Source organism: Lithobates pipiens, unplaced genomic scaffold (assembly GCF_037356315.1).
Source record: "Lithobates pipiens isolate NorthernLeopardFrog02 unplaced genomic scaffold, aLitPip1_a1.2 Scaffold_23, whole genome shotgun sequence".
NCBI lineage: Eukaryota > Metazoa > Chordata > Amphibia > Anura > Ranidae > Lithobates > Lithobates pipiens.
Window position 1 is genome coordinate 268,966,587 of NW_027507785.1, and position 72,089 is coordinate 269,038,675.

The following is a 72,089-nucleotide window of genomic DNA, read 5'->3' on the forward strand; positions in this document are numbered from 1 at the left end:
TTCGTTTGGATGAGGTTTACTCTATCCTGAACGGCTGGGACCGTAGATTCAGGAATGGTATTGGGTAAGAACGAAGGGTGGAACCCGTAGTTTGCCCAAAAGGGTGATTGGTTGGTCGAGGCATGCACTGAATTGTTGTACGCGAATTCCGCGCAAGGGAGCAGGGAGGCCCAATCATCCTGGGAAAAAGAACAAAAGCATCGCAGATATTGTTCGAGCGTCTGGTTGGTTCTCTCTGTTTGTCCATTACTCTGTGGGTGGTAGGCTGAGGATAGACATATTCTAATCGATAACAACTTACAGAGCTCTTTCCAGAACCTGGAGGTAAATTGCACCCCTCTATCTGATACGATGCTGTCGGGTACACCATGTAGGCGGACAATTTCCTTAATGAAGATTTTTGCGGTATCCAAGGCGGAGGGGGTCCCCTTCATAGGCAGAAAGTGCGCCATCTTAGATAGGCGATCCACCACTACCAAGATGGTAGTGTGCTCTTCAGAAGGGGGCAACTCCACAATGAAGTCCAAAGAGATTTCCTTCCACGGTTTTTCTGGGACTGGTAGCGGCCTTAACAGGCCCCAGGGTCTAGCGTTAGACCCCTTGTTTCGTTGGCAGGTTGTACAGGAATCAACGTACTCTTTACAGTCGGATCTTAAGGTAGGCCACCATAAGGACCGCTGCACAAGATCAATCGTCTTCCGCACCCCAAAATGGCCGGCCAGTGGGTGGTCGTGGAAGGTCCTTAGTACGAGTAACCTGGCCTGCTGAGGCACAAAAATTTTGTTCTGGTGCCATAGAAGCCCGTCTTGACTTCTCAAGGAAGAAGCTTCTATGTCAGTACATTGGTTAGAGGCCTGTGCTATCGAAGCCCTTAGGTCCGGTTGCATTAGTAGGAAATTCTGGGGAGACAGAATTGTACTAGGTGTAATCTTCTCTGAGGAGTCTGGGAACATCCGGGACAAGGCATCTGCCTTGCCATTTTTTGATCCTGGACGGTAGGTCACATGAAAATTAAACCTTGAGAAGAATAAAGCCCAGCGGGCTTGTCGGGGTCTCAGACGTTTAGCTGTGCGAAGATATTCTAAATTTTTATGGTCGGTGAAGACCAGGATGGGGTGAGCGGCACCTTCCAAGAGATACCTCCACTCTTCAAGGGCGGTCTTGATTGCCAAAAGCTCCCGGTCACCTACATCGTAGTTCCTCTCTGGGGGGCTCATCTTCCGTGAAAAGAAGGCTACAGGGTGCAATAATGCCTTGGGACCTTGTCGCTGGGATAGAATTGCTCCTGTGGCCACCTCTGAGGCATCGACCTCCAGAACGTAGGGTAAGGCGGGATCTGGATGCTGCAGGATAGGTGCGGTAGTGAAGAGGGTTTTGAGTTGGTCAAAGGCAGATTGTGCTGCTGGAGTCCAGAGAAACTTGATATGTTGACGAGTGGTCTGCGTGATGGGTGCTACTATGGTGGAGAAGCTCCTTATGAACCTCCGGTAGAAATTAGCAAACCCAATGAACCTTTGAACAGCCTTCTTGTCAGAAGGAGCGGGCCAGTCTAGGATGGATTTCACTTTCTGGGGGTCCATGGCGATTCCACCTGGGGAAATGATGAGTCCCAGGAACTGAATAGATTCTTTTTCGAAGTCGCATTTCTCGGCCTTAACGAATAGTCCGTGGGTCCTGAGAATACCTAACACTTTTTTAACATGTATTCTATGGAGTTCTAGAGTGGTCGAGAAGATCAGAATGTCGTCCAAGTAGGCGACGACAAAGTGGTCCAAGTACTCCCGGAGGATGTCATTAATAAAGTGCTGGAAAGTTGCTGGGGCATTGCACAATCCGAAGGGCATGACCAAGTATTCGAAATGCCCAAATCTTGTTCTGAATGCCGTCTTCCACTCGTCCCCCTTCCGGATACGGACGAGGTTGTAGGCTCCACGTAGGTCAAGCTTAGTAAAAATGCGGGAAGTGTGGAACCTTTGGAAAAGTTCTGGGATGAGCGGAAGTGGGTAGCGGTTCTTGAGGGTGATGTTATTTAGTTCCCTGTAGTCCACGCACGGTCTCAGAGTCTTGTCCTTTTTTTCTACGAAAAAGATGCCCGCACCAGCAGGGGATGAGGAAGGACGGATGAACCCCTTTGCCAGATTCTCATCTATATATTGTCTTAAGGCCTCAAGTTCAGTCTCGGAGAGAGGGAAAATCCGGCCGAAGGGAATGGGAGCTCCCGGCAATAATTCGATGGGGCAGTCATAGGGACGGTGCGGAGGTAAGATATCCGCCTTTCTCTTGTCGAATACGTCCCTGAACTCTTGGTACGCTGCTGGTATGTTAGGAGCGGGACTGAGTACGGGTTGGACGGCCAAACAGCTGGGCAAGTTTCTAGATTCGGGGTCCAGACAGTGTTGTTGGCAGTAAGCTGAAGTGAAGGCTATTTCTTTCTTGGACCAATCAATCCGAGGATTGTGTGCCTGAAGCCACGGGATTCCTAGGATGACAGGGAACATGGGAGAACACAGGACGTCGAACTTGATAAACTCCCGATGACCAGAATCTGTGGTCGTTAGGATGGGTCTTGTTTCCCTGGTGACATGGCCAGAGCTAGGTAGGGAGCCGTCGGCCAGACGGACAGTCAGCTTTTGTTTCTTCAAGAGAAGCGGGAGAGCAAGATTTTTAGCCAGGGTTGAGTCCAGAAAGCAGCTGCAGGCCCCAGAGTCCAGTATTGCCTGTAAGTGGATCTCCTGACCTGACATCGTCAATGTGACAGGAAGGGCGATGTGGGTTGAAGCGGGTTTCGTTACCTGGAGATGACATGGAGTGCAGAGGGTGGATTTACTTGGCCTGGTGGGACAGTGGTCAATACGATGTCCTGATTCCCCACAATAGAAGCAGAGATGTGCCTGACGGCGGCGAAGCCTCTCTTCAGTGGTCAAGGGAGAGCGGAACGGGCCATTCAGAACAGAGGATGCCGCTGGGCAGGCCGGAGGTGGAGCCTGGGTAGAGTTAAAGGTCCAAGTGGTTTCAGACCGGCGTTCACGTAGGCGCCTATCAAGCTGTGTGGTAAGTTGGATGAGTTCCTCAAGTGTTGGGGGAACCTCCAATCTGGCTAGCTCGTCCTTGAGGACCTCGGACAACCCCATCCGGTACTGATATTTTAAAGCTGCCTCATTCCAGCCGACATCTGCAGACCAAGTACGGAACTCTACTGTATAATCTTCTGCAGGCCGCTCGCCCTGGCGGAGGGAGTACAAGGTTGCTTCGGCTGTAGTTGTCCGAAAGGGATCATCGTATAGGCGGGCCATAGCTTGAAAAAACTGATCCAAGGTACTAATGGAAGAGCTGCGTTGCTCTAGTAAGCCGTGAGCCCAGGTCTGGGGATCGTCCCTTAGTAGTGAGATGGTAAAGCCCACTTTGGTCATTTCAGAAGTAAATGTCTGAGGCTGCAGAGAGAAGTACAGGTAGCATGAGTTCCTGAAGGTTCTAAATTTTCTTCGGTCCCCATGAAAATATTCTGGTGCAGGGACTCGTGGCTCGGGAGAGGTTGAGACTATAGCGCTAGGATCTTGGCCAGAGAGGACAGATGGCTCAGGAGGGTGCTGCAGACGTTCCTCCAATCGAAGGTATTTCTCTTGGAGACCCTTAATCGCTGGGGTCAGGGCCATGACTTCCCGTAAGATGGCCTCTATCGGGGAGTTGCCTCTGTCGGCCTCTGACATTTGGCTGGTTTATACTGTCACTACCGAGGTAAGGAGGCCGAGATGCTGAGAGGGCTCCCCTTGCGGCCGAGTGCAGTGCAACCCTGGAGATGGCACAGGGATGCAGTGCCCACAGTAGCACAGGTTGCCGGGTAGCAGCAGTAGATGGAAATGCTGAGCAGACCAGTCTCTGGAGGCAACTGTGCAAGAAGTCCAAGGCGGGGTCAGGGTCAAGCCGAAGGTCAAACACGGGAGGTCAATCCGGAGGTAAGAAGGATGGATACTGAACTGGAGACCAGGAACGGAGGTCAAGCCAAGCCGAGGTCGGGTGCCGGGAGCAGACAAGGAGTATCAGGGACAAGCCAGAAGTCGGAGCCAGGAGAGTAATCGGAAGCAGGTCAAACAAGCCGGGTCGGTAACAGGAGATCAGGTAGCAGAGATAACAGGCACGGGTACTCAGGAAGAGCTGACGATAAACCAGCAATGTGATGCTGTCAGGTGAACGTTTAAATAGGCACGGCGCTTGGATTACGTCGTGAGCGCGCCACCGCGTTCGTACGCCTACGACGTGTAACGTAATGCGTTCGTACTACCCGGCGCACGCGTACTCGATCGGAGGCTCCATCAGGCGTTCGTCTGGGAATCATATTGCGTCTTCGTGGGCGCTGACGCGCGTTAACACGATCGCGTCCCACAAGGTAACTCCTATTTCCCTGACAGACACCTTCTCCACTGCTCCTTCTGTGACTGACCAAAGCCTCAGCAACACATTGTTCAGGGCCAGGAATTTGTAACCTCCCAGGCTCTGGAAACACATTGCACAAACCTTTCTGCAAGGCCTCCTGAAAATGTTTCATCCTCTGCTCCCTCTGTGATGGCTGGATGTGTTCCGCAACCTAACCCTTGTAACGTGGATCAAGGAAGATTGCCAGCCAGTACTGATCCCTCTCCTTGATACCACGAATCCGAGGGTCCTTTTGCAGGCTTTGCAGGATCAGGGAAGCCATGCAGCGTAGGTTACCTGAGGCATTCGATCCGGAGTCCTCTGGGTCACTAAGGATGACCTTATCCGCAGCCACATCCTCCCAGCCACATACAAGTCAATGGGTTTCTGGGGACTGTAAGCGATACCTTGAAGATTGCTGCTGATGCTGAGTGCTAGGCTCCCTGTCCATGCTGACACAATCCTCCTCTTCCTGTGTGATCGGCAGGCCCACAGGAACACTGTGTGGATAAAGGGGACCTTGAGAGGTAAGGAATTCCTCCTCTTCCTCCCTCCCTGGCTGTTCTGCCTCAAGTGCCCTGTCCATTATTCCATGCAGCGTGTGCTCCAATGGGTAGACAAGAGGGACAATATCACTGATGCATGTACTGTCACTGCTCACCATCCTCATGGCCTCCTCAAATGGTAACAGAACAGTGCATGCATCCTTGATCATGAGCCACTGGCGTGGCGAAAAAAAGCCAAGCTCCTCTGACCCTGTCCTGGTGCCATAGTCACACAGGTACTCATTGATGGCCCTCTGCTGCATGTGCAGCTGCTGCAGCATGGCCAACATTGAGTTCCATCTGGTAGGCATGTCACAGATTAGGAGGTTCTTAGGAAGGTTGCATTCCTTTTGGAGGTCTGACAGCCGAGCACTGGCATTATATGACCGGCGCACACAGACTTTCCTGGCCTGCCTCTGGAGATCCTGTAAGCCCGGGTACAAGAACTGCTGCACCACCAAATGAAGGATGTAAGCCAAACAGAGAACATGAGTTAAGTGTCCCTGTCGGAGGGCGGAGAGGAGGTTGGTGCCATCGTCGCAAACCACCATTCCTGCCTGAAGCTGGTATGGTGGGCAACCACCTCTTAGCCTGCCCCTTTAGAGCTGGCAGAATCTCTGCCCCAGTGTGGCTCCTGTCCCCTAAGCATACCAGCTCAAGCACCGCATGGCATCTTTTTGCATGAGTGCTTGCGTAGCCCCTTGAATGCCTACGGAGCACTGCTGGTTCCAAGGATAAATCTATAGAGGAAGAGGCCATGGAGGAACCAGAAGAGGAGAGGGTGGAGGAGAGAGGTGTGTCAGAATCACTACTAGTAGCATTTTGTAGGCGTGGTGATGGAACAAGCTCCAACAATACTGCACCCTGTCCTGCATCCTTCCCAGCTGCCAGCAGGGTCACCCACTGCGCTGTGAAAGATAGGTAATGTTCCTGTCCATGCCTGCCGGACCATGATTTAGCGGTAATATGCACCTTACCACTGACCGCCCTGTTCAGCGAGGCCAAGACATTGCTTTCTACATGCCGGTAGAGAGCCGGAATCGCTTCCATGAAAAAAAGTGCCATTTGGGAACTTGCCACTGAGGTACCGCACATTCCACAAATTCATGAAAGGGCACAGAGTCTACCAGCTGAAACGGCAGCAGTTGGAATGCAAGTAATTTAGCCAAGACATTCAGCCTCTGGGCGTGTGGATAGCTGGGACTGAATTTCTTTTGCCGGCTTAGCAACTGGGGTAGGGAAATTAGCCTGCTACAATCTGACGTACAGTAGATGTAGCAATAGCAGATTGCCCGCCAGTACTTGGCACACCTAATTCTACACCTTCATTCCTCTCAGTGCAGGTTTCTGAGAGAACTGAAGGTATAGTGGGGTTGGAGATCCCAGCTGATTAGGAGTAAGGAGAGTCCTCTTTGTTCCTTGGTGTGGGTCTTTTAAGTACGCTTGTCACAGACCGCATGGGAGTTCGAAATATGTCTGGTCAAGCATGTGGTGCCCAAGCGGCAGCTGTTTTGGCCACGCTTGATATGCTTCAGACATATGTTGCAAACAGCAATGGTGATATCTGCTGCACACGTCTCAAAAAAGGCCCATACCAAAGAACTTTTGGAAAAACGTGCGGAGTCAGCAGTACCCTGCACATGCAGAGCTTTGTGGTGTGATGCTGTTGGTTGGCTGCCCTTAAGCTGGCCCCTGGAGGACATCCTGCCTCATTGGAGATGTACCTCCTCCTCCTCATCCTCCCCCTCCTCTCTCCTATCAGGCACCCACGTAGAGTCAGTGTCCTCATCATCCCCTCCCTCCACGTAACTGGAGCAAACCTGGTAGTATGCTGCAGCTGGGGGAACATGACTGCCAGTTTGTTGTCCTTCTTGGGCACCCCCTCTCTCTGGGCTCACGTTACTGCCTTCCTCAATCTGGGTACCATCATCGGAGCCTTCAAAATGCTGTGCATCCTACTGCAGCATGTACCCAACACTGTGGTCGAACAGTTCGGGGGACTCCTCAGGGCATGATGGTGGGGCTAGGGAAGGAGTGACTGGTGACATTGAGCCAATGGAATAGGCTGCTTTGGCAGCTGCATTGGCAGCCAAAGTACTCTGAGCCTGATTGACAGAGGATGAGGAGGATGAGGACGGCTTGGTCATCCACTTTTCTGCATGTTGTGGCTCAACACGGCCAGCTGCCGAAAAAAAGGACAAGCGTGCCCCACGGCCCCATGCTGAGGATGCACCGTGTCCATGACCAGCAATGTTAGCTGTAGACATAGAGCCTGCTTGCCCTCTTTTAGTGGCCTGTGAGTGTCTGCCTTTCTTTGTTGGCCTTCCAGACATACTGTATTTGATTTATTTGTAATGTATTTGAATAGGTACAGCAGGAATGCCCTGCCGTAAGATGTAGCTGCACAAAGCTGGGATGTATATATATATATATATACTGATTCTGAATATACTGCAGCTAACTGAATCAACTGCATGCCTGTAGTATATTAGGAAGAGAACAGGAATGGTCTGCTGTGAGATCTAACTGCACAGGATACAGTACTGAATATACTGCAGCTAACTGAATGAACTGCCTGCCTGTAGAATATTAGGAACAGAAGAACAGGAATGGTCTGTAACAAGATCTAGCTAAACTGGATACAGTATACTGAATATACTGCAAAAACAGGGGTGAACAGCGGCGCTAGATATGGTGATAACATAAAATTATATAGCAACTGGAATATAGGTATACATAAAATGTGTGTAAATAAGCACACATAATATTAAAACATTTGTTTAAAACATAATGTCCATAAATGATCCGAGATCTTGTATGATTAGCACCTGGAGGCAGCTCCCTTAGAGTGAAGCGATGAGCTCTGTGTAGAAATGGGAACAGAGGGGCGCCAGACTGAGTGCAGTATAAATCATATATTTAATAAAAACAAGTAGTACAACAGGATCAACATGGGGACAAAGTGCTTTGGGGGGACACCAAAGCACCCCCCCATGTTGAGTACATGTGCCCTGGTATGTTTCAGGAGGGGGGGCACTTACTAATTCCCCCTCCCTATGATGACCTTCAGCTGCATGCTCGAATAAGGGTCTGGTATGGATTTTGGGGGGTCCCCACGCCAATTTAAAAAAAAAAATTGGCGTGGAGTTTCCTTTAAAATCCATACCAGAACCAAATGTCATTATTTCTACGCCATTTTCTAGACATCTCACAGATTTGCCACTTTACAGGCAGACTAAGGGGTCCCCTATGCATAATATTTAATTGAATATTTCATTTTTATTATTTCACTTTAAGTATCATTAAAATCACTGCTCCTGAAAACAATTATAATTTTTTTTTTTTTGCATTGATACATGTCCCCATATACTTTTTATGGCAATAACTTGCATATGAAACTTTATAATGAGCACTTTTGATTTTACATGTTTGTGTACCGAAGGCTCTAATAGGGTTCGCATGTTCGCTAGAACAGTTTGCCTGTAGCGGTGTTCTGGTGCAAACCGAACCAGCGGGTGTTCGACCCACCCATAGTATTTGGTAAGCAGATACTCTTACTGCTTACAGGGTGATGGTGAATGGTGGTGATACCTTTGGATTGGAATTCAATGAGGAACACTTTATCACAAATTAGCTGGATTTAAAATTTTATCACAATTTAGCTGGACTTAATGGACTGTAATTTATTTCACTTATTATTAATTTATAAGTGCACTATGTGATTTATCTATTTATCACTTTATACTTATATACACATATTGTATATATTTATTTTTTATTGTTTCTTTGGTGCAGCACTTTATTTGTTTTAATTTATTCACTGAGAAGGATACCTTCTTTAAAGCGGGAGTTCCACCGTTTTTTCTTTTTAAAAGTCAGCAGCTACAAATACTGCAGCTGCTGACTTTTAAACTAAGGACACTTACCCGCCCAGCGCTCCCGTGATGTAGGCACCCGAAGCCGATCTCTCGATCGGCTCTCGGGTGCTGCCGCCGCCATCTTGGGTATGGGAATCAGGAAGTGGAGCATTGGGGCTTCACTTCCCGGTTCCCTACTGTGCATGCGCAAGTCGCGCTGCGCAATAAGGATGGTCCCCGCTGTCTCTGGGATTCGTGTGTTTCCCAGCAGACAACGGGGGACCCGCAGGAAGTTGCATAAATATCCGCAGATTCTGCGGATATCTATGCCGGAAGTGGGTGCAAATACCTGTACTATATAGGTATCTGCACCCCCCTCCCCCCTGAAAGGTGCCAATTGTGGCGCCGGAGGGGGGGAGGGTTCCAATGAGCGGAAGTTCCACTTTAGGGTGGAGCTCCGCTTTAAGTGTTTGTAGCTTTTAGATGAACTTTTTTTGGTATATTGTGTGATGCACAAGTGCACAGTTTTTCCTTTATTATTTACTCCTTAAAAAATAACATCTACCTTTCCATAGTAACTTTGGTCTGGATAGTATGTCCAGTGTAGATATAAATGACGGGACATTGTCCTGGCATGCTAAAACTGAAAAAGCGTCTTGGATAAGCTATGAACTGTCTTAAACTTTACAGAACAAGTCCAGTTGAATGTGACTACTACTAATTCATGTCATGCCCTGGATAAATGACAATCTTCACAGACACATGACTGTATACTTCAAACATTGTTCTTTGCCTTATTAAATAAGCCCATAAAACCAGGTTTTACTTATTTGAAAGCCTGAAAATAAAGAATTACTAACGTTGCCCAGTGCAAGCCAGTAAACATAGGTCCCTCTGATACCGCCAGGTCCAAGCGTATCGGTCCTTGAGGGCTGAAGGTAAATACCTCCATGATAATAAAATGCTGTACTAGTATAAAGAACAACAGCCGCATACACCATAGGAGAAACATACTTTCATAGTCGTTCTTTTCTCTTTGGCATCTGTCAAAACTAATGTTTGACTTAGTCATACTCTTGACACAGCTAGACAACGCTAACGCCTCGCAATGATTTGCCTGTCAAGCGCTTGAATGAATACTCTATGATTTATAGGCAAGCTTCTAAAAGAAGTGATATATGAATATATTACCCATATTTTATTTATTTTGATTAAATCACAGAAACACCTTCTTTAAGTCACGGAGACCATAATTTATTTTTTCTTAAAATATAATCACCCGCCAATGTGGCATTGTGGCAAGATTACATTCGATGATACAGTCAGTCTCCTTGTGTCCTTGAAGTGACATTTTCTATTATTCACATTGTAGAAATGACACACTGACTGTCTGCTTTATAATTATGTGTTTATATATATATATATATATATATATATATATATATATATATATATATATACCGTATGTAACAACATTAAAAGGAAAAGCAAGCGTCCCTTTCACCGCACCTCTCCTCCTTTAGAGTAAACAAGCGGAGGATAAGGTCACTTGCTCAGCACTGTCTGACCACACAGGCAAGCTAGGCAATGCTTTGAACAATATCTGTATCTATATTTCATGTTCTAGAACAGTGGTCTAATTAGGAAACTTTGTTTTAAAATGATGAGCTGTTGATGATATCGCTAAGTATAACTAATTATATAATAGCAGTATAATTAACTAGCTCTTTTTTTTTTTAAGTGCAGCTAAAATTCGCTTACTGTACATCCTTGCAAATATGTGTCTGCATCAGATAACCTCCAATATAGCATGCTGAAAGACATCACAACTTAGCCAAGATCAGACTATGAAAATATACAGGCTCTCTGGTTCAGATCTCATCAGCTACGGCACATAGAGAAGAAATATAATGCCCTGTACACACGACCGGTTTTCCCATTGGAATAAACTCTGAAGGTTTTTCCGACGGAAAAATATAGAACATGTTCTCTATCTAAGTCAGTCTGAATTTTCAATGGAAAAAGTCCGATGGGGCATACACATGATCGGAATATATACGATGAAAAGCTCCCATCTGACTTTTTCTGTTGGAAATTCCAACTGTGTGTATGCGGCATTAGATTCAAATATGTACTTGGCTGAGCGATCGACAGACCAAAACCAATGAGTATTTGGAAACAAATTACAAAATGTATAACCATCTAAAATAAAAATATTGGTTTGTAAGATGTAAGTCCAGTTGATGTCAAAAAAGTATATACGCAGTCTGACATTGTACTGATAACCTCCGTCTTCATAGTCTTTTCTCCACTCTATTTCTACAGCAACTGTACAATGTGTCTAAATAAGAAACAGAGACCTAGTACACTCAATAATCAGCACTAAATAACATAACGGGTTTGACATGTAGTTCAAGTCTGTGTTAGGACACTTGTGATTAGGTGTGGCTTTTACTCATCTCTGCTATGACAGAGCACTGGAGTGGGAGGGCAGGAAGCAGCATTCTGGCTTAGAGGATATTTTTAAAGCATTTGCAAGCAAATATTGGGTACAAATCATGGAAATAAGTGAAAGTAAAGGAGTGCACCGTATCCAGTAAGTGCAGGTATTAACCACTTAAGGACTGATCCTCTTTTTGAGATGTGTTGTTTACAAGTTAAAAACTGTTTTTTTTTGCTCGAGAATTACTTAGAACCCCTATACATTATACATTTTTTTTATAACACCCTAGAGAATAAAATAGTGGTCGTTGCAATACTTTCTGTCACATACCATATTTGCGCAGCAGTCTTATGCCGCGTACACGCGACCATACTTTTTGATGGACTAGGTCCGACCGACTGAATCCATCGGATATCATGATCGTGCATGGGCTCCAGCGGACTTTTTTTCCCCAAAGGTCCAACGGACCTAGAAATAAACCATGTTTGAAATCTTTCCGATGGACTCGGGTCCGGTCGAAAAATCCGTTAGTATGCTAGTCCGACGGATGAAAATCGACACTAGGGCAGCTATTGGCTACTGGCTAGGAACTTCCTTATTCTAGTCCAGTTGTACGTCATCACGTTCGAATCCGTCAGACTTTGGTGTGATAGTGTGTGGCCAAGTCCGTTTATTCGCAAAGTCCATTGAAACTCTGCCGAAAGTTCGTTGGGAAGACCGTCGGACCTAGTCCATCGAAAAGTCCGGTCGTGTGTACGCGACATTACAAGCGCACTTTTTTTGGAAAAAATACACTTTTTTTAATTAAAAAATAAGACAACAGTAAAGTTAGCCCAATTTTTTTTTGTGAAAGATAATGTTACACAGAGTAAAGTGATATCTAACATGTCACGCTTCAAAATTGCGCCCGCTCGTGGAATGGCGACAAACTTTTACCCTAAAAAATCTCCACAGGTGACATTGAAAAAATTCTACAGGTTGCATGTTTTACAGAGGAGGTCTAGGGCTAGAATTATTTCTCTTGCTCTACCGATCGCTGCGTTACCTCACATGTGTGGTGTGATCAGCGTTTTCATATGCGTGCGCTACTCACGTATGAGTCTGCTTTTATGTGCGAGCTCGGCGGGACGGGGCTCATTTAAAAAAGAATTTTTCTTATTTATTTTACCTTTTATTTTTGCACTGTTTTAAAAAAAAGTATCACTTTTATTCCTATTACAAGGAATGTAAACATCCCTTTCAATCCCTTGTAATAGAAAAAAAAGCATGTCAGGACCTCTTAAATATGAGATCTGGGGTCAAAAAGACCTCAGATTTCATATTTACACCTAAATGCAATAAAAAAAAAAAATTGTCATTTAAAAAAATAATGTAAAAAAATAGCCCTTTAAGGCTGCATTCACACCTGAGCGTAGCATTTTCAAGCGTTTTTTGTGGCGTTTTTTACCGCGATTTGCGGCATTTTTTTGCGGCGTTTTTTACCGCGATTTGCGGCATTTTTGCAGGGCAAAAGGTCACCAATGTTAAAAGAAGAAAAACGCCCAAATCTGCTCAATTCAAGTGACAAAAAAGGGTCCGGAACTTGTTTCAGCTTCAGGCGTTTGGCTTCAGGCAACATGTAGTGGAGATGTGAACCATCTCCATTGAGAATAATATAATTTTTCCCCTCTAGCGTTTTGTAGCTTCAGGCTTCAAGCTACAAAACGCTTAGGTGTGAATGAGGTCTAAGCCCTTGTACACACGGTCGAACATTCTGACGGAAAATGTCCGATCGGGCCGTGTTGTCGGATAATCCGACTGTGTGTGGGCTCCATCGGACTGTTTCCTTCGGAATATCCGACTGACAAAGTTTTAGAGCTGGGCTATAAAACTTTCCGACAACATGATCCGATCGGACTTTGTCCGATTGTGTGTAGAGAATTCCGATCAGACAAAGGGCCACACATGCTCAGATCAAATTCCTAGACCAAAGCTATTGGCTACTAGCCTGAACGTAGTCCCGTTGTAACGAAATAACGTCATCACGTTACGTACGATCGGATTTTCCGTCAACTTTGTCCAACCGTGTGTATGCAACACAAGATCCGGACAAAATCTTTTTGTCGTCAGAATGTCCGACCGTGTGTACGAGGGCTTAGAGTTGTGGGCGGAAGTGACATTTTGGGGAGGCCCACTCCTGCTGCCAAATCTGCCACAGAGATCACTTTTATCTGAAATGGACTGCCGGCCAAACACGAGGCTACCAGGGATGACAGCTATCTGCTGCCATAACAACGATATCCCCAATCAAACGTAGGACATATATCGGCGTGCGGTTATCCGGAAATGGTTAAAGATGTTGTATTTGAAGTTACAGCACTAAATGAGGCAAATGTGTTTTGGGGGTCTAAGGACTCCCCTTTCATCAGGGTTAGTAATAAAAGTTGTGAAAAAATGGTCCCGTTGGGATGTGCCTTCGGCACATAGATAGGACCGATGTCCAAACGCTGACTATATTTTCAGAGGCAGCATATGTCAGCATTTGGACATCTACTGGTCCGATCTATGTGTCAAAGGCACCTCCCAACAGGACCATTTTTTAACAACTTTTATTAGCAGCCCTGATAAAGGGGGAGTCCTTAGTCCCCCAAAATGCATTGACCTCATTTAATTACTGTAACTTCAAATAAAATATCTTTAGTACCTGCATTTACTGGATACCAGGGGCTCCTTTACTTTCACTTCTTTCCAAGCAGACACGGAGTCGACCACAAGGCCGTACCCTGAGGTAGCAGCCCAGGCCCTAATAGGGTTTACTACCACCTTTTCCTTCAACTGGGCATGAACCTCTGGAAACCAACTCTTTCCATCTGCTCATACCCTACATAACCTACAGCAGTGACTGACTGAGTCAGTCCAGCGTAATCTACACCTCCTCTCCTAGGATACAAATCAGGATATGCAGGGGTTGAGACTATAGAAAGTTAAACAGTTATTAACTTAATTTTGGCTTTTATATGGTTGTAATCCCTTACATACACTCAGTGAAATGAACAGCCTCAGGTGATACAGAGAGATGAAACAAATTCCCAGACATAAGATATACATGTGTATCTGCAGTCTTTTCATATTCAAAGCTGTTTAAAGTGTATAGTTTACAGGGCATTTCTCATTGTCAGAAGGCAGAGGTGGAGATCTGACGTCACACACAGCACAGCTCAGAGAGGAGAGCTAAATATAATTTGAGATCTGAATGGAGGGAAGGGACACACCCCGCTTTATGTAATCTTATAGGGAAACATGTACTGCTGAGGCTGTTAATCACAGGATGTGCGCTGAAGCTCCTCTCCCCTATCCCCCTTGATCCCTTGGAGTTGTCACAGCCTGTAAGAAGTGACTCATGTATATAGCAGAGGAACCAGACTGCAGACAGAAATCAGATGCAGTTCTTTGGATTGAGGCAAGTACGCACTATAGAAGGTGTGATTTATTTTCATTTTTCATGTTATGGGTTTACATGTCATGTCAACCACTATAACTTTAAAGAGGAAGTAAACCCTGATGGGTTTACTTCCTCTTTTTTTCCCTGCAAAGGTAAAGCATAATGGACTACTATGCATCGCATAGTAGCTCATTATGTGTCACTTACCTGACACAGGAGCCAGCGAAGTCGCCGCTGATCCCTGTAGTCCGCCGCGTCCATCTTGCTGGTGGCGTCTCGCAGCTCCGACCAATGACAGCGGCGAAGCCGCGATGACGTCACTCCCGCGCATGCGCACGGGAGTCGCGCCTCGCAGCTCCGCCGCTGTCATACGGCGAGGCCGCGATGACGTCACTCCCGCGCATGCGCACGGGAGTCGACAAATTTGGCAAATCCATTCTTGGTTTTGCCGCATTTAGTGCGCATGCGCGCCGCTGTCTACGGCGCATGCGCCGTAGACAGCGGTGCCCATTTTCGGGCAAATATCTCGTAAACCATATAGGTTTAGGAGATATTGCTTGGACCTACAGGTAAGCCTTAATCTAGGCTTACCTATAGGTCCAAGTTGTTTGGAAGGGTTTACTTCCTCTTTAAGTAATCAAATACTGCCTCATTCACTGAAGAAGATGGCACATTAAAGCAGTATTAAACCCAAAAGCAAACATTTATTATATTGCAGCTTACCATTACCAATAATGTATTCGTTTCAGATTTGTGATTGCTGTAATAGTTTCCTTTTTTAGGCTTTCTTTCTCTTATTTTCACCTGGTGATCTAGCCAGCAAATCTCTTGTTTTTCAGAAGCACAAACTCACAATTTTTTCAGCTTACATGAATGAGACAAACCACTGAATACTGGCACGCTGGCATGATGTTTTGATGCTGGTAAGCTGTGCCCTTTTTGCATCATACATAGTGCTGAGTATTCTTCCTGAACAATTCAACTTTTTATGATCATTTCACAAAATATTTTCCTAGAAGCCTCGCAGTTTGCCAAGGTATTTTTTTTAAACTTGGGCAACTCTTTGGAGAGTGAAAGGAATTCTGGTTCTGGATGACCATCCTTGGTTAATTTCAGCAAGCCCACGTGACCCCCGGTACTGTGAGAGACCCCAAGAAACACGTGAAACAAGATGTGAATTCAAAGGGTATCTGTATATATATATATATATATATATATATATATATATATATATACAGTGCCTTGCGAAAGTATTCGGCCCCCTTGAACTTTTCAACCCTTTGCCACATTTCAGGCTTCAAACATAAAGATATAAAATTTAAATTTTTTGTGAAGAATCACCAACAAGTGGGACACAATTGTGAAGTGGAACGAAATCTATTGGATATTTTAAACTTTTTTAGCAAATAAAAAAACTGTAAAGTGGTGTGTGCAAAATTATTCGGCCCCTTTACTTTCAGTGCAGCAAACTCACTCCAGAAGTTCAGAGAGGATCTCTGAATGATCCAATGTTGTCCTAAATGACTGATGGTGATAAATAGAATCCACCTGTGTGTAATCAAGTCTCTGTATAAATGCACCTGCTCTGTGATAGTCTCAGGGTCCTGTTGGAAGCGCAGAGAGCATCATGAAGACCAAGGAACACACCAGGCAGGTCCGTAATACTGTTGTGGAGAAGTTTAAAGCTGGATTTGGATACAAAAAGATTTCCCAAGCTTTAAACATCCCAAGGAGCACTGTGCAAGCGATCATTTTGAAATGGAAGGAGTATCAGACCACCGCAAATCTACCAAGACCTGGCCGTCCCTCTAAACTTTTAGCTCAGACAAGGAGAAGACTGATCAGAGATGCAGCCAAGAGGCCCATGATCACTCTGGATGAACTGCAGAGAACTACAGCTGAGGTGGGAGAGTCTGTCCATAGGAAAACAATCAGTCGTACACTGCACAAATCTGGCCTTTATGGAAGAGTGGCAAGAAGAAAGCCATTTCTCAAAGACATCCATAAAAAGTCTTGTCTAAAGTTTGCCACAAGCCACCTGGGAGACACACCAAACATGTGGAAGAAGGTGCTCTGGTCAGATGAAACCAAAATCAAACTTTTTGCCCACAATGCAAAACGATATGTTTGGCGTAAAAACACAGCTCATCACCCTCAATACACCATCCCCACTGTCAAACATGGTGGTGGAAGCATCATGGTTTGGGCCTGCTTTTCTTCAGCAGGGACAGGGAAGATGGTTAAAATTGAGGGGAAGATGGATGCAGCCAAATACAGGACCATTCTGGATGAAAACCTGTTGGAGTCTTCAAAAGACCTGAAACTGGGACGGAGATGTATCTTCCAACAAGACAATGATCCCAAACATACGGGCAAAATCTACAAAGGAATGGTTCACAAATAAACGTATCCAGGTGTTAGAATGGCCAAGTCAAAGTCCGGACCTGAATGCAATCGAGAATCTGTGGAAAGAGCTGAAAACTGCTGTTCACAAACGCTCTCCATCCAACCTCACTGAGCTCGAGCTGTTTTGCAAGGAAGAATGGGCAAGAATTTCAGTCACTCGATGTGCAAAACTGATAGAGACATACCCCAAGCGACTTGCAGCTGTAATCGCAGCAAAAGGTGGCTCTACAAAGTATTAACGCAAGGGGGCCCAATAATTTTGCATGCCCCACTTTTCATTTTTTTATTAGTTAAAAAAGTTTCAAAAATCCAATAGATTTCGTTCCACTTCACAATTGTGTCCCACTTGTTGGTGATTCTTCACAAAAAATAAAAAAGTTATATCTTTATGTTTGAAGCCTGAAATGTGGCAAAAGGTTGAAAAGTTCAAGGGGGCCGAATACTTTCGTACACACACTCACTATATTACCAAAAGTATCGGGACGCTGCCTTTGCACACACACACACACTTTAATGGCATCTCAGTCTTAGTCTGTAGGGTTCAATATTGAGTTGGCCCACCCTTTGCAGCTATGACAGTTTCAACTCTTCTGGGAAGGCTGTCCACAAGGTTTAGGAGTGTGTCTATGGAAATGTATGACCATTCTTCCAGAAAAGCATTAGTGAGGTTAGGCATTGATGTGGATGAGAAGACCTGGCTCGCAGTCTCTGCTCTAATTCATCCCAAAAAGTGTTCTATTGGGTTGAGGTCAGGACGCTGTGCAGGCCAGTCAAGTTCCTCCTTCCCAAACTCGCTCATTCATGTCCTTATGGACCTTGCTTTGTGCACTGGTCCAAATGATTTGGTGGAGGGGGGATTATGGTGTGGGGTTGTTTTTCAGTGGTTGGGCTTGGCCCCCTAGTTCCAGTGAAGGGAACTCTTAAGGCATCAGCATACCAAGACATTTTGGACAATTTCATGTTTCCAACTTTCTGGGAACAGTTTGAGGATGGCCCCTTCCTGTCCCAACAGAGCTGCGCAGCAGTGCACAAAGCTGGGTCTTGGTTTTGCTTTCACCACCCTGGCATTTTGGGTACTCACTTTCATTTTATGTTGTTTATAACACCTGTGATTCCCATAGACACACTCCTAAACCTTGTGGACAGCCTTCCTAAAAGAGTTGAAGCTGTTATAGCTGCAAAGGGTGGGCCAACTCAATATTAAACCCTAAGACCCCTTTCACACCACACCGCCCATAGCGTCAGCAGTAAAACGCCGCTATTTTTAGTGGCGTTTTACCGCCGGATTTGCGGCGCATTTTGGCTACTAGCGAGGTGCTTTTACCCCCGCTAGCAGCTGAGAAAGGGTTAAAACCACCAGCAATACGCCACAATAGCGGCGTTTTGCCGGCGGTATTACAGCGCTGCCCCATTGATTTCAATGGGGAGCAGCGGTGGAAGAGCGGTAAACACACCGTTCCTTCACCGCTCCAAAGAAGCTGCTAGCAGGACTTTTCCCTGACGTCCTGCCAGTGCAACGCTGTAGTGTGAAAGCCCTCAGGCTTTCACACTAGAGACAATGGTGCAGCTTTTTTCGGGCTTATTGCAGGCGCTATTTCTAACACTATAGCGCCTGCAAAACGCCCTGGTGTGAAAGGGGTCTAAGAACTAAGGCTGCGATACAACTAAAGTTCTTGTGCATGTAAAGGCAGGCGTCCCAATACTTAGTAATATAGTGTGTGTGTATGTGTGTGTATGTGTGTATATATATATATATATATATATATATATATATATATATATATATATACACATATACATATATAAAAGAAGGCCAGTATGGTGGCCTGAATTTATGGGAGGGGCCCAGGGGGTATTTAACCAGCCCGTTCGCCTGTGGTCTTTGTCGGTTTCCTGTGCGCGATATCTGTTACGTCAGAGATCTAGGACCAACTATTCGAGACTAAGCGTTTGTGAGTGCCTGTGTTCGAGAGTTCCTGTATTCATTAGTCCCGTCTTCGTGAGTTTATGTTTCGAGTTCTGTGGTCGTAAGTTCCGTGTCCGTAGTTTCCACGTTCGCGAGTTGTCGTCTATTAATTCGTAGCACTCGTTACTGAGTCACAGTTTTTGTACAACGTATTTGCTTCAGCTGTCACAGGTAGGGCTTCGGCTCCCATTTTTTAATTTCATGCACTGTAATTGCCATGTCACTAATCTGTGACATCCAAAACTCACGAATTACTCACAAACTTTTCGTAATCGTAACGTGTACTTCTGGTGTGCCCCAGTGGATCTCGGCCTCATTTCAGTACATGCTCCAGAGACGGATTCATTTGTCACTCATGCATTCGGTCATTGATTCTTGTCTTTGTCATGGCATATCATTTCTTGTTACTTATTATGCTCAAATACGAATCTAGTCGCATGTAAAGATGCACCGATTCGCTCTGGCATGCCCAGATGTTTTCGGCCTTATTTCAGTACATGCTCCAGAGACGGATTCACTTGTCAGTTGTGGGTTCGGTTACTGATTCTTGTCTCTGTCATGGCATATCATTTCTTGTCATGTATCACACTCCGATATGAATCTAGTCGCATCTAAGATGCACCAATTCGCTCCGGTGCGCCCAGTTGTTCTCGGCCTCATTTCAGTACATGCTCCAGAGACGGATTCACTTGTCAGTTGTTGGTTCGGTCATTGATTCTTGTCTCTGTCATGGCATATCATTTCTTTGTCACGTATCACGCTCTGACATGAATCTAGTCGCATCTACGCACGAATTCATCTCGGTGTCCGCTTCGTTGTCAGTCACAGTTCGTGGCTCATCGATTTGTGCCTCTGTCATGGCGACCATTTCATTTATCTCATCATTTCACTAATTTTACTGTCTTGTACCGTGTCCCTATTCAAATCCAGTAGCATCCGTGATTGGCCTCATTTCGTTCTGTGCTCCACAGTCTAACTCATCGTTAGTCGCAGCATACTAATTCTTGCCTATATCACGGCAAAACATTTCATTTCACACACTCATCGCTCTATCGAGTCTAATCCACTCAAACCAGCAACGCGTTGATCCGCACCCATCATTTCAGCCTTACGGGTATAATTCAACCAATTCATATCGGATTAATTTCATACACTCTACGATCGCTTCGTATCAGATTTATCTAATACAACCAATTCACAGGATTCATTGCATACTTACGTCCGATTCATATCGGATTCATTTCAGACACATCCAAGTACAACTTCTTGCAATTGTTACAAGCACGCATCCAATCACAAACGTCTTGCAATTGCTGCAAGCACGCACCTAAGCATAACTCCCTGCAATCATGGCAAACTCACATCAAGCATAACTTTATGCAACCGTTGCTAGCACACATCCAAGCATAGACTTCTTGCAATGGTTGCAAGCACACATCCAAGCATAAGCTTTGCAATTGTCACAAGCAAGCCCCAGGCACAAACTTATTGCAATCATTGCTGACATGCAGTTCTGGCTAGCTCAGTGCATTGCTCTGGGTAAGGCGTGGATACTTTCCTTATGTACGTAATATAACGGGGTACTAATATTATAGGTAGGTTGATCCAGGGAGAGATCTGATTGCCTCTTGGGGGATCAGGAAGGAATTTTTTCCCCTGCTGTAGCAAATTGGAGCATGCTCTGCTGTTTTTTTTTTGCCTTCCTCTGGATCAGCTGTGGGTGTAGTAATGGGTGTGTTGGATTGTGCAATATTTTGTTTGTTTAATTGTTGATTTATTGTGGCGGGATTGGGTGGACTTTTGTCTTTTTCAACCTAGCTAACTATGCATCCTAGCATAGCTTCTTGCGATCGTTGCAAGCACGCATCCTGGAATAACTTCTTCAGTCTTCGCAAGCACATGCAGTCATGCTTCTCACAGTCACTATGAACACATCTCCAGTGGCATTAACTCCCTTGCAATCGTTGCAAGCACACATTTAAGCACAACACTTGCTGTCGTGGCAAGGCACGCAACTTAGCATAGCTTGTAATCGTTGCAAGCACATTCTCGGTGGCACTCATACAGCCACACATCATTTTCAGCAGTACTCAATTGGCCACTTGTCCCCAGTGGCATTTTCATATGAGCCACTCGCCGTTCCTGTCTGTCATTTCTCCCTTAGGACAGTCGAGTTCAGCTTCCGTTCTACACCAGATATCGAGTTCCCACACACAGCTGGCTTCTTCTCGTAACACTATCAGGCTATATCTAGCCAGCGTCCAGCATTTCTATCCTTACAGGACCCTGGTGAGCCGTCTCTGTTTACGGCCCATACAGTAAGATCCCCTCTACCTGGCATCCAGAAGCGTCAGCCCGTAGCTGACGGCAAACGCTTGCCCATCACAACTGCCATCTTTAGGGACATGTAAAATATCCTCGCACGTTCCCCTGTCTAGCCATCCAAGAAACCGTCTGCCTGGCCCTTTACGGTTTTCTACGGCCTAGCAAATTCATCTTTAATGATACTGGCAACCATGTACTATACAGACACCACCTGACTCGTTTATATAAAAAAAATAATAATATACGTCCTTCAGCTTACGGTTTCCAAAACTCAACAATCCGGGCCCGAGCTCTACATTAACCTCTTTTGTTTTAACAACTCCATGCAGGCCAGCCTCCCCCTTGACAAGCTGACCCTATCAGATCAGTTTTGCAACACTTCACCCATACACAGGGTTTTGAGAATGCTCAATTCTGCAATACGGGTCATTCCCCAGGGTTGATCCTTATGTCACGCTTCCTGGTATTCCCTTCCCTAGACACAGGACCCCTGTCAGATCCTTAATCTTGACGTTGCAGACCTATCAATGTCGGAGGTTCCATACTACGTAGATCGGTATATCAATGTTCAAATTTGATAAATACTGTTGCACACAACCTTCGCCAGATGAATCTGATCTTAATTTTAGAAAGCTGATCACATATAAGTGTTCTCTGCACTCAAGAATATAGATATAAGGGGTGTTTTATGTGGCACTACCTAAATAAGTGAATCCTAATAAATGTGAATTCTCAGTGAAGTATATAAATTATCATAAATAAATCTAATCCATATATAAAACCTCATATAAAACCTCATATAGTGCATTAATTTTCAAAAAGATATAAAATGCAAAGGGAATGTTACCAATATCACAAACATAAAAATGAATTGTATAAATAAATCAATACGTGCAAATGTGCAATGGTGTAGATCGCAAAGCACACAATCAAGCAAAAAAAAAAAAATTTAAAATAGTGTTGCTCCCAATAAAAACTATATTAACAGTATCACAAACGTAAAAATTAATTTGTATAAATAAATTAATAAGGGCAAATGTGCAAAAGTGCAAATCTTAAGGCACACAATCAAACCAAAGATATAAAGTAAAAAATCGTGTTGCTCCAAACAAGCTATAAAGTGCAAAGTGCATATGAATCAGTCCACTCAAATATGTCCAAATTGTGCAATCAGTCCAATGGATGATGATAACCATGCAAAGTGAATAAGGGTGCAGATTACACCGTTCCTCCACACTTCAGTGCTTATGGTGCACCCCTTGTTTCCCCCAGCCTCTCACCTCAAATCAAGGTCACTAAGGACCGGATCAAACTTCAGGGATAATGGGCTGGCAATCTTCCACCTCCTCTTAAATATAACCTCCAGGACACCAATTTATAATCTCCACAATTCCCAATCCGGGTTATATATTAATGGGGAAAGAGAATAAAGGGGCCTCCAATGTGTAGTATAATTAAAAACCGTTCATTCATAAAAATATCCACACTTACATATGAATCTAGTACTTCGCGAATGTAAACAATGTTTTTGGCTTGATTGTGTGCTTTGCAATCTACACCATTGCACAGTTGCACGTATTGATTTATTTATACAATTAATTTTTACGTTTGTGATATTGGTAACATTCCCTTTGCATTTTATATCTTTTTGAAAATTAATGCACTATATGAGGTTTTATATATGGATTAGATTTATTTATGATAATTTATATACTTCACTGAGAATTCACATTTATTAGAATTCACTTATTTAGGTATATCAATGTTCATACCGTCTTTCTCACCCCTATCACCCCAGGTAGTGACAGATGTAGTGGCCACCACAGGCTTCGCTGCAATTTTTGGCCACCATTGGTTTACAGGACCATGGCCTCCAGAGATACACCTAAACCCTGGGTTAACCCAGATTTCCTCCCTCTTTTAGCTAAACCCCGTCATGGCAGCTCTATCCCATAGGGTCATTGCTGGATAGGGCAAACTATGGCCTTCACCACCAACAACCAGGCCACAGCAGAGATTATTGTAAAGGCAGGTCTAAATCCCTTGCAGTCATGTCCTTCCTGCATAGGCTGGTACAGCTGTCATTACAAGTTCAGTTCAAAGTTGACTATACATTTGTTCCTGGACAAGCACAATCTCGCAGCAGATGCGCTGTCGCGTTTAACTATACCTCCTTTGAACAGGTGCCTGGAGTCGATCCAGTAGCAGCCACTGTCCTTGCTCAGTTTCAGCTAACCCTTGATTAGCACAACATCTGCAAACAGCAACCAAGCTCATCAACATCTCACTCTTTTGCAACACTCTCAAAGCCTACCAGATGCCCTGGAGGGCCTTCAACAAATTCCTGACACACCACTCCTAGGAAACTTCAAACATCAAGCAGATACTGGCCTTTATCTCATACTGTCATACCCAGCTGGCCCTATTCCACAACACTATTCGGCTATACCTAGCTGGCATCCAACATTTCTTGTCCTTGCGGGACCCTGCAAACCTTCCTTATTCACGTCCCACATTATTTGAGCCATGCTACGTGACGTCCAGAAACTCCAACCGGTGGTCAGTGCCACACGCTTAGCCAAACGGGTGACATCCTTAGGGGTATGCCGACCATCCTGACTACCTCTCCGTTTGGTCTCCCCCCTAGCATGGTCCTACAAGCAGCCAGGTGTTTGGCCTACGGGTCCCTGCAACCTGGAAAGTTCACCTGCAGCTATCCAGCAGGCCAAGAGCTACGTAGACACCACTTAGTCCGCTAAAAAGATCACTTCGTACTTCACCTAGTGGTTTCTAAAAAACAGCAAGTAGGCTCCGGGATAGAAATCCACCTTTACAGAACCGATAATAGCGGGTGTCCAGTTGCCACACTCAACCAACTGTCGACACTACTCCCCGAACAGTCGGACTCCAGTCCCCTTCTTCCTTTCACGTCAAGCCCTTGAGTACCGGTCAGTTCACGAAATACATGAGGGTACTTTTCCACAACTTTCACCTAAACCCTAGCCAGTACTCCTGTCACTCCTTCCGCATTGGGGCAGTCTCAGCAGCATCCCAGCATGGGGTCCCAGACCATGTCATTAAAAGGCTAGGCAGGTGGGAGTCTGCCTGCCTCGCCTGGTACATCCCCAATCCGCAAGGGGAAATGGCTCAGGCATTTATTAAACTCACTCAATGATCAAAACTCAATTAATAAAGAACTATCCCCTACCGGAATGTTTTTGCCCCCTTATTTTGGTATACCGTACATTAGACCAAGGCACACTTTCAGGTCCATTTCATGTGGTAAGTTTTATGTTAACTCTGAATGTTATCCATATACGTATAGGCCATAGGGCTTCAAACCATAATTAAGAAGACCAGTATGGTGGCCTGAATTTATGGGAGGAGCCCGGGGGGTATTTAACCAGCCCATTTGCCTGTGGTCTTTGTCGGTTTCCTGTGCGCGATACCCACCCTCCCATCTCCTTTTTAGGGTATTTCTCAAGGTATTCATACTCCTCACAAGAGTACTCATTTCATCTCATTTCATATTCATTTCATTTCATTTCTCATTTCTTATCTAGGGTATGCCCCCTTATTTTGGTATACCGTACATTAGACCAAGGCACAATTTCAGGTCCATTTCATGTGGTAAGTTTTATGTTAACTCTGAATGTTATCCGTATCAGCCATAGGTCTCCAAACCATAAATATATATATAGTGTTTGTTATGTTTTTTTCTGTATGCTCTTACCTGAGGAAGTACATTAAACACTTCGCTAAAAAGTGTCATTTATTTGGAGCCTGGTAAAAATGTTGTTTGTATTTTCGTGTGGACTGTTAATAAATTTAAAGTGCAGCAGTCCGGGACTGAATCTTTTTATATACAGTTATATACAGTATATGGCCCTTGGGGTGACCTGATTGCATTGCACAGAGAGATTTCCTGATTTGCAATTCACCTCACCTGTGTGCAATATAAATATATATATATATATATATATATATATATATATATATATATATATATATATATATATATATATATATATATATATATATATATATTCTTTTTAGAAATAGACTTTCTCTTTAAGGCCTAGCTTTATTCGCCCAGTCTGAAACATAAAAAGTAACACTGAAACACCATGACATTTGGTCACTGGTAATTACAGTGACATTTTTAATGACTAAAAGACTAAACTTTGAGAGCCATGCATAATAGTCCCCAAAATTCCAGAGATGCAGCAATTAAGGCAGTGTCGGGCTATGGGACTGTTTTGTCGCTATGAAGTGATGGATTACCTCTTCTCAATGTGTTCTGCTCTGTGCAGGCCAATCTGCCAGCTGTTCTAATTGTGTCACAATCATTTCTGCAGAACAATGTGCTCCTCTTGATACTGATCAAAGAGTTGCTTCTATGAAAGACCTCACTTAACCAGTTAAGTGCTGTCCATGTACATTAATGCTGCCCCTAGGCTGCCTGAAGATCTGCATCACTTATCTGCTAGGTACGTGCTGTAAAGTCTATGGATTGATGCATCGCTGTTTTTCTAGCATCCAGTCCTGCTGGCACTATTTGATAGATCCTTTGTATCCTTTATATTCTTTTGTGAGACTTGTTTGTAACCCACCGTGCAAGGCATCCTGGGAGAAGCCTCCTACTTGCATTGTAATTGAGGCTTTCTATGTCTCAGGCACAGAAAGTGAGAAGTGTATTTACCTAATGCATACCAAGGCAGGGATTTTGTATCAGTCGTTCTCCGTGTATGTATTCCCCACAGTGCAGCATAATACATGTACATAGAGGTATCCAAATACATTAGACTGCCGTCGGAACGTGTCAAAATCACTAATGTCAAACCACGGAGGTCTATGTGGGCCAAGTTGATCATAGCATAAAAATCAACATTTTGAAAACAGGTAGTGGCTGCATAGAAACTTAAACTTACAGTATACAGCCTGTCACTCAACCTCCTTCAAGATATGTGTAAAGGGGAGTACTTTCAGAATTTTTTCTGTATAACTGAGGTCCTTTTCTGGGATCATAGTAAATTCTCCTCCACTTAAGAGAAAGGGCTCCATTTAGTGTGGAACGGTGGAGTTCTGTAGGGGCAGTTGGAGGAAGAAGACTTTATCTCTGGAGACTAGTACAGCCATGAAAATTACAGAAAGGTTCCCTCTTCTGGGGGGACACAGGTCAGAGACTGTGTTCACACCATGGATAGCTAAAAGATAAAATTGTGAGAAACTTTATGTTGGGACATGCTTCGATGCCGTCTTTGCACCATCTAGAGACACATGTCAGCTTTTGCTATATTCTTGATAGATGTAGCAAACCACAACCAGACTTTCCGGCAGACTAGGTCTTCCAGACGGACTTTCGGCGGAGTTCCGATGGACTTTCACACACGAACGGACTAAGTCCGTTCAAAAGTCCGTTCGTTTTGAACGTGGTGGTGTAAGATGGGACTGAAAAAGGAAATTCAATAGCCAGTAGCCAATAGCTTCCCTTGCATTGTATTTGGTCCGTCGGACCAGCATACAGAGGAACGATTTTCCTGATAGGAATTGAGTCCATTGGATAGATTTGAAACATGTTTTATTTCTAGGTCCATCAGATTTTTTAAACGAAAAATTATCGGATTAGCCCACACACGATTGGATTGTCCGACGGACTGATTCCGTCAGACCTAGTCTGCCGGAAAGTCTGGTCGTGTGTACGCAGCATTAGAGCAGTGGTATTATTTCTGTGATCCCATCATTTTAAATAATTTGCGTAAGGGGGCTAAAGTGTTTACTCATAAAGGAATAGAAGTTGGGTCAGAAAGCTTCCAGACATGGCAGGGTGGCTACCCCCAAAGCTATTCCACAGAGGTATCCTTCGGGGGTCCTTCTTTTGATAAAAGTATGGCCAAAGCTTTTTGGCAATATTTTTTGTGTGGGTCACAACAACATTTGTTCTCCCTTGCCACTGTGTCAGCTGATAGCAGGCTATTGCCCTGATGAGTCACTCCATGTTACTATCAAACAGAAGAATCTGCTTCTAAAAAGGTTGGATGTCTGTCTGATTTCAGCACTTTACTGGGTCATTGACTTTGAAAAAGTAGATATCCCATGAAGTTAAAACTCCTAATTTGCTGTCTTGTTTTGAAACTACAAGCAGTAAATCAATTGATTCAGCATGATAGCCAGGAAACTAGCATTTTTAAAGGAAGAGGCCATGAACGACAGGCTTTATATTACTGCCAGCACTAGATTTTTTTAAAAGAAATTGCACAATAAAATCTGATGTAATGAAATAAAGAAAGATACGGTCTGAAAGGAAGCTTCTGTGCTTTCTGTTTAGAAGACCTATAGGGAATAGAGTTAGGGGTGCAATCTCTATTTTAAACAAAGATTTTATGCTTCATGTCAACATGTGCTTGGCTGCATGGAATTTATAAGGACTGGCTTCCCGATGGAGACAACAGTAGACCATGTCTGTGTCATCAATTTTAAAACAGTCACTTGAAATGCGCATCAAAAGTTTGTGACAACACAACACAAACAGACAAAAAGGCAGACATTCTATGCATTAAGATAAAAAAACCTTCTGGTGCAGAAGCCCCCCTAATGCTTGCCTAAACCCATGTTGATACAGCAATGTTGCACAAGAGACACGGCTGTCTAAGACTCTCCCTCCTGATTGGCTGAGACACAGCAGTGGGCGCCATTGGTGCCCATTGCTGTCAATCACAATCAGTGAGCCAATGAGGATGGGGGGAGGGCGAGCCAGGGCTCCATGTCTGAATGGAGCTACTCGGCAGGAGGGAGGGGCCAGGAGCACTGGCGAGGGCCCTGAAAAGAGGAGGATCTGTGTTGTTTGTGCAAAACCATTGCACAGAGCAGTAAAGTATGACAGGTTTGTTATCTTTAAACAAATAGAACAAGACTTTAATATCACTTTAAGGAGTGGGTGCCCTCTAGCCAAACCTGCTCTTAATTTATCCACTGCTATATATGCTTCAACTAGCAGACTCTCAAAAATATAGAGTTAGGTCCGCAGTACACAGAGTAGCCTTGACGTGGGCACAGGGGCTTCTACATATATTTGCAAATAAAACCTCTGTTTTTAACAGGCTACCTGGTAAGTGTGCTGGAAATTTTCGTCTGTTAGTGTTGTGCATTGCCCTTCCATGTGCACCTTACTGCAAAGGATAGTTATAAATTGGGGTGGTTGCTATCTCATTATATAGCTTGCTCGCTGAATTTTGCGTGGGGCACATTATGTGCCTCCAACCACCATTGTGTTCTTCCTGCCTGCCCTTAGTTTATTCACTGCCTCCAACTTGCTCCAACCTGGAGACTCTCAAAAATGTAAAGTTTGGACCGCAGTATCCTTGACATGGGCACTGCAGCTTCCACATATATTTATAAATGTGTGCAACTAAAACCTCTATTTTTAACATGAATTGTTTGAAAGGGTCAATTTGTTTTTGTTTATTTGCAGGCTAGCTGGGAATTTTTGTTTGTGTCGTGCATTGCCATTCCACGCGCCTCATACTGCAGAGGCTAGTTATAAATTGGGGTGGATGCCATCTTTTTGTATAGCTTGTAAGGTGACAACACAGGAGCACATTGGGAGGCAGAAGCAAAGCTTTGTCATCCTGTCACAGGAAGTGCCCGAACAAGTATCCTCATGGCAGGATCAACAAGTATTATTTGAAAATATTGAAATTGAATGTTGAACTTAACATTAACATGTTAAAGCCTATATGAGATTTTAGTAATTGGGTGTAAAAAACAAACAAACAAAAAAAAAAAACATTATAGTTTCCATTTCTATGTTAACCTCTAAAATTGTATGTTAGGCTTTGCAAAAATAAGTTCTATCTTTAATTTACACTAAACGTGCCACTCAGGAAGGATGAGTATCCCTGCTCTACACATCCAACAGTTTTAGAAACACTGTTGTAAGCGAACGTCCTTAAAGTGTTCCAAGGTTCTTTTTTTATTTCTCCTTTTTTCTGACTTAAACTAATTACTCTGTCACCCCAACTCTTGACCCAAAACAAATGTGATTAGACATCAGAATTAAAATGCCTGCAAAGTTTCAGGCAACTTCTACATTTTTTCAATTCCATATTGCAAGTAGCATGTTGTGCACAATGAATTCCAGTTTTTACGATATGCCTAATTGTACTTTTGACCGATGATGGTCTCCTAATTATGGTACAAAAAGCAAAACTAATTAGGACTGGGCATTAGCAATTCTGAAAAGATAGTTCAAAGCTGCCAAGGATAACACAAGGAGTAGAGGGAGAACAGCATAGATTGAAATTTTGATTTTATGCGTTATTATACTTATGTCACCCTAATTCTTTCTTTCTCTGGTTGATAATAACTCACGAGAGCAGAAATGATCAAAAGGACACTGTGCGCTGCCATCAGAGAATGCAGGAATCGTCTGGTGGCTTCGTGATACGTCTCACATTTGACCTTTCATTCTGGTGCTGCTCATCATTCACATCAGGCGGAATCTTGGCTTGAAGTGCAAATAAAAAGTGGTCTTGGTAGGCATGTGGGCAAACAAAAGCCGAAGGATGCGGTAAATAGTTTATTGATTAGACAGGTCCGTCCTTGGTCTCACTCCCCATAGTAAATTCATAAAGAATGCAGTGACTGAGTGTGTGAAGGTTCATAAGAATGAGCGTCATAAGCAGGATAGATGGTGGTTTCTTTCCAGGCCATCAGCCAAGCTGAGAAATGGCAGAGTATTTATAGGATAAGATCACAGATACAATGAATTAACCTTAGTCAAGGGAGTTACTGGAGAAAGTCAACGCCGAGGAGAATGGAAAAGAGAGTGGAGGGAATTTGTCGATGGGAAAGGAAGAATTGACCAACGTAGGCTGTTATTCTTGACTGTATGTTTAATCTAAAATCATGTGGCAATACATTTTGCTTATGGCACTGTTTTCCTTGCTAATCGTACAACATGTTTAAAGCTGTACAACAGAGTGTGCCTGTAGTAACTTTGTAATGTATGAGTTAAAAATACTAACTAATGTACTGAAGTGAAAAAAATCAGTAGCATTTGTCACAGAAAATGCATTTGTCATTTGTGTTGCTTAAAGTGAACCTGTGCCTTGCCCAGGCAGAGCAAAACAACAGATTTGCTTTAACTTGGAATACTGTATATTACAATACAAAAAGTTCCACAGCACACTTACCTGCTACTCAGCACAAAAACAAACCCTGATACTCAATCTGTAGCTTTTTGGTTCTTAAAGCGGGGGTTCCACCCTAAAGGGGAACTTCCGCTCATCGGAACCCTCCCCCCCTCCGGTGTCACAGTTGGCACCTTTCAGGGGGGTGCAGATACCTGTCTAAGACAGGTGTTTGCACCCACTTTCGGGCATAGACTCCCACGGGAGTCTATGCTGTTTCCTGTCCCGCCGCGCTGTCTGCTGGGACACACACGGGTCCCAGAGACAGCGCGGATCATTCCCATTGCTCTACGTGACTCGCGCATGCACAGTAGGGAACCGGGAAGTGAAGCCGCAACGCTTCTCTGCCTGATTCCCTCACCGAGAATGGCGGTGGCAGCAGCCGAGAGCCGAGCGATCGATCGGTCTCGGCTGCCAACATCGCTGGACCCTGGGACAGGTGAGTGTCCATTTATTAAAAGTCAGCAGCTGTAGTATTTATAGCTGCTGGCTTTTAATATTTTTGTTTCCAGTGGAATCCCTCTTTAAGGTACCCAGCAATTAGTAGTGGAAGTTAAAGGTGAAGGTGTTGTAATGGCAATGATCTCTATACCCAGATAGCAAACAGTTGTGCTGCGAGTTTGAAAATGACGTGCTAAGCTATTACTAGACTTGCCAGGCTTCACATGTTTGTTGCACAACATTCTCCAAGTCTGCTGAAAGTTCTGGTTCAGTTATGTTGTGCAATAGTCATCCTACCACAGGGGTCACTGTGGCTGAATTTTCATGCTGCAGATTTGCAGAGCTCTTGCTGTAGACTCACCACTGTAACTTTGCTCTTGCTATAGTCTTGCCACGCAAATTTGCTACACATTGCAAAATGTGCCAACTAGAACCTGTGCTTCAAGTGCTCTGCAAGTGTACAACTTGCCATTGAAAATGTGCAGCAAGTTAACAGACTTACAATTCAACACTGCCACAAATTTGTGGCAAGTTATCCTTGCTATCTGGGTAGGTCTCATGAAATGTCCTCCATCTTTGGCTGTCTCCAGCAGCATAGCTCCTGCATTAAAGTCCAAAAAACACTCTTAGCACTAGACCCAGGGGAATTCTTCCATCCAACTTCTTTCTATAATGCCCGTCAAGGGTGCAGCCCTCCTCCAACTGGGAGGACCACTGAACACCATTAATCATTTTTATTGAATCAACATAAGAAAATGGATTCAATAAAATCACATTAAATTCCTGTGGGAGGGGTCCCATGTTCTGTTACTATATATAGAGGGCCATTTGGTATTGGGTTGGCTAGCTCTGAGGAAAAGGCCATGACCCCTGATATGCGTCAGGATATTTGTCTCAGATCTGTTTGGCTTACTTACTTCTGTTTGTGTTTGAGTATTCATTTGCTTATGTGGATACAATCAAAACGATTAATGCTAATGCACGAAGTGGTCGCACCCTCCTGTGTGGTTTTTGAAGTATCTCCTGACTTCAGCCACATCTGTTTCATATCCTACCATCCCAAGCAGCAACACATGGCAATCTTGTGTTGCATTACATTATATATACTATATATATATATATATATATATATATATAAAACTATATTTTTTACTTTTTGCTATAATAAATATCCAAAAAAAAAAGAAAAAAAGCTAATTTCTTCATCGGTTTAGGCCAATATGTATTCTTCTACATATTTTTGGTTAAAAAAAAAAAAAAAAAAACAATAATAAGCATATATATTGATTGGTTTTCACAAAAGTTATAGTGTCTACAAAACAGGGGATATATTTATACCATTTTTATTATTATTATTTTTTTACTAGTAATGGCGGTGGATCAGCGGTTTTTAGCGGGACTGTGACATTGTGGTGGACAGATCAGACAATTTTGAGACTTTTTTGGGACCATTGACATTTATACAGTGATCAGTGCTATACAAATGCACTGATTACTGTATAAATGTCACTGGCAGGGAAGGGGTTAACACTAGGGGGGCGATCAAGGGGTTAAATGCATTCCCTGGGATGCATTTCTAACTAGGAACATACGATGACTCTGAACTCCCCTGTCAGAATGGAATCTGTTTGTTTACACATTGATAGCTCCCATGCTGGCTCTCTGTGGAGTGTTTGCGGGTGGCCGGTGGACAACGCAGCCGTTGGCTACGTGCATTGGCTCCCCTGCCGTGCCGCAGGCACATGCACGCTGTAGCTGTTAAAGGGACCGCTGTACAGCTACGCTGATTCACAGAAACAAGCCGACCTGCCGCCGTATAATACGGCGGCTGGTCGGCTAGTGGTTGAAGTAGATCTTCACTGCATCTGAGCACCACAAACCAAAAACACTAATTTATTTTTAATATTCAAAGCAAACTGTATCCATCTGTGTATCTATGCTTTATTTTGTTGGGAAATCCCTTTATCAAACAACCCCCTAGCATTTCTGGCTGTAGCCATCTTGAGTAAGGGCAAATGATTCATGTAGAATTTACTTCCTGGAATCCATCTGCCCATAGCTCAATCATGCATGTGGGACAGTGTGCTTACCTGAGAGAACCCTTCCTCCTCTCCCTCCCTCCTGAAGACTCCTGGGATGTATCACACCATTTGCCTAGGCAAGAAACCAGGAAATAACTAAAGAAATGTAAAAAAAAAGTTTCAAACTAGTAAATAGGACATACTTTTCCATCTATTTACTAATGCTAGCAGCATGATGATTTAAAATATCCACTGTTGATTGGGAGAGTGAAGTTCCACTTTCAAGTGGATGATTCATAGAATTTGAGCTGGGGCCTGGCACATATATCTGCAGTGTTTTGTTATCTCTCTTCAAAGCAAATGTCCTGTAGCTGTCTCCTGCTCCATTCTCCTGTTATCATCCTGATGACTTCTGACCAATTCTCCATCACATATGATAAAAGCAGCCTGAGTTTTGTGTTGGGGAGGATGCTATAAATAGATTAGCAGAGCCCTGAACGATTCAACAAACAGAACTGATAGTCTCTACCTATGAGGAGAGGGGTGTGTGCCTTTTTCTCCTGGCTGTATGCCCAGGCTTCACTGCAGTGTTGAACAGGAAGTGAAAATCTCCTAACACGATTTGAACTTTCTAAACAGTATATAAAGCTGAAGACAGCAGATATACATGTAATATTTATGTAGGGAGATTTGTCTCTGTGTATTATCTGAGGCTGTTCACTTTACTGACTATTTGTGAAGGTTTACATCCACTTTAAGACTGGATTCACACCTTTGCATTTTTAGTGCTTTTTGCATTTTGCAGATTTGCACTACAGTCCATTTAACATGGTTTCCTATGTAACATGTTCTGTAGTGCAAATCTGCAAAATGCAAAAGGCACAAAAAATGCATAGGTGTGAATCCAGCCTAAGCCATGTCCAAAATCCAATGCAATTTAGCCACCTCCACTCTTTGCCCTAGTGCATGCCAGTGCTGAGATGAGGCTGATGTCTGTAAGACTCTAAGGCCGCGTACACACGGGCAGACTGTTCGCCCAACTTTGTCCGCCGAACAGTGTTTCAGCGGACAGTCCGCTCGTGTGTGGGCTTCAGTGGACAGTTTCAGCGGACAGTCTGACGAACAAAGTTTTTCGGAATTCCCGTAAGACAGTCCGCTGAAACTTGGTTTCAGCGGACAGTCCGCTCGTGTGTAGGCTCGTTCGACAGACTAAGTTTCGCGCATGCCCAGAAAGGATTTACAGGGCGGACAGGGCGGAAGCGCTCGGTCTTGTAAAACTAGTGTTCGTATTGAAGCTAGCATATTCGTCATGCTGCTAATTTTGTGGTTTTTTAATATAGCCCGTTCTTTTCTTCTTCGTAATGCAAGAAAAGTGAAGTAGCTTTGCTGCTTATATTCACACAGAGTTATACCACATGTTTTTATTCATCCTCATCCTATGATTAATCTTCCAATTATAGAAAAAATATATTCAAAATTTTTTTCAAACCCCCCCCCCCCCCCAAAAAAAAAAAAAATATGAAAAAAATTATATATATATATATATATATATATATATATATATATATATATATATATATTTATTTAAAAAAAATATAGAATTTATCTATTACTATATATTTTTGGAACTACTATTGTCATTTTTTTTATTTTATTTTTTTGTGGGGGGGGTTGAAACAAGATGGACTTGCATTTTTTTTGGCCAAGCAGGACTATGCAAGTAGAGATAGATAGATAGATAGATAGATAGATAGATAGATAGATAGATAGATAGATAGATAGATAGATAGATAGATAGATAGATAGATAGATAGATAGATACCCAAACCAGCATTTTAGCTTACACATGATTGCAGGTTCAAAATCAGCAGAGCTTCCCCTCATTTCAAATGTTAAGCCTCAAATTTACAGCGACTGCACTTCCAAGTGCACTTGCAGTGCTTTAAAAATTGCACTTGAAGTTGGCATATTTACATGAACGTGTGTTTTGTAAATAACACCCAGAGTCTTTTGACATGTATCTGCCTACTCACAAATAAACTTTGTTTTTTAAGCCAAAAAAAAAAAAAAAACATACAATTTTTTTTGAAATAATAAAGTTTTATTTTTCCTCAGAACAAAAGTAAATCAAGAGGGAGGCAACACTGGGGACAATTTTGACGTTTGTGAAGCCTTTTGTCCCCCAGGCACACATCAAGTGAGTGGCCACCAAAATTCCGAACCTGTGTAGCATGTAAATAGGGAGCACAACCAGGTCCTAGAATCCCAAAGACCAGGAACAGCAGCAGATGAGATCTATGTCCCCAAACTGTGGTACTACAACAGCCTGCGTCTTCTTTCAGAGCAGACTGAAGCCAGGCAGTCACTTGCGACTCTTCCGTCTAGCCTTCCCTCCACGCGTCGCTGGAGGCTGTGCCTCTGGTGGTGGACTTGTGGTAGGAGGAGGAGGAGGAGGAGGAGGAGGAGGGTCTGCGTTATAAAGCTTGGTGTTGGGTGTGAGCTCACCCTTCAGACCCCGTTGGATGGCATCAAATATTGCTTCACACAAGTTGCGCTGTGGTTTGTCCATTTCAAGTAGCTTACTAGCCAGATAAGTGCCATAGGCCTCCTCCGGATTGGGGGGTTTGGACAGAACTTGTGTGGCTTGGCGTATAAGCGCCACGGACTCCTACTCTGTACAGGTCATCCTCCTGGGCCTTTTGCTGGCTAGGCGGAGGGGAGGGACCTGGCTTTCAGTCCGACTCCTGCTGGGCCCAGCTAGCTCCTGTGTGTGGCTGGTCCCGGCCTCCTCCTCCATACCACTGGTCCCGGCCTCCTCCTGGGTGAGCTCATCCTGTGTAAAAAACAAAGAAATCAATAAATAAATATTTTGAAATCATCAATCACTAACAATTTTACAGTTCTCACTTGCAAATACATTTGTCTTGAAATACAAAAGGCTATCATTTTGACACCATCATTTTTCCATCAGTTCACCAAGATTTGAGCCACATTTGTGTAAACTACTGTATCCTTCTATCTAATTTATTTGTGATGAAATCCTAGATTTGGAAGCAATTCAAACATTGAACTTTACATCATTAATATTTGAGCAATCCAAACTTTAGAAACTAAAATATACCTGGCTCCAGCTGGGCGCATCAACTTCGTCCAGCAAGGAAGGGTCTGGATCTTCCAGGGATGGCTCACCTGAGGCGGAGGGAAGGGTGGAGGGACGGGTAGACAGAAGAGTCGAAAGTGACTGCCTGGCTTCTGACGTGTCATCCAGAAAACGCAGCCTGTCATAATACCACAGCTTAGGTACATAGACCTGACCTGCTGCTGATCCTGATGTTTGGGACTCTAGGATCTTTCTGCGCTCCCGCCTATACACGCTACGCAGGTTCTTAATTTTGGCGTTCACAAAGTCAGTGTCTGCCTGGGGGAGTCGGGTTTTCACAAACGCCAAAACTGTCTCCAGTGTTTTCTTCCGGGCAGCACGGCTTGAATATTGGGGGTGTTTTGAATCCCAAAGACTACTGTGCGACTCAATTAAATCCAGAAATGTTGAGAGGAAGGCCTCCTCCTTAAAGGGGTCTGGGGTATACCTTTGCATTTTCTGAAAAAAAAAAAAAATACCCAAAAAAAAAAGTCAGACCAAATGCACACTATATTGTGACAATGTAGGCGAGACACACACTACCACACACGCTACCCCCCCACACACACACTACCCCACACACACACACTACCCCTCCCACACACACACACAAACACTACCCCCGCCCTCCCCAAACACACACACACACACACACACACACTACCCCCCCAAACACACACACACTACCCCCCCCCACACACACACACACACACACACTACCCCCCCCCCACACACACACACTACCCCCCCCACACACACACACACACTACCCCCCCCCCCACACACACACACACTACCCCCCCCCACACACACACACACACACACACACACACACACACTACACACACTACTGCCCCATACACACACACACACACACACACACACACACACTACCCCTCCCACACACACAAACACTACCCCCCCCACACACACACTACCCCCCCCCCCACACACACACACACACACTACACACACTACTGCCCCATACACACACACACACACACACACTACCCCTCCCACACACACAAACACTACCCCCCCCACACACACACACACACACACACACACTACCCCCCCCCCCCCTATACACCCACCTCCACCCCCACACTACCACACAAAACACCAACCCCACTCAACTACCAACCCACATAAAAATCAATTAAACATCAATAAGATTAAATTTCAATATACACATTCCTAACGCAGGCTTTAAATTAAACGAAAATAAAACGATAACTATCTTACCGTCGCGTGTAGCACTCGCTGCTTCCGTTCGGACAAGCGTACGACCTCGCGGTAACGCTTTATATACAGCGCATGCGTTCAGGCTCCGCCTGCATCGCCCGCCCCTGACGTTCCTTGTGACCGTATTTCCCCGCCCCTTTTACCCTCGTTCCGCTGTGGGTGAATGATAGGAGAAAATGGCGTGAGCAGCGCGGAGGAAAGCCATGGACCCCATGCTTCCGGAGCAAGGAGGAGATATAAGGCCACCAATATGGCCTTTGAAGAGATGGTGGAGATGGTGGCTATATTAAGAAGGGAGGACTATGATGGGGAAAATGGCCCGTACCCCAAACCCAATGTCCGGAAAAGCGGCATCTTGGATGAGGTCATCACAACTTTGTACAACAAATTTGGGGTACGAAGAGGCAAGGACCAGCTCCTGAAACGATGGTCCGACATCAAGTCCAGGGAGCCGGAGCAATATCATCGCATCAAAAAGGCCCTAAAAAAAGTGAGTAAACTCCACGTATTATATGTAAATCTGACGGATTTGTTCGTAATCGTTCGTGTAGGTATTGTATGTAAATCTGGCGGAATTGCTCGTAATCGTTCGTGTAGGTATTGTATGTAAATCTGGCGGAATTGCTCGTAATCGTTCGTGTAGGTATTGTATGTAAATCTGGCGGATTTGTTCGTAATCGTTCGTGTAGGTATTGTATGTAAATCTGGCGGAATTGCTCGTAATCGTTCGTGTAGGTATTGTATGTAAATCTGGCAGATTTGTTCGTAATCGTTCGTGTAGGTATTGTATGTAAATCTGGCGGATTTGATCGTTCGTGTAGTTAATAGTTCATGTAATGAGCGCATATGGTTGTTCGTATATGTGGGCGTAAATAGCATGCATTTGTATATGGTGTAAATTTATCTGGTGTTGGATTAGATTTTAATTAGTTATTAATTTTTTTGTATTGTTCATGATAAACTGAATTGTCACGCTCAGTTTCTAGGATAGAAATTTTTACTAAAGTTTCATAAATTTATTCAGTGCAATATAGACTCAATAAAAAAAATGAGATAGATAGATTGATAGATAGATAGATAGATAGATAGATAGATAGATAGATAGATAGATAGATAGATAGATAGATAAAATGCTAGTTCAACATCTGGACTGGGAAACATTTAAGTGTAGTTTGAGACATCATAGAACATTTTTTGACATAATCACACACAGGTACTCCAGGGGATGATTCGAGTGTGTCCGTCTGTGAAACTTGGACAAAAGATATAAAGTATCACAGTTTGGTTAAAGGCTAGGTTCACATTGCTGCAATGTACGAGATCAAATGTGATTTGCACCGCACTGCAGTGCAAATCACATGTGATCTCTGTGTGATGCAATTTCAGCCATACATATAGTATGGCTGAATTCGCATCACATCCGGCCCAATCTTGTACATGGCCCTTTTTTTAGTCCACAGCCGAATCGGATCACATGGGTGTTCACACCATGTGGTCCGATTCCTGTCCGAGTTTAAAGATTGCACTGTGAAATGAGAACTAATTTGGAGGTGTCAATAAAACTTTACACTGATACTCCCAGCAGGTCACATAGGGCAGTGCGAACTGCGCATGCAATGCGTGAAACCACAGTAGATTTGCAGCGTTCACACATCACAGCAGTCTGAACACAGCCTAACTAAAAGAAAGTCATTTTAAGGATGTATTAAACTAGGATCTTGTAATAACCAGCTAATAATTGTACACCACTTCAAACCAATGTTTCATATTCAAATTTCTGAACGCAAATTTCACTATGCTTAAAAGTATCTTTTTTTTTTTTTTTTTTTCATTCTCATAGGGGAACAAAGACTCAGACAAGAGGCGGAGCAGCCCAGGACCCCCCGACCTCGCCAGCCTGATTGGGCACTTAGCCCCAGCCCTGCGTCGGTATTGGAGCTGCCCAGCCCAGTGTCCGAGAGGGAACAGCCAAGCTCTGTATCCTCCGCTGGACCAAGCTCCGTAGCTCCACTGGATGAGCCGAGCCCAGGGCTAGATGTGGAGGAGGAAGAGCAGGTGGAGTTACACACCCCACAAAGTGAGTGTCTGACAACCCAGCTTAAGGTAAACAATTAATGGCTGTATATTTTAACCAATTTTTTATCTACACATGTTTTTAGGTGATGATCTGGTTGTGGTAGGAGAAGCCGCGGAGCCATTTTCCACGGACAGTGCCCAGAGGCTAATTGGTGACATCATGGCCTGGAATGGGCAGATTGACCGTATGGAGAACCAGATTCTCAACATACAAAGAGAACTGATTACTATGAGGCAGGGAATGAAGAACATGATCGATGTTTTAGGGAGAATCTAAGCCCCTTTTCCCTAAAACCCAATCAATCATGTTCTTCATTCCCTTGGAAAAACGTTTTTAATGTTTTAAAAACATAGTTTTTAGAGGCCAAATTTTGAAGATGCACACGGTGTGTCAACATGTGCTATGTGCCATTAGAGGATCGCAATGGACGCATTTGGTGTTTGCAAACCCTTCCTCATTCTAGTATGTGAGAGGAAGGGATTGCACACACCAAACACGTCCATTGATCACTCATGATGGTACATAGCACATGTTGACATTACCAATTTTTGGTGTGCATCTTCAAAATTTGGCTTTACCCCTTGTTTTATGTAAATAGTTAAAAATATGTTTTTATTAAAAAAAATTGTGATAATTGTATTTTACATATATCTATATATTTCTATGTTTACAAAAAAATAAAAAAATAAAAATAATAAAAAAAATAAAAAAATAAAAAAAAACACAAAAAGAAAAATATCTAAAAAAGAGGCACTGGTTGGAATGTGCACTCTTAAAAAATAAAAAAAAAAGATGTGTGTGTGTGTGTGTGTGTCTACTTCTTTCAATACTCAATACCAGTTTGGGAAGTCATTTTGTGTTTTCTGTCACAAAGGGCCTTATTTCCTATTGTCAAAAACCACTTTGCTATACAAATGTACTAGAACAGGAATATGCAATTAGTGGAAATCCAGCTGTTGCAGAACTACAAGTCCCATGAAGCATAGCAAGACTGACAGCCACAAGCATGAGACCCAGAGGCATGATTGACTTGTAGTTTTGCACCAGCTGGAGGTTGGCCAATTGCATATCCCTGAATTAGGACAATATGTAGGAGACAAGCAACGTGAAAAGCAAACAAGAACCAAACTTAAAAATTTGAACAGACAATACATATTTCAAGAAAAATACATTTTTATTGCTCAGCTGGCATTGGAATAGCCCCCCTACCATTAAAATAGCTGACATAGCGGTCACGCACCTCACGTGCTGTTTGGGGGGCTAAGCCAGGAAGGGCATGATCCAGCCCTGTCAGTTCTGGAAATATTATTCCGGCCTCAGGCCCAATAGGCTGCAGGTACTGGTTACCTGAAAATTTCCGTAGAAAATTGTGCAGAATGCAGCAGCACAGAATCAGATAGTTCAGTTTATATTCTGCAAGGTTGATGGCTGTCAGTAACAGACGGAACCGGCTGGCCATAATGCCAAAGGCACTCTCCACAACCCTTCTTGCTCTGGCCAGCCGGTAATTAAAAACCCTCCTCTCCGGGGTGAGGGTCCTTTGGGGGAAGGGTCTCATAAGATGTTCACTCAGACCGAACGCTTTATCAGCCAGAAAAACAAACGGTAGCTCCTCCACATTCTCGGCATCTGGTGGCAAGTCCAGGCCACCAGTGATAAGACGGTGGCAGAACTCGGTCTGCCTAAAGACTCCTCCGTCAGACATCCGGCCGTTCTTCCCCACATCCACATAAAGAAAGTCACATTGTGCCGACACCACCGCCATTAGCACCACACTATGGAACCCCTTATAATTCCAATAGTAGGACCCCGAATGGGGTGGGGGCACAATCCTCACATGTTTCCCGTCGATCGCCCCTCCGCAGTTGGGGAAGTCCCAACGGGCAGCGAACTGGGAAGCCACAGTCTGCCATTCCTGTGGCGTGGAAGGACACTTGGGAGTCAAACACAGGGAAAAAAAAAATTAGTCATTAAATAAAAACAATTCATAACAAATAAAACTCAAAAACATTTTGGAACAACAGTTAAACAGAAATATTGCAAATTTGTTTTCTGCCAAAAAAAAAAGTAGGCGGACCAATTCACAGATTAATCAGCCCTCTGATGGACCAGGGGACATAAATTAGGTGGGTAAGTGGGGTGGGGGGACTAATTAATGAGTATCCAACACCTGCAAGCAATTTGAGTGGGGGGACTAATTAATGAGTTGACAATCCATATATATTTATCTATATCTATATCTATATATCTATCTATATCTATATATCTATCTATATCTATATCTATATATCTATCTATATCTATATCTATATATCTCTATCTCTATCTATATCTCTATCTATATATCTATCTCTATCTATCTATCTATCTATCTATCTATCTATCTATCTATCTATCTATCTCTATCTATCTATCTACACACACACACAGGGTGTATACAAAGAGTATACAAAGGGTGGGGGGGGGGGGGGGCAAGTAAAATAGTACAATGGAGCTGGCAATATGAATTATAGAGAAAAACAGTCTCGGCTGTGGGTGTATATGGGGCCCAGGATTGAATGCTGAGGACGTTAATGAAAGCAAATATGCACGAGGGACACAAAAAGGTAAAAAGCTCAAAAAAAATGACACAAAAAAAATAAAATAAAAAATAATTTAAACAAAAAAAAAAAAAATATATATATATAATTTAAACAAAAAAAAAAAAAAAAAAATGGGTGGACCAATTCACAGATTAATCAGCCCTCTGATGGACCAGGGGACATAAATTAGGTGGGTAAGTGGGGTGGGGGGACTAATTAATGAGTATCCAACACCTGCAAGCAATTTGAGTGGGGTGGGGGGACTAATTAATAAGTATCCAACACCTGCAAGCAATTTGAGTGGGGTGGGGGGACTAATTAATAAGTATCCAACACCTGCAAGCAATTTGAGTGGGGTGGGGGGACTAATTAATGAGTATCCAACACCTGCAAACAATTTGAGTGGGGGGAATAATTAATGAGTTGACAATCCATATCTATATCTATATATCTATATATCTATATCTATATATCTATATCTATATATCTATATCTATATATCTATTTCTATCTATCTATCTATCTATCTATCTATCTATCTATCTATCTATCTATCTACACACACAGGGTGTATACAAAGAGTATACAAAGGGTGGGGGGCGGGGGGGGGGCAAGTAAAATAGTACAATGGAGCTGACAATATGAATTATAGAGAAAAACAGTCTCGGCTGTGGGTGTATATGGGGCCCAGGATTGAATGCTGAGGACGTTAATGAAAGCAAATATGCACGTGGGACACAAAAAGGTAAAAAGCTCAAAAAAAAAGACAAAAAAAAATAAAAAATAAAAATAAACATTTAAAAAAAAAAAAAAAATGCATGCATTCATATAAAGGGGACATTCACATCATATTCCTGTCATGGATATTAAAAGTCATGATGAAATGAATACAAACATACAATGCATATAATGCATATAATGCAATATTAAAAGAACAAACTTACCTTCATATATTCCTTCTGCAGGACCCGAATAATGGCAGAACAGGTCTCTGGAATAATGATCCCTAGAGCCTGGGGGGAGATGCCTGTCGAGAACTTGAGGTCCTGAAGGCTTCTCCCTGTCGCCAAGTAGCGCAACGTGGCGACGAGCCTCTGCTCCGGAGTGCTGGCTTGCCGCATGCAGGTATCCTGCCTGCTGATATAAGGGGTCAGCAAAGCCAGCAGACCGTGAAAAACAGGGTCCGTCATCCTGAGATAATTCCTGAAATCATCAGGATTATTCTCACGGATCACACGGAGTAAAGGCATATGCGAGAATTGGTCACGCTGGCACAACCAATTCTTTGTCCATGAACTCCTCCTCACCCTGTTCATAGACTGGGCTCGGGTCAAAGTATTAACCCCAACACCAAGCCCCAATATAGCACAAACTCGTTCCCGAGTACGTCCACACTCCATGGCTTTGAAACGGTCGGCTGGACAGACAAGCTCAACTGAACGCACTGAAGAACAGCCAGACCTATGAAGAACGACCTGAAACCCAGAAACGAGCGGACCAGAAGCGCCTAATAACAGGTACAACTGATCCACGCGTACCGAAAGACAGATACAAACCTCACAGGTAGACTGCGCCGCAGTGAACGGACAAATTAAGCTGAAGTCTGAAAAGCGCGAATCGTCTCTAACCAAACTTCTACTAACGCAAAGTCAGCAGAAGGAGCCCAAAGGGTGCTTTGCTGTGTCTTGGACTTCCTATTTCTAGTCCCGTCATACGTGACGTACGTCATCGCGCACGCTTTCAGCGGACTGTTCGTTCAACGTGTGTGGTCAAGTCCGTTCATGCTAATTTTGAGCGGACTGTTTGTCGGATTGTTTGACGAACAAGGTTGGGCGAACAGTCCGCCCGTGTGTACGCGGCCTAAGGCTGGATTCCCACCTATGCATTTTTGGTGCTTTTTGCATTTTGCAGATTTGCACTACAGAATGTTTTCCATAGGAAACCATGTAAAATGGACTGTAGTGCAAATCTGCAAAATGCAAAAAACACTAAAAATGCATAGGTGTGAATCCAGCCATAGGCAGGCCATTGACGGTGCAAATTTCTTTCCTGCAACCAAGGGTTGCAAGAAAGAAATTTTAACGATTCCGCCATCAACACAGACAGCGCACTGCTGACAACCCTTTACAACCACTTTAACCTACAGGTAAGCCTATATTAAGGCACGGTCTAGGAGATATTTGCAAATTGCTGTACAGCAATTTCTTCTGTGCATGCACCATAGTTAGAAAGGGCACGCTGTGCCCTTTCTAGCTCAGGTCATGCCATTAAAGACGTCTCCCAAGCGCATGTGCGGGAGTGATGTCATGCAGCTCCAGACAGTCACAGAGCCGGAGTTTGTGGCCCTGGAAGGAAGAGGGGTGAAGAATGCACATCCGCTACTAGCGAGGAAGACGGGGACTTCTCCTTTTTCAGCACCAGACAAAACAAAACATTTTTTCAACTTTAAAGTGGAACTTTAGTCAGTAAAATTAAGTCTTGCTAGATCACTTTATGTTGGCCCTTTTGCAAGTATAGCTATATAAAACATTAAAAATAGGTGTCCTTACTGTTTAAAATGCAGTAATACACTATCTCACCTTGCTCTACACATGCTCAGTTGCTCTATATTTATAGGCACTGCCAAATTCATAGAGGCCTATCTGCTGACAGCCTAAAGATTTACTGCTGTTCAGGGCTCTGGGCCTCAGCAAAATGGTAGCCTCCAGCAAGAAGATACGTGAACAATGCCGGAGGCAATTTATAATTCATAGCACACACTATTTTTGTAAGCATAATTATTTATGTGGAATCTTTATTCCTTGCTAAAGGACATTATTTTTATCAAGCTGTTATGGGAAAAAGTACCACTTTAAGGTACCATGTGATTATGGAGGGTGCCTGCAATAAAGCCAAGGGGTCAGATTGCTCTGTGTGGCCCTGCGACAACCCAGAAAGAAATGCCTTTACCAAATCCTGGTAATTATCTTAATAAAGCCTATTTTACACTGGGTACATAGCTCGTCAAGCCTTTATTTTGCCTTCTTCAGCATTAGAGGAAACTAGAATAAAACAAATGAACAATATAACAATTAAATTGTGAATTATTTATAGCAAATACATTAAGCTTGCATAATGCTGCCGAGTGTATAATATCATTTATAATCTTAGCAGCAGAAAATATCAAAGCAACACTTGTGGAATAATCTTTTTCCTTATTTACAATAAGTTCTGATGAATGCAGGAGATACTAAAAGAAAAATTATACCCGAGGAAATAAGTTTGCTTTAATCACCTTTTAAAAATGTATTTTCCCTTTCGATCATTGTTTCTTTCTTTCGTTTTAATTTTTAATATCTGTAAGAGCACAGATGAAATTGCCAGGCATTTGTTTGCAAAATCATCAAAATAACTTTGTAAGCGGCTTCAGTAATTTGCTTCATTGCAGATAATTTTAGGAATAACTTGTTTTCTTGCCTCGTGCCTAATATAAGTTTACTTGGGCAACCTGCCTTCCACTGCGGGTAGAGGAAATGTTCAACACAACACCTTGTAACTATCTTCCAGGCTTTCAAATTGAAAAAATAACAATGGTCCTTGATGACATCAGTTTCTGAATACCTGTCTGATCCTGCCTGGTTCTGCCCCCCCCCCCTGTAAACTGACCACGGTGTATCATGGCTGCTGAACCCTGACACTGTGGTCAGTTTACGTGCCTCTGTCATCTACAACTCTCCCGTCTCTCCTCTGTCCTCCTCTCCCCCCTCCCTCCCTGTCAGCTTATGACAGTGTCTACCCTCTCCTGCTGCTGAAATTATATTTACATTTTTTTACATTACCCCTGTGTGTGTGCTTATAAAAAAAGGCTGTTCTATACCTGATTTCAGAGTGCCGCTTGGCCCCCACAGGAAGCAAAATCCTATCACAAACCCAGAGTAGTGGGCTTGTAAAGTTTAAATAGTGTGCCTGCTTGTTGTCCTGTAGGTGGAGATTGGGCCGTGTGAACATGGCTACACCTATTGATGGGCAATGTGGGCTTAGTGCAACATGAGGCTTGGAGCTGCACTGAAAGCTGCGAGGATGGCAGAAGAGAAGCAGCAAGAATACACCAGAACCCTGATCAACAGGTGCTACTAACGCTAGATAACTCAGCCTTCTTTTTACAAAATGGTGGGCTCACAGTAGTCATATTTTTTAAAATGTCTTTTAAACTTTATTTTTTTGTGTATGCTTGTGAGCCCTACAAATGGGCAGAACTGAATAACAAGACCCCCCCCCCCCTAGACTTCAATAGGGTTTACTGCAAGGTTTGCAAACCTAGATCTTTCTGCAGATTTGCTCATTATTATTCACAAAAAAGTAGAAAAACAAATAAATCTACAGCTGGCTAGAGAAAGACGTTATCCTATACCAACTAACCAAATGCCAGATCTGTTTTTTGTGCAGTGGTAATAAATAATTCCAATGACTTCTTTACTGAAAATCAATTATTATGGATTTTGATAATCTCTGTGCATCAAAATCTGGCTGTAGCCTTCGGGGAAGAATTAAATGTAAGCAGACTATCCAATTAATTAACAATTTGTGAGCTTGCCATTAGGCACACCATCATGCACACATTCATCTCCTATGGGAATGCATCCTGTGCCATCAGACACACATGCCATGTTGAAAGAAACACCGGCTGTCATTGAAATCCCACCTGAACAGCTGATGCTTCTTTCTTAGACCTATCATGCCAAAGTTATCTTCCTGATCATCTCAAGACCCAGCTACTGTCTACAGAAACTTAAAAGTGTAATTTCAGCTTTACATTAAAAAAATGAAGGTACCTTCTCAAGGTGTGTAGCTTGTGGATTCAATATCACCATCCAACACTTTCCACTGGAAGTCAGGGAGCCATGCTTCTCCTTTTTCACTTCTTCCTTCCCCACCCACCTACCAATCTGTAATTCTTGTCTTGAGCAGGCCATGGATGGTTCAAATCTTGGTCGGTTCAACAGGAACCAGCTGAGATTTGAACCATGTATGGAAAGGCTAAATGTACCCAAGTTGATCAATCAACTTGGGTACAACCATCCGGTCACTTTTACAGTATAGCCGCTAGCAGTAATCACTGTGTTCTGGTGGGGACAGCTTCATCCACCCCCCCCCCCCCCCACCGGGAGAATACAATGAATGGACTATGTTGATAGGGGAATCAAGGAATTTTATTTCCTGCAACTTATGATTGCAGGAAAGAAAATCACTCCCTCTATGACTGGCCTTATTTTCTTCTCTCTCACTAATTTCTCAACTGCCCTTGTTTTTCTTTTTTTCTTTTTTGCTTTTATATTTGCAAACTTACACAATAGGTCCTCATAAATCTTTCCATTTCCCACTCCTTTCCTATAAACACCTTGAATACCTCTGTGTGTGGAAAAGCCTAATGATGATGAAATTAAAAAATCCATACCCTCATTCCAAACTTTCTTCCCCCCTCTTCTCCCCCTTCTCTTCCTGTCTCTATACCAAGGCAGGATAGAGGTATTATCAAATTTCTTTAACAAAATATAACCCAAAGTAAGGACTCTGAACTCGCTAACTATATTTGAAAAAAGTTTAAGAAGATGTCAAAACCCAATAATTTATTATCCCAAATGTATAAACTAATACTTAGCGAATACAATATTACTACAACTAATTATATCAAAGAAAGAGAAAAAGGGAATTTAGGCTGTATATTTACTTCATTACAAATAAGGAAATTAATAAAAGTAACACATTCGGCATCTGTAAGTTCACCCATCCAAGAGACATCATATAAGTTCCTAGTGAGTTGGTACCGGACTTCGATGCGATTATCACAGATATATCTGAACATAGATAACTGCTGCTGGAAGGGATATAAAGAAAGGAGTACTTTCCTCCATATCTGGTGGTATTTTGGGAAGAAATAGCCCCATGGATCGAGAAAATGTCTAATGCCGCGTACACACGGTCGAACTGTTTGACGTACTTAGTCCGTCATACAATCCGACGGACAATCCGGCGTACTTTCCACTGAACGGACTTGACCACACACGGATACACAAACAGTCCGACGAAAGCTTGCGCGATGACGTACAGCACGTACGACGGGACTAGAAATAGGAAGTCCAAGACACAGCAAAGCCCTGTAAATCCTTTCTGGGCATGCGCCATTCTTAGTCCGTCGAACTAGCATACTGACGACGACCGTATTGTCCGCTGAAACCAAAGTACGACGGAAAGATTTTTGGAAAAACCGAAATTCTTAGTACTCCGGACTGCACGCTGAAAAAGTCTGCTGAAGCCCACACACGAGTGGATTGTCCACTGAAATGTGTTTCAACGGACTAAGTACGTCAAACAGTTCGACCATGTGTACGCGGCATAAGAGACCAATAGAACTAACACCTTTACATTTCCTGTTCCATGGGAATATGTGTTCTATAAAATCATATAAAAATAGCATAATAGCACACTTATTAAATGCAGATAAGAGGTTGGTACCCAGATATTGTAAGCAGGTTGTATGCCCCACACTAGCAGAATGGAAAAGAGAATTGGAGGTAGTAATGGAAGCAGAAAGGTGGGTCTATGAGAATAGAAACCAACAGGAGAAATTTGAAAACATATGGGGAGGCTGGAAAAACTGTGCCCGAGACATAGACAAAAACGAAACGGTCTAAAGAGTAAAATGCCGAAAGCCAAGACTTCTTTTTAAGAGACATCTATGTGTAGGATGATAAAAGAAGAAGGAACTATAACATTCTTTTTATTATTATTTTTTGTGCGCTTTGTCTTTTTTTTTCTCATCTAAGTAATGTTTTGTTGTTAAAATGACATATGTAGATTATGGGGAGTGGCCCTCCTTTACATTATCATTGGTTTTTCCTTTCCCTCCCCTTCCCACCCCCCCCCCTTTTTTTTTTTCCTGAGATATTATGAGAGGGGGGATATGGAGAGGAAGAAGAAGATAGATAATTTGCTCAATTTACTAAAAAATGCAAGTTGGAATGTGATAAAAAATATAAACACTTTAGAACTGGAATAAGAGAAACGAACACAATAGAATGAAGGTGAAACAAATGAGTTATTTTTATTTTGTTATGCACCTTGTAAAACAATAAGTAACACATAAAGCAGTAACACTGGAAGATTGTAAGTAAATAAAAAATGCCAACTATTTCACTTATTTTAGTTTTTCGTATATAGGTAGAAATAAATATAACACATAAGTCACAAACATAAGTCACAAGAATATGATTAAATGGGTTTCCGTCTACACCCTCCTTCTCCTATTCCCCCTCTCTCCTTTTCCCTAATAGGGGGGGGGGGGGCAATTCTGGCAATTTTACACACAATTGTACTTGTTTTGTCTGATAAATGTTATTTGCTACTGTATGTTATTTGTAATCTAAAAAATCTTTGTTAATAAAGGATTGATTGTAAAAAAAAAAACATCAAGCCCATCTGCCCATCAACATCAGGCACATCTAGCTGGCCACCAGTCTGGCATGACTGCTCGCCATCTGGCACATCGGCTGCCCACCATCTGACACATCTGCCCGCCATCTGGCACATCTGCCCGCCAACATGACTAAAAGATTCTACAACACCAAGGAGGCTCTCCAGATACTCCAGAGTATGTGGGACGAGAGAAGCGGGTAACTCTCTCCGTCAGACTTGGATAGCGACTATGAGCCAGTGGAAAACAGTGGCTCCAAGATGGAAACCGAGGAAGATAGAATCCTAACAAGGAGAATCAGGAGATATGAGCTGGCGCAGACATCTACCAGCAGCGCAGCACCCCAGAGCATCCACCTGCAGTGCAGCACTCCAGGATGATATGCAGGCATCCACCAGCAGTGCAGCACTCCAGGGCATCCACCAGCAGGCATCCACCAGCAGCGCAGCACTCCAGGATTGGCAGGCATCCGCCAGAAGTTCTGCCACCTTCCTAGAGGATAGGCCAGATGCTAGCAACAAAGCATCCCATCAACGACGCAGGGCCCATTTTTTTTTTTTTTTTTCAAAATATTTTTATTTTAATAAACAGGGTAGTATACATACAAGAACAAGTATAATTGCCAACATTGCGGAAAGACCAACGGTACAATTACTAGTATACAATCTGACAACAGTGACCGCAAGGGGAACAATACCTATATGAAAAGAGATGTAGACTCAAACAGTTACAGATACAGTAATTATCATTATATAGGAGAAAAGGAAGGAAATTGAGTGACCCTTGTGGGGGAGACAAATTCCTAATAGGTTCGTACGGGGCACCGAGAAGAAGGACCTAAGCACTAAAGTAAGTACAACTGGCCTGAAGTAATGAAGGACTGGACGGGCTTATGCACCAACCTTGCATGGTCTGCTTTCACTGTGCAAATATAGCCCATTGGTCATAGGTACGCACCGTTGAGGTGACACAGTTATGTTAAAAAATACCCTAATGTCGAGAGCGGGTAAGGGGGAGAGGGAGGAGAGGGAGTTGAAGCAGGTAATACACAGGGGGAAATGAGAGTGGTGAATAAGGGGGAGGGGAGGGGGGGGGGGAGTAAGGGGTCTGAGGAAGGCTGGGGAGGAACATGGAGGGGGGGGGGATCCAATTATGCACCATTAAATAACATTTGATTACTAAATCAGAGCTCTCCTAGAACAATAATAACACAAATAGTCAGTATAAGTAAAAGAGGCAATAGATTAAGATAACTTCAGAAGCAGACTATGGTAGCGCAAACGTTAAACAAGTGTGACACCTGTGGAAACAGTAATCATTTTACCAATTGCAAAAATATGTCAGTAAATGTCACCCATTCTAGCCTCCCAGACGTTTTACTGAATCCAACATGGCTGACCGATACGTCAGTCGAACCTGTAATTCCCCTTTTTACAGGCCAGCTAGGCCCTCAGATACAGTTGGAAAATGTAACCCCAATTTATTATTTTCAAATTTTTGATCTCCTAAATTACATTGTGGAGCAATGTAATCTATACGCCAGCCAACATATAGCTAACAATCCAAATTCTTCATATGCCCGTCCTTTTGTTTGGAAACCCCTCACTGTGGAAGAATTTAAAATTTTCCCCAACATGGGGCTGATAAAAAAAAAATGAACTCCATGCCTACTGGTCTACCCAAACTATCCACCACATGCTGGTCTATTCATCATTGATGCCCAGAACCTGTTACGAGATGATTATGACATTTTTACATTTCAACAACAATGCCCAACGCCTCCCTCGAAATCCCAGTTATGATAAATTATTCAAAATTCAGCCCCTAATCAATTATTTTTTATGCCAGCTTTTATGCCAGCTTCAAGCAGATGTTTACCCCTGATATAAATATTTGTGTAGATGAATCCCTAGTACACTTCAGACTTGGAATAAAGCAATAACCTCCCAGTAAACAAGCTAGACGTGGGGTAAAATTGTATAAGGTTTGTGACAGGGCCACGGGTTACACATATGACTTTATCATTTATGAGGGAAAAGACAGACAGATAAGCTCCCCTGGATGCCCTACCTACATGGGAACAAGACTATTTCTACACGAGTCTTCCACTTTTCCGCCATTTGTACCAAAAGAAGACTGTGGCCTGTGGCCGCAAAGGCTTCCCACAGAGATTGGTCACCAAGAAATTGAAACAGGGTGAAATTGCCGGTATGCGGACTGAAGAGGGACTAGCGCTGAAGTAGAGATATAAAAAAAGAGATGTCTACATCCTTTCCACAATGCATGATGACACCTTGGTAGAACTGCAGAGAAGAAAAGGCCCCACCCAGATGCCAAAATGTGCACATGAGTATAACCTATGGAAATCACTGTTTTGGTACAAGAAAGTCTCCATTTATTTGCTGCAACTAGCCCTGTTCAATTCATATATTATTTTTTCTAAGTACAACCAAAGTTCCCTAACCTATCTAAAATTCCAAGAAGACATTATCACAGCCCTTCTCTATCCCCATTGCCAAGCCCCTCAACTAATTTGCTCCGATACATTAGCCAGACTCCATGAAAGGCACTTTGCCAAAATCCTCCCTCTTACCCAAACAGGTCGCAAACCCCTCAAAAAATGTTGTGTGTGTTCAAGTAGAGAAATTCGCTGTGACACCCGCTACTACTGTCCCCAATGTCCCTCCCAGTCAGGCCTCTGTATTGGAGAGTGCTATTGGAGCTATCATACTTCACTACACTATCAGTAAAGTGAAGATGATTTTTTTGCAGTTTCCACTATCTGCCATTTCTGTGAATGAACCAGACTGTTAACGACTATGCTTCTGCCAATGTTTCTGCCTTCAACATGAATTGACCTCAGCCTGTTAAATGACCTTCCTTTTTGCCTGCCTCCTGAACTGATCATTTGCCCTGTCACTGTACAGCACGGGGTCTCACATATGTGAGGGGCTCAAGAAAAAGGTTTTCCGAGTGAAGAAAATGTTTTTCCCTGGGTTTTTAGTTTTCTCAGATTAGGGTCTGGAGACTCAGAGGCTTCATAGAGATTTGAGTGGGAAGAAGCCTCTACCCCTGTCCTCAGGTCTTACCTGACCAAGGCCATAGTTATAGTGCTGCCTGCTGCCACCTGGACTGGCCATGCCTTTGCCTGCCACCTGAACTGGCCATTCCTCTGCCTGTTAAACCTTGAACTGTACTGTACATGTTCATACTTTTCCATATCTGTCTGTTGCCTGGAGAATTCCTGGATATTTCCTTTGGCTGTCTGGACAAATGCTTTGAATGCTCTAGAATGGTATTCCTGCCTGCTAAAACCACAGGTGAGACTTTTTTTACCCTTTGCTCAGCAGAATGTATTTTGGGATGTAATTCTTGGTGTGTACATGCTATGTGTTAGAAGCCTGAAGGTGCTACTTGCATGTTGGGCCAATGTATGTGGCCAGATAGTGGAAAAGTCTCACACATGGGGTATCACCATACTCAGGACGAGTATCACAGTGTATTTTAGGGTGTCATGTTGGCTTTGTACATGCTGTGTGTTTTAAATTGACAACTTTGTGAGAAAAAAATATGTTTTAATTTTCTTTCCACATTTTTCAAAAACTTTTGGAAAGAAATTACATGTTAAAAAAAACTCATTATGCATCATAGAATATACATTGGGGTGTTTTCTTCTCAAAATGGGGTAATTTTGTGGGTAATTACATTGACCTGGTGCTCCGGAGCCTTCAAAAATGTAATAGGAAATGAAATGTGTAATTTATGCCTTTAGAACGCCTGATGGTGCTACATGGATGTTGGGCCTCTGTATGTGGCCAGGCTGTAGAAAAGTCTCACATATGGGGTATCGTCATACTCAGGACGAATAGCAGAATGTATTTTGGGGTGCAATTGCAATGACACCTGCACCATGTGTGAGAAATAACTTGTAAATATGACAATTTAGTGAAGAAACTAATACATAGTACTTCATTTTCCAAAGCATTGTGAGGAAAAAATTGCAACTTAAAAAAATTCACTATGCCTCTCACTAAATAGCTCAGACTGTCTTCTTTCCAAAAAGGGGTCATTTGGACTGTCCTTACATTTTAGGGCCTGAAGAACTGAGATAGGTCATCAGTGCATTAGAAATGATACATTTTCAATAAAGCGTAGCATAGCTTGTAGACTCTATAACTTTCACACAAACCAATGATTATACACTTATCAGGATTTTTTTTTACCAAAGACATGTAGCAGAATACATTTTGGCCTAAATTTGAAAAAAAATTGTTTTTTTTTGTTTCTTTTAAAACAGAATGTAGAATTTTTTTTTTTTTTTAAATATTCGCTCTTTTTTTGCTTATATCACAAAAAAAAAAAATGAAGTGGTGAATAGGGATGAGCTTCGTGTTCGAGTCGAACATACGTTCGACTCGAACATCGGCTGTTCGCCCGTTCGGCGAATTCCGAACATTATGGGCCGTTCGCGCCAAATTCGTGTGGCGCTCATGACCCACAATGCACTGCGTCATCGCAGTGCATTGCTGGCTCATGATTGGCCAAGCATGCACTGTGACCCCGCATGCTTGGCCAATCACAGCGCCAGCAGCGAGGAGAGCCATGATTGGCCACAGGCAGGATGCCTGTGGCCAATCATAGCTCAGGCTGTGTAGTACACGCCCCACACTATATAAGGCCGCCAGCGTGGCGGCCTTGTGTAGTGTGTTGGCATCTGAAGCAGTTAGTGGGTGTTCTGTGTACCTTCAACACAGTATACATCGATCGTTGTCGGCCGATTTTCGATCTTGCTTTTCTGTAGTGGTTGTTGTCTGCGTGCCCGCAGTATACACCGCTATATTCACCTCACCTATATATGTAGTGATCTATCTTTTATAATAGAGCTTGCAGTCAGTAGTGTTAGGAGCTTGTGTGTGCTGTCTGCATGCTCTGTACCCAGTACACATCGCTATATCCACCTACATAGTTCTTCTCTATTTGAGCCCACTTGCCATCTGCAGGAGTTATTGGAAGTTGTGTGTGCCTCTAGCACAGCACAGTATACATCTGTATATACCCCTTTATCTCTGGTGTTCTATAATAAAGGCATCTGCAGGAGTTAGTGGGTGTTTTGTGCCTTCAGCACAATATACACCTGTATCTACCCTTTATTGCTGTTCTCTAATAGAGCCATCTGCAGGGCTTAGTGGGTGTTGTGTGACTCCATTACAGTATACCCCTTTATCTCTGGTGTTCTATAATAAAGGCATCTGCAGGAGTTAGTGGGTGTTGTGTGCCTCCAGCACAATATACACTACCCAACTGCTGTTTTACCCAACTCCCTTCAGGCCATTACCATGTCTGGAAGGCCAGCAAGGAGAGGCAGACAGGCGCGAGCCGATAAAAGAGGGCAAGCAGGCTCTGTGTCTAGAGACAACAGTGCTGGTCGTAGACGCGGTGCATTGTCATCAGCACGTGGCCATGGGACACGCTTGTCCTTCTTTTCGGCAGCTGGACATGTTTAACCGCAACATGCCAACGACTTGGTAGAGTGGATGACCAAGCCCTCTTCATCCTCCTCATCCTCTCTCACCCAGTCTCAGGGTACTAGCAAAGCAGCTGCCAACGCATCGTCTTCCCTCGTCTCAATGTCATCATCAGTGACTCCTTCCCTAGGCCCACCACGTCCTCCTGAGGAGTCTCCTGAACTCTTTGAGCACAGTGTTGGGTACATGCTCCAGGAGGATGCCCAGTGTTTTGTAGGCTCTGATGATGACACTCAGCTAGAGGAAGGCAGTAGCGTGAATGCAGAGAGAGGGGATGCTCAAGAAGGACAGCAATCTGGCAGTCATGTTCCACAAGCTGCAGCATATTGCCAGGTTTGCTACAGCGATGAAGAGGGAGAGGATGATGAGGGCACTGACTCCACGTGGGTGCCTGGTAGGAGAGAGGAGGAGGAGGAGGAGGAGGCACATGTCCACTGAGGCAGGATGCCCTCCGGGCCAGCTTAGGGGCAGCACACCAACTGAATCACACCGCAGAGCTCCGCCTGTGCAGGGCGCTGCCTCTGTGCGTTATTCTAAAAGTTCTTTGGTGTGGGCCTTTTTTGAGACAAGTGCATCAGATCGCACTGCTGCTATTTGCAACATATGTCTCAAGCGTATCTCGCGTGGCCAAAACATCAGCCGCTTGGGCACCACATGCTTGACCAAACATATGTTGACCTGCCATGCAGCTCGTTGGCAAGCGTACCTCAAAGACCCACACCAAAGAACAAAGCGGACCTCTCCTTGCTCCTCATCAGCTGGCATCTCCAACCCCACTAGACCTTCAGTCCTCTCTGAAACCTGCTCCGAGAGGAATGAAGGTGTAGAATTAGGTGTGTCACAGCCAAGTGCTTCCGGGCACTCTGCTAGCAGTACACCCACGTCCGATTATAGCAGGCAAATGTCCCTGCCCCAGCTGCTGGACCGGCGAAAGAAGTTCACTCCCAGCCATCCACATGCCCAGCGGTTGAATGCTAGCTTGGCTAAATTGCTAGCACTTCAACTGCTGCCTTTTCAGTTGGTAGACTCGGCCCCCTTCTGTGAGTTTGTACAATGTGCGGTTCCTCAGTGGCAGGTCCCCAAACACCCGGCTCTCTACCGGCACGTGGAAGGCAATGTCCTTGCCTCGCTGGACAGGGCGGTCAGTGGTAAGGTGCATATTACCGCTGACTCATGGTCCAGCAGGCATGGACAGGGACGTTACCTGTCTTTCACGGCCCATTGGGTCACTCTTCTGGCAGCTGGGAAGGATGCAGGACAAGGTGCAGTAGTGTTGGAGGTTGTTCCGCCACCACACCTCCAAAATGCTATTATTGGTTGTGACACACCTCTCTCCTCCACCCCCTCCTCTTCTTCTTCCTCCATGGCCTCTTCCAGTGCTCTGTCCTCAGAACCAGCGGTGCTCCGTAGGCGTTCCAGGGGCTACGCAAGTACGCAGGCAAAACGATGCCATGCCGTGCTTGCACTGGTTTGTTTGGGGGACAGGAGCCACACTGGGGTGGATGTTTTGTCAGCTCTGCAGGGGCAGGCCGAGAGGTGGTTGACGCCACGCCAGCTTAAGCCAGGAATGGTGGTTTGCGACAATGGCACCAACCTCCTCTCCGCCCTCCGACAGGGACAACTGACCCATGTGCCCTGTGTAGCTCACGTCCTTAACCTGGTGGTGCAGCGGTTCTTGGGCAGGTACCCCGGCTTACAGGATGTCCTTAAGCAGGCCAGGAAAGTCTGTGTGCATTTCTGCCAATCATTTAATGCCTGTGCTCGGCTGGCTGAGCTCCAAAAGGAATTGAACCTGCCCAAGAACCGCCTTATATGTGACATGCCCACCAGGTGGAACTCAACGTTGGCCATGCTGCAGCGGCTGCATATGCAGCAGAGGGCCATCAATGAGTACCTGTGCGACTACGGCACCAGGACAGGGTCAGGGGAGCTCGGTTTTTTCTCACCACACCAGTGGGGCATGATCAGGGATGCATGCACTGTCCTGTCACCGTTTGAGGAGGCCACAAGGATGGTGAGCAGTGACAGTGCATGCATCAGTGACACTGTACCTCTTGTCCACCTCTTGGAGCATACGCTGCGTGGAATAATGGACAGGGCACTTGAGGCAGAACAGAGGCAGGAAGAGGAGGACTTCCTTGCCTCTCAAGGCCCCCTTTATCCAGACAGTGTTCCTGCTGTGCCACCCATCACACAGGAAGAGGATGAGGAGGAGGAAGAGGAGGAGGAGGATGATTGTGTCAGCATGGAGGTGGAGGCTGGCACTCAGCATCAGCAGCAGCAGTCTTGTAGGGATGATTTACAGTCCCAAGAAACACGTGGACTTGTACGTGGCTGGGAGGAGGTAGCTGCGGATCATTTTGCCCTTAGTGACCCAGAGGACTCCGGACTGAATGCCTCAGCTAACCTACGCTGCATGGCCTCCCTGATCCTGCAAAGCCTGCGGAAGGATCCTCATATTCTTCGGATCAAGGAGAGGGACCATTACTGGCTGGCCACTCTCCTTGATCCACGGTACAAGGGTAAGGTTGCCGACCTTATCTTGCCATCGCAGAGGGAGCAGAGGATGAGACATCTCCGGGAGGCCTTGCAGAAAGGTCTGTGCAACACGTTCCCAGAGACTGGGAGGTTACAAACTCCTGGTCCTGGACAACGTGTTTCTGAGGCATCGGTCAGAAGGAGCGATGGAGAAGGTGGCCGTCTGACTGATGCTTTCAGTCAATTTTTTAGTCCGCAGCCCCAAGGTATGATCGGTTCCAGCAACCATCGCCAGCGTCTGATTTACATGGTGCAGGAATACCTAGGGGCAAGGTCAGACTTGGACACCTTTCCCACCGAAAATCCTCTGGCTTTCTGGGTCTTGATGATGGATCACTGGCCAGAGCTTGCACAGTATGCAATTGAGCTACTGGCCTGTCCTGCATCCAGCGTTCTTTCAGAACGCACCTTCAGTGCTGCTGGTGGCTTTGTTACTGATCACAGGGTGCGCCTGTCCACCGAATCAGTTGATCGACTGACCTTCATCAAGATGAATCAGTCTTGGATCACCCAGAGCTACCAAGCACCTGAAGCTGATGTAACCGAATAATTTCTTTTGAAATATCACATCCCTTCAAGACTGCTTATGCTGATGCTGAGTGACTGTCCTGTTATGTTGATTGTCTATCCTCTTCCTCCTCCGCTGATATGTTGGAAGAACATTTCTTGTTCTGGGTGATGCCATCAGCCCAATTTTTCTGCCCCTGTTTAACAGGGGCGTTTAATTAAAATTTTTGATGCAATGCTTTGCAGCAGGGCTAATTCCTGCAATACAAAAAGAGTATATGGGAGAGGTTGCAGTGTGGTGGCACCTGCACCAGTGCCTAAGGCCCGATTTTTCTGCCCCTGTTTAACAGGGGCGTTTAATTACAATTTTTGATGCAATGCTTTGCAGAAGGGCTAATTCCTGCAATAAAACTACAGTATATGGGAGAGGTTGCAGTGTGGTGGCACCAGCACCAGTGCCTAAGGCCCAATTTTTACTGCCCCTATTTAACAGGGGCGTTTAATTAAAATTTTTGATGCAATGCTTTGCAGCAGGGCTAATTCCTGCAATAAAACTAGAGTATATGGGAGAGGTTGCAGTGTCGTGGCACCAGCACCAGTGCCTAAGGCCCAATTTTTCTGCCCCTGTTTAACAGGGACATGTAATTACAATTCTTGATATAATATTTCACAGGAGGGCCCGTTCCTGTGCCCACCCAGAGTAACTGTGAGGACTTATAGTGTTGTGGCACCAGCACCACAACCACCAAAGGTCAATTTTTTTACCACTGTTCAACAATGGCATGTAATTAAAATTCTTTATATAATCGTTCACAGCAGGGCGCTCCAGCGCCCACCAAGAGTCACTTTGAGGGCTTACAATGTTGTGGCAAAACCAACACCTTGTTCCGCCATGTCTGCAGAGCATATTGGGCAGGCCCCTACTTTCAAACATCCAACTTACAAACATCTCTTACTTGCAAACGGAAGGAGACAACAGCAAGTGAGATGAAAAAAGATGGACAAATTATACAGGGGTGATAACCCTTCCCTATGTTTTCCAAAAAGCTTAAAAATAGTTTTTTTGACTGGAGCTACACTTTAAAAATGTACCAGTTGAAAATTACAAACAGATTCAACTTAACACAACAAACCTACACAGTCCCTGTCTTGTTTGCACCGCCTGTATACTGCTGTTCTGAGTATATAGGGCCTGGGGGCCACACGCATTTCTTTTTTTTAATATGGGTACGGGGTTTCCCTTAATATGTGTACAAGACCCAAAGGGGCTGGTAATGGGCAGGGAGGGCTACCCATGCCATTTTTCTCAATGATTTTCAACCATATTGCAGGAACCAGATATAACATTAAAACCGCAAGCAGTTTTAAATGATGTTATTTCCGTTTAATGTCATTTTGTGCAGGGACTGTTCTAAACACGGGAAACACGTGGCACTTCACAGGCATACTACAGACACCCCCCCAGGCACCATATTTAAAAGAATATTTCACATTTCTTTTTCACTTTAATCGTCATTAATATCAGTGCTCCCGCCAAAACAGCCATTTTTAAAAACATTTTAGGCATTGACCCATGTCCCCTGGGGCAGGAGCCAGGTCCCCAAACCCTTTTTAGGACAGTATGAAGTGCTGAACCTGCCATTCCACGGTGTGAATTCTGCTATGCATGGAATTACAGCAGGCTGATATTTGGACAGATTTGGGTATCTATGCTAGGTCTATATAAAAATACATGAAACTATTTTTAATGAAAACATAACGGAATAAATGGTATTTTATATCTACTAGGAGTTAAGCTTTAAGGTGAAATGGTATCATTTGTTGTGTCCTTTCCCTGGAGGAAAAAACAATTATTCAATGGCCTTGAACAACTTAATGATGGTCACTACACTAGAAAGTGGAACACAGAGCATTTTCTGGATTGTTTTATAGCCATCACCCACCATGGAAAGATTAATGATCCTTTACTGGCACCATTTGTGGTGTTCTATCACTTTAACCATTATGATGGATTTTCAGTGTTAGTATATTGCCTCTTATTTTTCTTCTAACGCGTTGTGTCCTTTCAAGGCTCTAGTATGATTCCACTCATTCCCAAAGAATGTTCTGACAACAAAATATTTATTCAGGATTAGCTTTCCAGAGTTCTGTTTGTATATACTTAAGGATTCTGCATATATTTAACTTATGTCAGTTTTTTCTTACATGGAACTTGCTTATTTTTCAAGCAAATGACATTGCTCTCTGAAGTGGGGATAATGTTAAAAATAATCCTTTTTTTTCAATCTATCGGAGTAAAATAATATTTCTATGTTCTATGTATTTTCTGTTGACTGGTGCATTTTCCTAAAAATTATCAAGGGAATAAATAATTACACAATCCACCATGGCTGCGTTACATTTCTAAACATCACAGACAATATCAGAAATTGGATAATGCTGACATTAATTGCATAGAGTCAATGTTTGGCTGGCATGGGATAATTTGATCTAATCAAAGTTGCTATGCTAATGTCAATTCAAATGTGATTTTTTTTTTATCTCACTTCATCAACAATGGGGAGATGAATATCAGGACTGGCTAGATATAAAGAATTATTTCATTTTGTAATCTAAAGAAATCAATACTTTGCAGCAAATGAGTCAGAATAAATTGTGTTGCATTCCAGGCACTTTTGAGATCCCTGTCAAATGTTAAATTTAATTGAAGAATCAAGGGATTGCTGTTTCTGAATAATTTGTTTTGTCACCAAGACAACACCTCTTATTTTAGTTGTGGGATTGCCCCTCTATTGATGGCAATAGTGTATTTGGAAGGCCAGCTGATCATCTGCTGTCTTACAACTGGGCCCTATGAGAGACAATATCTAAAGTCAAGAAACCTGTGCAACAGGTTGCTGCCAAGATCAAATTCTTGACTTCCAATAATATTTCCAAATAGCAAGGATAACTTGCCACAAAATTGTGGCAGTGTTAAATTGTAAATCTGTTAACTTGCTGCAGAATTTTACTGACAAGTTGTACACTTGCAGAGCACTTGAAGAGCACTTGAAGCTCTTGTTGACACTTTTTCCAATTTGTAGCAAATTTGCGTGGCAGGTCTCTAGCAAGAGCAAAGTTTCAGTGGTGCATCTACAGCAAAAGCTCTGAAAATCTACAGCATGGAAATTCAGCCACAGTGACCCCTGTGGTGGGATGACTATTGCACAACATAGCTGAACTAGAATTTGCAGCTGACTTGCAGAATGTTTGCAAAGAATGTTGACCTGGAATCATACAATGCAGACTTGCTGCAATTGTGCAACAAACTTGAGAAGCCTGGCAAGTCTAGCAATAGCTTAGCAAGTCATTTTCAAACTTGCAGCACAATTGCTTGCTATCTGGGTTGCTGCCTTACACCAAGCTGCTGCTCATACACCAATAATAACACACTATTTCACCTATGGCTTCTGCGGGTGCTGGACATTTTTCGGAAGAAGCAAAAAGGCTTTAACTGAACCTTCAGTTTAAAGAATAAGTATACCTTCTGCAAAAAAATAATAAATGCACATATTTTTTCATAAAATAAAATGTGCATTTATTAATTTTTGCAAACAAGCCTGCTAAGCTCTACAACCACAATCAGTAGATTGTGGGTGCAATGGCAGGATCCTGTAGACCAGGAATATGCAATTAACGGACCTCCAGCTGTTGCAAAACTATAAGTCTCATCATACCTTTGCCTCTGGGTGTCATGCTTGCGGCTGTCAGAGTCTTGCTATGCCTAATGGGACTTGTAGTTCTGAAACAGCTGGCAGTCAACTAATTGCAAATCCCTGCTGTAGACCCTCCCTCTAACTTTATGTCAATACCAAAGTACTTAATTTCAGTTAAAGAGCTGGAGGAAATGTCAAAGTAGTATTAAAGTGGTGATCATCACACTTGTGTTCCATTGAGAACTGGTGCCATGGGAGCAGATGGACTTGTAGTTTATTCATTCACAGATCTCTGTGAATAAATGAAGTTGCTGTGCTCTGACAGCTTCTGCAAGGGGATGAAACCCCCCCCCCCCCCCCAAGCTGTTAGAGAAGGGGTCATTTTTGAGGTGTAGGGTCTTCTTGGTACCATGTTACCTGTTATACCTTAAATATGGGTCTAATGTGTAACATGGTCTTAAAGTGGTTGTAAACCCTTACAAACCACTTACAAGTAAGCCTAGATTAAGGCTTACCTGTAGGTCCAAGAAATATCTCCTAAACCTATATGGTTTAGGAGATATTTGCCAAAAACAGGCACCGCTGTCTACGGCGGATGCACCGTTGACAGCGGCGCGCAGGCGCACTGAGCGCGGCATTCTCAACGACGGAGCTGCCGCGCATGTCGGCTCCCTTGCGCATGCGCGGGAGTGACGTCATCGCGGCTTCGCCGAATGACAGTGGCGGAGCTGCGAGACCCCACCAAGAAGATGGATGCAGCGGACTACAGGGGACAGCGGTGACATCGCTCGCTCCTGTGTCGGGTAAGTGACACATAATGGACTACTATGTGATGGATAGTAGTCCATTATGCTTTGCCTTTGCAGGGAATGAAAGAGGAAGTAAACTCATCAGGGTTTACTTCCTCTTTAAGGGTAAAGTTAGCCTTTAAAGTATACCTAAAGGCAAACCTTTTTCTTTAGTTTTGGACAAGGTGGAGATAGATAAGACCCCCTGTCAGTTTTTCTTGCTGCCTCATTAGGGACATTTATCCTCTATGTTTGTCCTGTTTATCATTAGCATTGAAAGTGAAAATAAAAATGTTTGGGCTGTCCCCAGAAAAGTAATAGGGAAAATTTTCCACACTAGTTCTGTTGACCTGGGGGTCTCCAAGGGATTCTTTTAATTTGCAGGGATCTCTTCTCACTTCCTGTTTTGGCAACGAAATAAAGCTAATAAAATACTGTGCCAACCCCAAGTGTAAGCAGCCAACACAACAATAAGACTAATTGTGAACCAAATGTGGGTAAAAAGTGTAGCGCTAAAAATGAATGAACACAGACCTATGGAAAGAAGAACTGTCTGGTCAAAGATGTATACAAAAATCGGTCCCTCATAATGAGGAGCGTGACAACATAAATAATAAATCACAGTATAGAAAAGACCCCATGCGACAGTGCGTCGCAGGAGAGTCGCAACACTCAAATTAGTAAGTGTTTGGTAAGATGAACTTCCATATAATCCAACCAATGTAAAGATGAAGTAAAGTGATCACAAAGTGATAGTGATAGTGACTTATTAAAGAGAAAAACACTATTCTATACACATAGAGGAGACAGACCCATATACAATCATGCGTATGTCAAATAGCACAATGCTAATTTTAAACAAAGTGAAAAATTTATATAAAAATATACTAGTCCAAAAGGTATAAAATGTACACAGTGATGATTGTAAAAATGCAACTGCTGCAAACATATGACAGTCTCTGAAGTAGATGTGTTCAGTGGTGGATATATACATCCAGGAGTGCCTTCCCCTTCCAAGCAGAGGGGAGAGAAAAAGGTACTCTTACCAAAAATGGTGGACCCAACTCACCATACGGTGGTGGATCAGGCATGGAACCGGAGACGTGAGATCAGGAATCCAGGATGAGCCACACGGTAACCTCTTCCACAGGTCGAAGGGGATCCAAAACGCCAATCTTTATGGAGATGGGTGCAACTCTCCAAAAGAAAGCAGCAGCAATTCATCTGAACCGTCTCCTCCAGATAGAGGGTTTTAAATTCAAGGCATATGAGAGAGAAAAAACCTCCACATGGTGTAAATCCGTTTGATGGAATTTATTGCAGTAAAAAAGGATATTCAAACAAATGGAAATATTGATAAAAACAGTTCAATTGAACAATAAAAAATAATAATAAAAAACAGCTCAGTATGAGGTGGCTAGGGCCGACATGTTAACCCTACGCGTTTCATCTTAAAAGACTTCATCCCAATTAGAAATCCAGTATGCTCCAGTTGAGTTAGAGCTTGAGCTCCCAAATCAGTAGGGGGCATGGGCTTTGCTAATTGTAGAGCTATAACATTTGTTTAGCAGGGGGCATGTCAAACCACTGTAGGGATACCATTGCTTCCACACAAAGAGTAAGGGTCCTTATCTACATCACACTGGCAAGATACTTTTCTACTTTGTAAAGAAAATAACCTGTAAAGACATTACACACCTATTGTTTACACAAATGTATTGTGCTGATTTAAATTGGATGCTCAGCTGGGCTGTAAAATAGCCAACAAAATAATGAAAGGTGCACCACTGATTTATGGCTGAATGAGATTAATGTGCATGTAAAGCTAAAAAAAAAATTGAGGTGAAGTAGGAAAGGGTTTAGATCCTCTGTCAGTTTATTTTTTGCTATCTGATTCCTAAGCAATGAGATTTCCCTCCCTGTATTGGAGATGCAACAGAAAGTGAGAGTAAATCTCTCCGGTGGGAGGAATAGCCACCTTAAACAACTCAAAAAAAAGTCAGCGCTTCAAGAGGAAGTAAAGGCAAAAAAAATAAAAAATAAAAAACACACCCTGTAAGGCAAAGGCATAATGAGCTAGTGTGCATAGCATACTAGCTCATTATAAATAACTTACCTGAGAACGAAGCCCCCGAAGCGGTCCTCTGTCTTCCTCTTCGCCGCTGCCATGTATCCCGGAGCGACTTCCGGGTTTCGCTGCTCCGGCGCTGGGATTCACCGGAGTCGCGATGACGTCACTCCCGCGCATGCGCACAGGAGCCGACACTTGCGGCATATCGCCGCAGACATTCGCCGTAGACAGCGGTGGCTGTCTTCGGGTAAATATCTCCTAAACCGTATAGGTCTAGGAGATATTTCTTGGACCTACAGGTAAGCCTTAATCTGGGCTTACCTGTAGGTCAATGTGGTTTGTAAGGGTTTACAACCACTTTCAGGGAGTCAGGCAGCTTGTAACTAAGTAGGCTGATACACCAAACACACTGAAGATGTGCGGTTGGACAGAACATACATAGGGTGAAGATATAGCGCTGACGTCATGCCGCTGCTGCTGGATGCTGTGCAGTGGCTTGTTATGTGAGTCTATTTGCTTATCCTTGCACTATTCATGTAATGAAAGATTTTTCCTTTGATAGAGTGTGGTTTCATTAACCTGGACCAGAGCCTTAAAGGGAAATTATGCTTGGTGGTAATGAGGTGACAGTACCAATTGCAATTGATGGGTGGGTGTTGACAATATGCCCTCTACCAATATGGTCAATGGTTAAGTAAGACTACCCGAGGCTCAGACCGAGGTGTGGTTAACCCACATTCTGTATATATAGCGGTGAGTCAGTACACTTCCTGTGCCTCAGGACGATGTCCTAGTGTGAGGAAACGCATTGGGTGGAGCAACGTGCTGACATCACTGTGCTACGCTAATCCCGGCAGGACGGGTTGCTACACGGAGCCGGCCGGATTTATTTACATGCATGCTTTTATCTGCTTTCCTGTAAGTGCAATTCTTTTATCCTAATAAATGTTATAGGGATTTTATGCTATGGGCAGTTTTATTTCCTTTTTTTGGATGATTGAGTCCTTTCCAAGTGGAGGATCACCTCACTACAGTGCAAGTCCTGTGTGATGCATAAAGGCCCTGGCTAGGTTTGATCCACAAGCGTAACTGACCTTCCATAATAGAAGATCAATGTATGCTGGTAATCTTTTTACCCTATCTGGTGTCGGATGATGTATCTCTGAAGGTCTTTGTTTATCACATATGGACTTCTTTTTTTTCTTCTATTAAATTTCATATTTAATATTATAGAAATTCAAATAATATTTTTTGGGTTAGCGCAACTTTTTAACGGAATTATACACCAAACCCACTGAAGATGTCCTGTTGGATGGAACAACGTGAGGTGGAAATATACTGCTGATGACATGATGCTGCTGCTGGATGGACTTTTCATATAACGAATGCTGGCTTGCACTCTTAAATAATTACTACACTATGAGCATATTTCATTGGCTTGTGTGGTGAGCTTTTTCCTTTGATAGAGCGTAGTGTTATTTACCTAGTTCAGAGCCTTAAATGGAAATTATGCTTGGTGGTAAACGGTGACGGTGGTGATTGCAATGGATGACCAGTTTTCATAAATGTGATTACCTGAGCATGTTGTGCCTGCAGCAAATTTTGGTGAATGAGCATTGATTTCAGGGTGTTGTGTGGATATACACATGAAGATTAGATACTGATCTAACACAGTGATTAAAGACACAATTTTAACACATAAACTTTATTGATTTATTTGATTATTACAAATACATTCATGTTTGATAGATATTTACTTTGATTAATGGTTCATTGTATTGCACCAATTTTGGCATATTTTATTTTATCTATTGGTCTGGATGTGATTACTGAAGCATTTTGTGCTGCAGATATTTCTGATGAGTGAGCATTCACGTGAAGTTGTGGTGTGGACACATGTAGATTGGATGTAGATCTGACACAATGGGGCAAGACACAATTTTAGTACATGAATGTTATTGATCTATTTGATCGTTACACATACAGTATGTTTGAGATATATTTACTTTATATTGTCTGATTGTATTGTACTATTTTTGGCGCTTCACATTTGTTTTAGCCATCTTGGGCAGTTGTAATCAGTATATACCCTTACCTCTTATTCTGGGGACAGTTCTAATGTTGATATGGCCAGTCCCTTTCTTTCTTCATGGCCACAGTCAGCAGGAAAAATAGAGGAGTGAATTTCTCCAACAAGGACCCAGACAGCAATTAAAATGTGTTATTAAGTGAAGTGTATATGTAGTACCCTCTACTTAGGTAGGTGCTAGAGATAGTTTTTGGTTAGAGGAGGTAAATTAAAGCAGGCCTAGCTGAAAGTTAGGCCTGTTTGATTTGATCTACGTGGGCTGGGAGTAGCTCAGAGTAGGCTGGTGACTCGCAGATAGCATCACTTTTTGATCAACTCCCTCTTGCTTCTAGAGGATTCTAGAAGAGGAGGAGGGGAAGAGAGGTGGAGCTGTCTCGGGTGTCTCCGGGAGCCTTGACCAATCCCCAACTAGGATTGGCAGGGGGCAGGCGTCCTTGATATACCCAGGGTCAGCCCAGCTGGAGAGGAGTTGTCGGGTGAAAGAACTGGAAATGGAACACTAGGTTGTTGGGGCCTTAGAGGGCGCTGCCCATTCTGGGGGGGGGGGGGTGAATTTGGGCCTGGGTTTCGGGTGCAGGACAGATCTCTTCTGGAAAGCAAGAAGGATCTGGTCAGGCACAGAGAGGAACCAAGAAGGATAACAGGAGCTAATGTTGCTGGGCAAGTGTCCAGGGGACCATGGGTCACAGCCAGGAGGGCTGGTGAGTAACAGGCACAGTCTGGAGGACTGGGGAGGCACAACTGAGAGGACTGAAAGAGAGCAGTCTGGGATGGATGCAAAGCCAGCAGTAAGGACTGTGATGTTAGAGGCATTGGAGTCAGGCAGCTGCAGCAGGAGGGCTGGCAGGGCCTGAAGGGGGCTGACTGGGAGAAGTAGTCCACTATAGATCAGCTAGCTCCAAAGACTTGCTATATTTTTGCTACATTAACCACTTCAGCACCAGAAGATTTTACCCCTTTCCTGACCAGAGCACTTTTACAATTTGGCACTGCGTCGAAACGGACAATTGCGTGGTCATGCGACGCTGTACCCAAATGAAATTCACATCCTATTTTTTCACAAAAATAGAGCTTTCTTTTGGTGGTATATATTGATTTGTTTGCGCAAAAGTTATAGCGTCTACAAAATAGGGGATAGATTTATGGCATTTTTATTATTCATTATTTTTTATTAGTAATAATGGTGATCTGCGATTTTTATCTGGATTGCGGCGGACAGATCAGACGCTTTTGACACTATTTTGGGACCACTGACATTTATACAGCGATCAGAGCTAACATATAGCCACCGATTACTGTTTAAATGTCACTGGCAGGGAAGGGGTTAAACACTAGGGGGTGATCAAGGGGTTAAGTGTGGTCCATCAGCGTGTTCTAACTGTAGGGGGGATGGGCTACCACTGACATGACCTAGAACAATGTTCCCGATGACAAGGAAGAGAACATTTCTGTCATGTTACTAGGCAGAACAGGGAAATGCCTTGTTTAGATCTCCTCGCCGTGATCACAGGCCCACCGGCAGACATCGAGTCCGCTGGAATCTCCTGCGGTGCGCACACGCTTTTGTGGACTGACATACAGGTACATCAGTTTGCGCAGGAGTGCCATTCTGCCAACGTATATTGTTCGTGAGCCAGTCAGCAAGCAGTTAAAGGGACCCATGGTCCATATCTACAAAAGGTGATTGCTAAGGCCTGACTGAGTCAGTGTTGGGCCTAACCATGTGCTAGCTGAACCTGAAGTGAATTGTTGTGCAGGGGAGAGAGAGAAACAATCTCCAAGCAAGTGTTGTGCTGGAGGAGACTGGAGCTGTAAAGTGTAAATAGAAGTTCCTATTGAAAATGTATTGATCCAACTGATCTATGGGCATCCCATAAACCCCTTATCCATCCATGTTCAAATCCCCTCAATAAATCAACAAAAACAAAGCACAAGATTGTTCATTGTCTCATGAGTGACTGAGGAGTGAATGACGGGCTGGGCAGGGTGACAGGTGGTTTATCTGTATAATCATTTCAAAAATAAATGGTAGAGAGAAAGGCCTTAGTAAATACTAAATACTACGGGATTATTCAAATGGATAAAGCTGAATTCAACTTTTTATTTCAAACTGTAAGCACATTCTGCACATCACTGGATAAAGGAAGATTCAGAGCTTTATCAGAGATGGCTGGTGAAGTTTTAAGATGGTGGGGCGCCAGACTCTGTCCTTTATTTTTCAACCCTCCCACTTATCATAAAACCCCTTAATATGGGATATACTGAGATACCCACTATTATGGGATATACTGAGAGACCCCAATATTATAATAGGTCTCTCAGAATAACCCATAATAGGGGGCTCTCATTCCTAGTATATACCATATTAAGGGTGTCTCTCAGTACTAGTATATCCCATAATAGGGGAGAGGGGCCCTAATATGGGAGATACTGCGAGAGACACCCTAAGGGATATACTGAGAGACTCCCTATTATGGGATATATGGACTGGAAGTGAAAGAGAGACCACCCCCCATATGGGCTATATATTGAGGGACCCCTATTATGGAATATACTGAGAGAACCCCTGTAATAAAATAGGGGGCCTCTCAGTATAATGATAATAGGGGGTCTCAGTAAATATCCCATATGGGAGGTAGGGGCTCTCTCTCACTCTCAGTCAGTATATACTCTCAGTGTCAGTTTGGGCTGCATTCCATGCTTCTCCATTCTTCACACTGCTGAATATGTATGCAGCTGCTACTGGAGTAAGAAGTGAGTATACAACGAGGAGAGGAAAGAATGGTGCATGTCACTCAGTAGGCTGCATGCATCCCATGGTTGCTCCCTGTCTGCTTGCTGTGACCTCACCTGCTGCTCCAAAATCATCTTCCTGGCTAGCCTACTGGTCACTGGACTGTGGGATTTCTCCCCCTCCCAATCTGCCACCCTGCCGGCTCCTGCACTTAACGTTTCAGACAGTAGAAGAATGAACCAAGCAGGAGCAGGGCCAGTAGATTCCTAACTCACTCGTCTGAATCTTCTCGCTGTTCAGGACTACAGGTGGAAGCTGTAGCCTTGCTTGGATTGCTCCCCCTTCAGGATATGGCAGAGCAGGGGCTTGGGGAGCTCCTGGGACATGGTGGGTCATGGGTGATGGGTGGCAGTCAGTGGAGGACAGCGGATATAGCACAGGGTGGGGGCACAATGTGGGGACACCTCCTTTCCTCTGTTCTGGCTCAGCAGTGCAGTGGAACAGCAGCAGGGGAAAATTTCCACCACCCGGTGCAGGGGGCAAAAAGGGAGCTCAATATGCAGGCCAGGTTGATATTTCTGCCTGTCCTAATTAGCTCTATATAACACAATAGGAAACTGGCAGGCAACCATCTCACAGAACACAACAGAAAAAAATAATTATATTGTTTATTTTTATTTTTTTCCTGCAACAAAAACTGGAGCCCCTATAGACGAGCCTCCACTGAGTTTTATGGTCCTCGAAGGTTGTATGCACTTAACATGAGCACCATGTGTTGTGTGACAGGCATCAACATGGTAGACTATTTCTCGTCACACACAAATCAACTGGTCACTAGTTATTGAAATCAAAGCTTCAACAATTCGATGCCTCAGATCTTGAAGTGTAGCAGGCATAGGTGGGACAAACACTCTTTCTTTTAATTACCCCCACAGAAAATAATTGCAGGGGGTAAGGTCTGATGACCTGGAAGGCCAAAGACAATGAACAAGATCTTGTTGTTCACCTCTTCCAATCCATCATCCTAAAATGGTGTCATTCAGATAACGCTGGACTCCAAGTGAAAGTGAGGTGGAGAATCATCTTGCATAAAAATGAAGTCATTTGAATTTTCTTGAAGTTGGGGAAACAACCAATTTTTTAACATGTCCATATTAAAATCCTGTCACAGTTTGCTCGACAAAAAAGACAGATCCATAAACTTTTCTTCCAGAAGGGGCACAAAACACATTGAGCTTTGGCAAGTCTCTTTCATGTTCGATGCACCTGGGATACGCTCAACATTTTCATCTGATGTGCGAGGATGACCAGTGCTTTTTTCCATTTGCATATACAACCATCTTCAACAAATTTTTTATGCCACTTGTAAAGTTTTTTATGTCAATTTTCTTATGATGGGGCGTCTGTCTGTTGAACTGATGGCGGAATTCATCTGTTGAACAATGGATTCACACTTTGCAAACTGCAGCACACAAAATTACTTCTTCTTTGACTGCGCCATTTTTCTATAAACAAGAAACAGCGCCGCTGTGTGGCATTGAATGGAACTTCTATGCAGGCATTTAACTTTGAACCTTCCTGTATCCAATAATGCGATGGAATGTACTTCTATCCTTTACAGTTTGTTTGAAATAAAAAGTTGAAATCTGCTCCATATTTTAAAAAACCCTGTATTGGTATGGAATAATTGAAAAAAAAAAAATGGCTGATATATCTACCTGCCTAAAGTTAAGTTTAGGGGCTGTGTAGGTATGGTGTGGGAACTGCATGAGTTACGTTAACCTCTGTTTTATCCTTAAGTTTTCTCTCAGATCATGGTTATTTTATATGAGCAATCAATAAAGCTGTAATGTTTTATTAACTTTAGGTGGATGACTATATAAGCCTTTTTTGAATTATTCCCTACAAAAAGCACATTTTAAGTAGAAAGTTCTAAAAAAAAAAAATTTCTGTGCCTTCTGGCCTAGCTGATAACTGCTCCTTTGATTCTTATTGGTTTTACAGGGATACCAAACAAGCAAAAATCTCTCCAACTGGGTCATCGACAAAAATGAACACCCAACGGGAATTTTAAAGCTATCCAAAGTGAATGAAAAGAATATTTGCCTTTAAAATAGACCTCCAGGAGAAAAAAAAAACTTTTTTATTTCTAATTGGTCCAGAGAACTTATGTGTAATATTTGCCAACATCTGGATGATAGCTAGGGAGACTAAAAATGTTAGAGCGCTTCGCACATGCGCAGTAGGGAACCAGCTGTGCAGCCACAAGGCTTCACTGCCGCGTTTCTTTACTACGAATGGCGACGGCCACTCGAGAGCCGATGGAAACATTGGCTGGGGTGCTGACAACGCTGGATTCCAGGACAGGTAAGTGTCCTAATGTTAAAAGTCAGCAGCTACAGTATGTGTAGCTGCTGATTTTTTATTTTTTGCTGGGGAGGGGGACCTCCTCTGTAACTCCTCTCCTGCCATACTGTCCACAATCACATACTCTACACAGCTTCTAACTTCAGTTTGTTCAATTAAGGCCCATACGCGTGCTTTGATTTTTGGACGACAATTGTGTTACGACGACCGGTCGTCTGCAAATCTTACCGTTAGTACGGTGCTTTCGTCAGCCTAT